Raw genomic sequence first — 72089 nt, forward strand, 5'->3', positions numbered from 1 at the left:
AAAACAAGTGTGTGTTTTATGTTTTTATGTCAGTGAGTCTAGTTTGTCCTTGTATTTTTATCCCACTATAGGCACAATTGGCACCTGTAGTAATAGTTCTGACCGCAAGTTTGTCACCTGTAACCACTGGTCACTTTACCTATGGATGTGGAGAAGTAGACTACCAGAAAAAAAAATTGTCTTCTTTTCTTTTACTGGTTGACTAAAAAACGACGTTTTGTTACGTACATTGTTTTACCTGCACTGTAATTCTCACTTTTTATTGGATATTCTGATACAAGTTAGAGAAACGTGAGTAAGGTGGGGATTTGTGCACCCCGTCCTGAAGAAGGTGTCTTTACACCAAAACATGTCGACGCACACCGAGAGGAGGTAATGCACATTGTCTGCGTGGTACTCCTCACACACTTTAATTTTAACAGCACCAGCCCGGGGGCTTATTAAATATTTTTTAGTCACCCCACGAGCCAGGTCCTTTTTAACCTTCACTTAGTTCTAAACCCCACCATACACTCACATAAATTAAAACCCCTCATCCGCACCACACATAGTCTACCAAGTGCTCCTGTGTATCTGTAGGTCGCAGCACGCCGTATCCCATAGAGGGCTACGATGACCCCGATGATGAAGCATGACACCAAGGCACCTGTTGGTGTGTGAGGGGACCTAAAAACAAGGAAGGTGTTCCCCAACTGTGGAGGATACACCCAATACACGAAGAGTGGATTCTATTTGTTTATGTACATATGTTTAGGGAGAACGAATCCATTTCGATTTTCTCTCTCTCCCCCTTTTTGTTGTTGATAAGAAACTTTATGTCCACCTTTACCTAAATAGTTCAGCAAGGCAATGGTGTCAGTAACACAGTCGTTTCTGCTCTTAGACGCCACCAAGAGGTCGTCTATATATTGCGCCAGGACTGATTTTCCGGGCAATATTAGGGTTTCAAGGCACTTTTTCAGAATCTGATTAAAAATTGAGGGGCTTTCTGTGTACCCTTGAGGGATGCGATTCCAGACGTAGACATGACTGTCGAACTCAAGTGAGAAAAGAAATTTGCTGTCTGGATGCAATGGAATTGAAAAGAATGCATGACATAAGTCAATGACAGTGAACCATCCAGCATTCCATGGAATTTGGTATAGAATCACTGCAGGGTTTGGCACAACGGGACAGCAAGGAACCACAATTTTGTTAACCTTGCGCAGGTCCTGTACTACCCTGTACTTACCATTAGGTTTCTTGATGTCAATTATCGGTGAGTTACAAGGACTGCTCAATACTTCTTGCAAAATTCCTACTTCTAGTAATCTTTTTATTTCAATAGCAACTCCTGCCTTTACTTCTGCACTCATTTTGTACTGTTTAGTATTTGGGTAGACTGCATCCTCTTTTATGGCTATTTTAATTGGGTCAACATTTGCCATTAATCCTACATCTTTTCCCGTAAAATCCCATACTTCCGGTTTCACTGTCTCTTGGAGCTCTTCAGGTAAGTCTTTTATTGTCAGTCTTTTAATTTTTGAGTCGGGTCTTACTAACATTAATTTGTAAATTCCATCTTCATCTGGGGTCTGAATTTCGACGCCATTTGGTGTGCAAAAGATAGTACAGTTCATTTTGCACAGCAAATCTCGTTCTTGCAGGTTTACAGGACTGCAATGACACACAACAAATCTATGAATTTCTTTAAAATTCCCAATTTTAATCTCCAGAGGTTCTGTAACTGGGGTACTAATTAGCTGATTAGAAACGCCCACTACTTGGATCGCTTCTCCCGAGAGGGGTAGGTTGGGAACGTCTGCTGTTCTCACAGTAGAATGGGTAGCACCAGTGTCCAACAGAAAGGTGACGTCATTTCCTTCTACCTTTCCTTCAATGTATGGCCCTGACTGGTCCACCGGCAAGGAGGCGCCAAGCACGCACTCCTCGTCCTCCCCCCTCAGGCACCGTCAGTAGGTGTCATCACAGAGAAATGTGTCATTTAACAGAAATTGTGAAGTTGCTGCATTTCTATCCTCCCTTCCTTCCCAAACTTCGGTGTCTTCACCCTGTTGTGCTTTGCTCCTACAATTTGGTCTAGGTGCACGAGGCAACTGATTCTGTTTTACCTGCTGCTGAGTCTTCCGTGGAGTTTCATTTTGCGTCTGTGGATTAAAATCATTAATTTGCACATTACCATTCTGCACTGCCTTACACTTGTCTCTCCAGTGTCCAATCTTACCGCACCCGTGGCAGGGGAACTTTTTCTTTGCTTCCTCTCGGCTCATTTTCGCTCTGGGCTTTCCCCCACCCCCGGGGCCTTGATTCTGAGTACTAGTCATTTTACTCAACTGCTGTTCCTGGTGCTCTGCTAATTTTACCTGTGCCCACATGACCTTCTCTTTTAACTCTTTTCGTTTATCTGCCAGCTCATCCTCGCAATATTTAGCATACTTCAGGACCACATCAATGGGTTTAGATTGCCAGCAAATTTTATTGTCTTTGATTCATTGTGCAATCTCAGGTCTTAACCCTAGCACAAATAGATAAATTACGTGGGTCATATCTTTCATCTCAATGTTATCCAGACCACTGTATGTTTTGAACACCTGTAACAGTCGTTCATAATAGGAATGCACAGTTTCATCTCTATTCTGAGTAGTTCTTTCTATTCGGGTCCAATCAGTTTCCTTTGCCTGCACCTTTCCTTTTAGATGCAATATTACCTGATTGTATTTTTTCATTACATCTGCTGAAGGAGCCCCTGTCTTTGGGTCCCTCGGGAACTCATCACTAGGCCAATCAACAGCAATTTTACATTCTGTCCACAAATCTACAGGAACTACGATGTCAAAGAACCCATCTAGATCTTTCAGGAGGCATTTCTGAACTTTCACAAATCTCTCGACCTGTCTGTACCACTCTACAGGTTTTTTCCCATAATTTTGGGAAGTCATTTGTAAAGGACACAATATCCTGTCGGGACCATGGAACATGTACATATCCTCCACCTGGCACTTCTTGCATAGGATATCATTTTTCTGCCTTGTCTGCTTCTTTTAAGACATATTCAGAAGCCATCTGTTTGGATCTAATTTCCTCTTTTTTCTTTGGCCACCTGGCTTTCCATTTTTCTAATTCTCCCCATTTTTGTAACAGGTTTAACAATTCTCTGATCTGTACCTTTTTCCCTGACACGTTCATGTTTTCCAAATCTTTGTCAGAGAATTCTGCTCTGTAGGGTTTTTGCAACACTTTAGATTTTCCAATATCTATTCCCATACTAGCCGCAGTGTCCATCAATTTTTCATGGAACACTCGGGTATTACGGGTGATACTTTTGCAAATAAATAGCAATTCTTCTTCAGTCAGGGTGTTCAGTCTGTCCAAACCCACATTTCCAGCCATCAGTTCTTCCAATTCTATTCTTAGTTTGTAAATATCTAATGGTTTCGGCTGAGGATTTAGTTTTTCTAATTCTCGACTCCATCTTTCAATTTCTTCAGGAGTCACTACCGTGGCACTTCTAGTACCCATAGATGACTCAATCTGTACTTCCCTCGAAGCAAAAGGAGTGTTCTTCCTCTGTGAACCCCCTTCTGGTTCCCTTATCGGTAAATCCATCAAGGAAATCACAGATTCACATTCACTTGCCTGATCGTCTACAATTAAGGGCTCTTTTCTCGGCTGTACTACAGATGGGGTAATAACTGGAGTTTTCGGGCTATTCTGCTTATCCCCGTACAAAGGAACAACTGGTCCAATAGTTACTGGGATTGTCAAAGCTACAGGACTTGTATTCAGTTGGGAGATCTTATGAATTAATTCTGTTCTTTGTTTAATTATAGCTTCTCGTTCTCTATCTTTCAGTACTTTTTCCATGGTTGTTTCGTGCACTATTTGCGGAACTAATGGAAGACTAAAATTCGGGGCAGTTGGGTGTGTCATACTTGGTCCATCACCATAATTAGGTTTCAGGAATGGATTTCCTGTACTTAAGGGTCTTGATTCCTCCTGATAAGGAGGTTTTTGACAGGTGTCTCTCGCACTTACGGGTCTTGATCCCGTATTATAAGGAGGTGGATTCTTCATTAACAATTCCTCCAGATAATCATCATCTGAATCCCCACTGGTCATTAAATGCTTTGTTTTCTCTGTCCTTTTCCCTCCCATGGGCTCTCCTACTGTTATTACAGGGTACAGTCCTTCTACCATTCATGTTCTGTCTCCATTCTTTCATTCTTTTTTCTCGGGTCTCTCTATTTACTTTCGGGTAAAACTTTGTTAACCCTTTGTCATTTCTGGGTCTGTCTCGCTCAAAAGCTTCTATTTCCCATTCTTCTAAGGCCTCATATTGCGTTAGTCTAGGTCTGGGATGTAAATCATTCATTCGGGTCCTCAGATTTAACAAAATCCTGCCATTAAATGTACCTTCTAATGGAAATGCCAAAATTCCGTCATCTTTAGTATATTCCATCCAAGCATGGTACCCTCTGTCAAACATCATAAATGATGCGGGAGTATAAGGTGGTGGGATGATAACTCCTTCTCTAGTTTTAATAGGTTTGTCTTTCTTGAAATAATTCTTTACTTTTTTTACTAAGGTCATCTTTCTCTTGCCTCCGTACATAATGCAATTTCTAGCTGTTCTCCACTGATCTCTCACAAACCCTTGATATCTAGGATCCGATCGGGACTCTGGATGTCTCAAATACCACATATACCTTTTGCAAATTACTTTTGTTTACAAAAATCACTTCCAATACAAATGCGTCTTTTATTTTCTTGCAACCAGTCAAATGCACGATTTCAAACGGTCTCAACCAATGGGTACGTGGCGTTTCTCGTAACCGAGTTCTCACGCTTCTGTGCTCACCCCTCCTTTACAATTCTGTCTCAGTTATACGCTCGCTGTTTCGACCAATACCAGCGCGGCACTGAGTGACGACAGCGCAGCTCCGCAACTGACTCCCTCCTTCACAAGGTAAGGAAAACTCAATTTCTATCCTTTAAAGTGCAAGTGCTCTGTTTAATTTACACCGTAAAACATTCGCCACTGTACTCGAGTGTCTAGAAAGAAAGGATTTGTTTCACTGCAAGTAAATCTCTTCCATTTACTTTTCAAATACTGCGAGTAGATCCCTTCTGCCTACCCTTCACACAAGCATTAGAGAACCTGCTACTCCTTCGACTCATCCACTCAGGCAGTGGCGGTTCTTCCATGGGGGCGTTTGGGCGTCACCCCCCTGCTTTCTCGCCGTGCGAGAAGGCAGAAACAAATGGTAGTGTAGTTATTGCCGTTAATATAACTACCATTGTTTCTGCCTTCTCGCACGGCGAGAAAGCAGAACTTCCTGGTTTAGAGTTTTACTCGAGGGCAGGGGGAGTGGCTTGGGGGAGTGGCTTGGCCACTGTTGTTAATACTGACTGTTTGGGCAGCCTGAGGCCGCCCAGACAGACAATATTAACTACAGTGGGAAAGCCACTCCCCCAAGCCACTCCCCCCTGCCCTCGAGTAACGCACCCAGTCCCTGACTCTCTGTATGCTGCAGAGAAAATGACGTAGCCTGGGGCAGCCAGCCGCACCAATCAACCTGCGGCGGTGGAGAAGGAGGCTGCCTGCCGCGCAGCCTTCCTGATGACGTGCTGCCTGCTGCAGGACTTGAACCATGGCGGCAGAAGTCGGGACGGAGTCTCTACGGACGGTAAGTTTACTATTTTTATTTTATTTTAAATATATTTGTTGTTGTTGTTGTAGTGCTTAGAAGGACCTGAGAATGGAAATTAGAAATAAGGCACCCTGTGATCTCGCGATAGGCGTTCAAACGTCGACAGTGTTAAACATCGTGGGTAGCTTCAGGTTTTTTATTCTTTTTAAACTGAAGACACGTACAAAACAAATGAATTCGTTAAGATTGTTTCCCTGTGTTTGGTTGTCAACCTCCATTACTTGTCTGAGGAATGAGAAGAATAAATAGGAATTGTGTTAGGGACTTGCTGCGCGGATACAGCAGAGCGTTTGCATTGTCTGTTTTAATGCTCGTGTGGTGGAGGTTTATTTACCTGCACCTTTGTTGATTAGCCAGACAGGCATGGCGGCTCTAATGAGTTCGACGAGCTACAAACTCATTTCAGTCCACGTGGCACGGCAGGGCTTATCTGGGCTTTTGTCAGGCTAGGAAATAATGGTGAAAAAGGGGAGGAGATTAGTCCGCTGACAGCACCAATTCTCTAGTCCCTTCTTGTGATGGTTAATGTAAAACTGTACTGGATAACATTTACCTTTGTGATAAAACAAGAGCAGGGGCTTATCATGGGATTGCGAGCGTGAGTTGGATACGTCAAACTACGCCAATCCCAGCAGAACCCACAGTTGGAAGCCTTCATTGTTATTCAGTTTGTTAACATGGCAATGATCAAAGATAAATGCGGGCTGAAACACTCATTTATTTTTAAAAAAAATTAAAAAGTGTTCCAATAAAACAATACTTGTATCTGGAAGTGCGGTAATTGGAATCTTAAGCGTTAAAAATAGAGAGTCGCGATTCTGGATAGCTTTAATAGTACTAGGTTTTTTTTAATTTGAAAATGGCACTACATTTTGACCAGGGAAGTATTTTGGCTCGATCTCTGGTGCAATCATGCTAGTGCTAGTTATAGGGAAGTGGACAGACTTCCGGCGAAAGAGTTTGACATTGTATTTATCATTTATTAGAATTGTAACATTTAGGAATAAGAAATCGCATTGATCATCAGGGTTTATACATGATTAAATATATGCTATCCATGACAGAGAAAACACAGAAACCTCAGAGAAAGCGGCAATTAGCAGCTACACAGAGGCGGAAAACGGAGGCTGGGGCCTCTTTGTTATGTGTTTCCTTAGGCGGCGGAGCATCTTCAGAACTGGACTTCCGGTCCTGACAGAGTCAGACTGTACTGTACCACTAGACATATTGTCAGGTATTGAGTGCCCGCAATTCTTTAATTTTAGTATGACAGTAATTTTTCGCCCACTACTTTCAAATGTCACCAGCCGCCACTGCTCTCAGGGATATATACTAAGCCAAAAGTTTCACCAGTGAACCCCTATGCTATCAATCAAGCTCAGATGAACCTGCTTCTCCTTCCGTGTGACCCTCACTAGGTTATATCACAATAGACGTTTTGCCAGCGAACTCTTTGCTATCACTTATTCATACATTTATACAGAAAACCCTAATTAGTGCTTCCAGTTCTGCCTAAACTGCACCAATTTTCCTCAGGTAAGTGACCTCACTGCGGCGTGGATTCTCCTCACCACCCGCTATTCTGCTCCCGGGGATTCCAGACAAACACCAGCCGCCACTGCTCTCAGGGATATATACTAAGCCAAAAGTTTCACCAGTGAACCCCTATGCTATCAATCAAGCTCAGATGAACCTGCTTCTCCTTCCGTGTGACCCTCACTAGGTTATATCACAATAGACGTTTTGCCAGCGAACTCTTTGCTATCACTTATTCATACATTTATACAGAAAACCCTAATTAGTGCTTCCAGTTCTGCCTAAACTGCACCAATTTTCCTCAGGTAAGTGACCTCACTGCGGCGTGGATTCTCCTCACCACCCGCTATTCTGCTCCCGGGGATTCCAGACAAACATGTAACAATCACTAACGAGTGTATTAGTACATATATCAATATAACAGCAAGAAAACAATTTAAAACATTTCATAATTTTTTTTCAAAGCAAAAAAAACATCATATTTTTACATTTGATCGATCGATACTTTTAGCAGCAAAAATGTTCACAGTTTAGCAGCAAATTACCTATCTACCTATCTTAACTAGTCCTACCTACCTTTAACTAGTCCCTACCATTTCCTCTGCTACCAGAAAATTACTGATAGAGCGCGCAGGTCATCCGACTAATAATTTTACCATATGCACACTTGGGCCCATAAATTTACTACAGCTTAATCGGGTAACCTACACTCTACTACCAGTAACCCAGTTCATTCCTATTATTTCCAATGTACCTGACTTACCAATCCACGTTACGGGTACCTATGATCACAATGGATCAGGGAGCTAGCTGTAAAAGAAAGGCAGACACCAAAATACAAATACCATTTACTATATTTGCACTCATATAATAACCAGAGACACGGGAAGTTTTCAAAACCTTTATCTAATTTTCTTCAATGTCAGATAGAATGCAATTCACAGTGATTAAACTATCAATAACCAGAATCATAAAAACAGTGTAACTATGGAAAAAATGATTATGCCAACCATTTAGAAATCTAACGGGAAGGTGAGAACAGGGAGCATGCTAATAAGGATTTTCAGAGCTTAGACTCAGTATGATGTCTAAAGGACAGGAAAGATAAGGAACATGCTAGAACGTCACAGTTTGATTTCCCCTCGAAGTAGGGTAAGGCAAAAGAACTTTAATCAGTCTATAGAAAATTTCAAAGGTAACATGTAGCTATAGGGCAGGAAAAAATGGACCATGCTAGTAATTCATTATAACCACTTTAAATTGACTAAAGGATGGGTAAAGAAAAGGAACATCTATATTTCATGAACAGTATGTAGGAATGTACTTATAGGATGGGGAAAAATGGAACATGCTAGTATAACAACAATAATGTAGGACATTATCATTTGTCAGTAAAAGGGAAGGTAAGAAAAAGGGACAATGTGCAAGTACGATTTTATTAAAAGCAAAGAGATAAAATGCGAAATGGGTTCCCTCAGATTTATATTTACCTAGAACGGTGTGGAGACCAACACTGGCCACGGGTCAGTTAAGGACAGGAGGAACCCCAAGGAATACAGTCGCCAGTAGGCCAGCAGGTGCAGAATGGAACCCCAGGACAGAAAACCAGATTAGGATCAGGACAGGACCACCAAGGTAAGACCAGCACCCGCAGTTCAGTAGCAACCCCTGCGCTACACCCTCTCTGCATCTATCAGTCAAAACCCCGATTGGGTTCTCGAATTCCCCAGCAAAGTGCTCCGCCAGCAATTAAGGTTCTCAAAACCCCGAATGGGTCTCTGGAAATTTTGGACAGAGTGCTCCGCAGCACCTCTGTTTCTCGATCAGCTATTGAGTGCGTTGGGTCAGTGACAGGTCAGCTATTCAGACAAGTCGGACAATTCTCTAGCTAAACCTAGGCTAGTTATACTGTTTACGGGTCAGTGTACCACCCCCCCAAATGTTGCAAGTGTAAGAATCCCCAATTTCGATTGGTCAAAAGAAAGGACAGGTCATCACACCAACTAGGATTTGACTTTCTCAAGCCTACAATTTACGTTTTTGGGACCTCCCATTGAATTTGGGTTTCCCATGACATGTGCTTTTCACCTAACAATGGTTAATACAACATTCATATACAATTGTTTCAAATGTAGTACAGTTTAGCTTCGTCTTGCTGGGTTACAGGTCAGTTCCCAGGAGCATCTTGGCTGTGGCTGCCAGCTGGCTGGGTTCCACTGCTATAAGGTTTTCTTCCCTCTGCCAGGGTGACATGCACAGTAGGGACTTCAAAGATGGAGTAGTAAGCACCTCCCAGGCCCAAAAGATTCGATACATGAAAAGTAAAGGAAAACAATTTAGAACACAGAAATAAATGCGTACACTGTATACTAGGAATCCCTATATAACTCCCATTACTTTGTAATAACTATAGCATTAGGATTTAGTGCAGACAAACAGTATAGCAAAAGCTGCAGTGCAAGTTTCGGCATGTGAGAACATAAAGCAGCCACTTTATCGCTAATGTGCAAGTGCAAAGGATTCCCACCAGAACTGCAAGTATGTCACGTCACATGGGTATGACCGACGCATGCGCAGAAGAAATTCCCGCTTAGCAGCAGCCATTTTAGTGGCAAGCATTTTAGGATGAGTAAACACATATGCAAGCGTCAGTGGGACACCCCATGTAATGTAGAATGTGCAATATTAGTAACACAAACAGGTTGATTATATTTATTAACATTACTTGAGGTTCTTGATACAAGCAAGTCGCGTAACGTGCGAATCCTTGCTCCATCAGAGCGCTGAAACTTTCAGACACTCACCCCCAATCAGGAATATGGGTTGAATCCATCATCGTTCATTAGCTCACTTCACCACCGCATTTCATACCCAACCATGTGCAAATTAGTCTCGGCCCTGTTCCTTATGGGAACAGTCCAACCTGAACTGCAAAGCCAGGTCTTCCCTGGACCAGAAACAAGCATCTTGGGACCAGTTTCGGCGTAGCACCCCTCATCAGCCAGGCTAACTTGAATTCAGTGGCAAAGTGAGCAAGGGACCCACGTCTGATCATACGCTGCCAATTTAGGGCAAACAAAGCAAACACAAGGAGATTTTGTGGAAATACAAGGCAGATCCCTACTCACGCTAAACTGTGGGGCTAAAGTTGATGCAACACCAGGAGATGAAATGTGTTGCAGTCCATGAGTAGGGCAATGTTGTCAGCTATTTGAAATTAACCCCTAAAGTGGGATACATTTATTTGATGTAGTAACATTATGAATGTTCCTTTGCTCCCTCTGGGTATCACAACTCCTACCTGGAAGCCAAGGTACAGGACAATGAGGGTTGAGCGGTCTATACAAATATCCAAGGAGGCTAACCTGAATACTTGCTTTGTATGAGTTTTGTCAGCATAGGTTACACAACAAAAATAACACTAGTGGGGGATTTGTAAAATTGACTATTGGAGGGAGTAAAAACTATCCCCATTTTTAACTTGAGTAGACATGTGGCTAGTGCCTCCACTTATTCCATACTTTCCAAGGGACTTTCATTTGATCCCCACTCTGGGTTAAACAGATTTGAATGATTTAATGACATGATGAGCTTCTTTCGAAAGATCCGATTAAAAAGCTTTTTCACCAACACAGAAAATAATCCATCAGAATATAATAAATCAGGACTGGCCCCAAAATCAGTATTTACTCCGACATTGGATCAGGTAGCTCCAGAAGTACGAATTTTCGAACAATTAGTCATCAACAAATTGAAAAATATCACGAAAAAAGTGCCTCATACCCCCTATAATATCTCGAAGAATGAACATCAAGCCTTGATAGAACTTAAAGATTCTAACAAAATAACTGTTAAAAGTTGTGATAAAGGGGGGGGGGGGATTGCCATCCTAGATACTGACAAGTATGTCGATAAAATAGAAGAAATGTTGAGCGATACTTCATTCTATGTTAAAATCTCTAGAGATCCAACTTCCAAAATTAAAAATAAGACATCTAAACTTACTGCAAAGGCATTAAATAATGGAGACATCTGCCCTAAAGAACATGAATTTATGAATGTAGACAATCCAAAAATGGCCAGTTTATACGGCATCCCGAAAGTGCACAAAAACGAATGGGACCCCCGTTTCGTCCGATTGTTACAATGATTGGTAGTGTCACCGAGCCAATATCCAAGTATTTGGATGCAATTTTGCGTCCACACATTGCAAAAATACCCGGGTACATTCAAGATACAAGGCATATTATTAACCAACTTGAAGGTACACCATTCAATGCGCACAGACAATGGATGGTAACATTGGATGTTGAGAGTTTGTATTCTAACATTCCCTGTGCAGGGGCTGTTGATGCCACCAAGTGGTTCATTGAGTCATTTGAGATCGATTGCAACACAGACTTTATCTTAGATAGTCTTAAAATCATTTTAGAAGACAATATTTTTGAATTTAGAGGTAGCCTTTACAGGCAAGTTAAAGGAGTCTGTATGGGCTCCTCTTGCGCCCCTACGATTGCTAATATTTACGTAGCACATTTCGAAGATCGCTATATCTTTAATGAGGTAGCTCCTTTTTTGAGTCGATCTTTTATTGGTCGAGATATATCGACGATATCATATTTATCTGGGTTGATAATGAAGATATTTTACAAGAATTTATATCCTGGCTAAATGCCTGTGATTCTAACTTAAAATTCTCTGAGAAAATAAGTAATACAGAGATTGAATTCCTGGACCTGATGATCAAACATGATCAGGGCCTATTGATTACGGACCTCTTTGTCAAACCGACTGCCCGTAATACCCTCCTTCATTACAGTAGTTTTCACCCTACCACACAGAAAAACAGCATACCGTTCAGTCAATTTCTAAGATTACGCAGAAATTGTACAAGTGTAGCGGATTATGATGAGAGAGCTACTGTAATGAAGGAGAAGTTTAAAGAACGTGGCTATCCTCACAGATTAATACGTGAATCATGCAAAAGAGCAAGGTATTATGATCGTCAAAATCTTTTACATAATACCAAAACTAAACAAGATGCCAGTTTGGTATTTGTAACAAGACATTCTCTTCTAAACAATCAAATACGCCAAATTGTTTATTCTAATTGGCATGTATTAAATGTCAACAAAACAGATCAGGAAAAATGCCTAAACCACTTTTTGCATTCCGTAAAAATAAAAATTTAAAGGATATAGTTGTAAGACCACGCATGCCAGCAGTCAGGGAAGACATACAAAGAAATGTCATTACCGGGGACCCGGTAATTGGAAATTATAAGTGCGGAATTTGTAAAATCTGTCCACAAGCAATTGAAACTAAGGAGATCCAACACAATGGAATCACCATACAATTAAATTATATGACGAACTGTAAAACAAAAAACATTTTTTATTTGTTATTATGTCCATGCAATTTAGGATATGTTGGAGAGTCCTCCCGTTCGATCTACACAAGAGTTACGGAGCATAAATCTGCGATACGAACTAGAAAAATGAATGCCCCACTAGTAGCTTATTATGTAAAATATGGACATGAACCTAAAGAAATTCAATGGGTTATCTTAGAGAAGATTACCCCAAAAGAAGGACTATGTGCTGATAAAATCCGTCGAAAACGTGAAGTTTTCTGGATTTTTACATTGGACACAGTCAAATCAGGACTGAATTTAGATATTCCTTGGGAACAAGCGATTATATAGTTTACTCGTGTAAGAATTATGTCCTGCACTTACATGATGTTACAATATAAAATAACTTTATCGCTCAAAGTGGTATTTCACCACATTTGTTTAGTCCATTTTCGATTTGGGTACCCTAGACACACTGATGCGGTTTGTATGTTATCAAATACAAAATAATGCTACGTAAGGCGCGGTGGTATTCTACACTTGTTTAGTCCATTTTCGATTTTGGTGCCCGAGTAAAACAACATAGTGACGCGGCTTACATGTCATCTAGCTGCGCCTCCGTTAGTCCATTATCTATTTTTGTGCCCGGAGAATAGAAAACACAGGGACTCTGTGTATCATTATACCGGTTTCGTTCAACACCTGAATCCAATAAACTTAAAAACGCGGGCTCGGTTGCCCTATATATATAGACCTAATACCAGTCCCACTCCTTAGTCATTTCGGTACGGAGAGGAGTGTCGTAAGGGTCACATTGGATCAGAGGTACGTAAATGTGGGTGGTATGCTACTACTTTGTAAATAGCAAATAATCTGGCAGTATCATGAATCTATAAACGCGTATAGCGGTTCTTTTTGTCGTTACATCTTTCTTAGATATATATAAAAAAGAAACCAGATGACCTTATCCTTTACTCATCAGTCACCTAAGGTAACGTCATTCATACAACATGCCAAATGTAAGTGTTTGACTAGAAATAAAAATGTAATAACCTAGATACCTTACTTACTGCTTGGTTCTTTTTAGATTGAACCTTTAGAACTCAACTTATAGAAACAATACAGACGACGTATGTGATCATCCAAGACGTTCCTATATAGCTTGTCACATTAGTGTTCGGCTGAACACTACAAATTTTAAGGTAAATTAAAACTGTGGCTTTTACCATCACTGACCAAAAAAGCTATAAACAGTCGAAAGTAATATATCGTTTTCGTATTTGTTTTTCTTCTAATGATTAAATAGGCTCAGCTTTCGACTCCCTTCGTATTGCGCTTGAAAAGAATTCTCAGTAAATCTTCATTGAAATTCAAGATTTTTCATCAGGATACAGAAAATAGATAAAGGTATAACAGAAAAAGTCTATTTATATATAGGAATATAATGCGGGGATAGCAAGATTTTACCCGTAATGAGCTGTATGTAGATAACTTAAATACACATGAGGGCCTTCAGGTTTAGGATGAAAACTCTGCTATTATGGCCTTCATTTAACATCTAATATAATATCCATATAGTTACCTCAAGGCAAATTTGGTGGTAGATTCCCCTCCAGTGCCTACATTACAAAACCTATATATAATGATAAGCCAAAATGTTTTTGATAAATCTAGATTCTATACTTATGTGTACTGATGATTAAGCAATACAATAAGATGCTAAGCCTAAGCTGTGATATGTTTCACAGTGAGACTTAGACTAACACTCCTTAGCTGACTAAAATATTATGTTTAGTTAAAGTCTCTCCACCTTTTACAGAATCTTGTTCCAGATTATAGACCTACAGAATAAAATTCGAACGCCTTGAATGGAGAATTTAATGTTGAAAAAGAACTGAATATAAGCAATTATCAATCTATAGACTTTTAAAGTAAGTAATTTTGAAATTCTGTGACTCTTAAATTAGAAGGAAGGGTAAATGTTAGTAATCACTAAAAAGATAGGAATACATAAATGTGCCAAATCCTAGGTGCCATTAGGTTCTCTCTTTCTCGTCTCTTTAATTATCTTATTCCTTTTCCCTTTATTCTATATATGTTTTGCTTATGGAAGGGGTACATACCCAGAGTAATCTAAGTAAGCAACCCTTAAGAACTTACCTTAGGAAGAGACTTTCTATAATGTGAAGCTGATAAACAAAAAGATTTTGGAGACTTATGTAGTGTAACAATTTATGAATTTGTTAAATGAAAAAGTGCTAATTGGTGCTGCCTATTATATATTCGTGATAAAGTATAGAAATGGAAATACTGACCCAATCAGATGTTAGATTAAAAATGTAATATATAACATGAATTTTTACAATGCGACTGATATATACTTTTATGTTTTTTGTAGATTCTTGTCACATTTTGTTATGTCTTGTATTGTGCGAATGACGGTCACCTGACGAAGGCTACTGGCCGAAACGCGCGTAGTGCCCTCTTCCACCGCTTTGCGTACTTCAGTATTACATCGACTGAAATATTCCCCTGTGTTTGGTTTTTTCACTTTTTCTTCCTTTTTATGCCCTTATTATGTTTTTATATGTATTTTGTGTAATATGTCAATGACTGTAAAAAGTATAAAAAACTGTGTGAAAAAATGATTTAATAGATTTATATAATTTATGAAGGGAAAAAAAAGAAAATATACAAAATAAAATGAATATAAAGTCTTTTGAACTTTTAAGATCGCTTTGATATGTTTATTAATCATTGAAAGTCGCTTTGATATTTCCCAATGTTGATTATCTAAAGGGCAGTTGAAAAACAGTTGTTTGCTTTAGAGAGGTAATTCTCTCTTTTTTCCTTATCTGTTGAATCCATCATTGTTCATTAGCTCACTTCACCACCGCATTTCATACCCAACCATGTGCAAATTAGTCTCGGCCCTGTTCCTTATGGGAACAGTCCAGCCTGAACTGCAAAGCCAGGTCTTCCCTGGACCAGAAACAAGCATCTTGGGACCAGTTTCGGCGTAGCACCCCTCATCAGCCAGGCTAACTTGAATTCAGTGGCAAAGTGAGCAAGGGACCCACGTCTGATCATACGCTGCCAATTTAGGGCAAACAAAGCAAACACAAGGAGATTTTGTGGAAATACAAGGCAGATCCCTACTCACGTTAAACTGTGGGGCTAAAGTTGATGCAACACCAGGAGATGAAATGTGTTGCAGTCCATGAGTAGGGCAATGTTGTCAGCTATTTGAAATTAACCCCTAAAGTGGGATACATTTATTTGATGTAGTAACATTATGAATGTTCCTTTGCTCCCTCTGGGTATCACAACTCCTACCTGGAAGCCAAGGTACAGGACAATGGGGGTTGAGCGGTCTATACAAATATCCAAGGAGGCTAACCTGAATACTTGCTTTGTATGAGTTTTGTCAGCATAGGTTATGCCACAAAAATAACACTAGTGGGGGATTTGTAAAATTGACTATCAAACAGTCTCTGTTTGAACCTTTCTAAAAAGGCCCAATACATCCCACCCTCCTTGCTAGCAAAATCTGATTATGAAGATGATCATGATGGCCCAATTTTGAGTTTAGCTTGTGTACCACCTTGTGTTTTATAAGATAGGCAATCCTCTGTGAGGCCTTTGGTGATCCTTGGTACATTTTCCAAAACAATACCTTTTGGGGTACAGGCAGGAGGGAGATTTAATGTATCATTATTACACTGCAGATTTTGCGATACTCAACAGAGTAGTTTTGACTATTTGGGCCGCCAGGGATTGAGGACAAGTGGTTATTTTTCCCTGCCAAGTAAGTCGTTCTTCTATGGGTTACATTTGAAGTTAAATCCTGGACGGGCACACAAATGTTTCTGTGCAATGCGGCTCTCTAAGTTCCTCTGTGTTAGGCAGTACTCTCTGTTTGCTCAATTATGAAACAGTTTCAACTATAATCCTCAGTTCATTGTCTACCTTCTGACAAAGATCAGTCATGACCAATTCTGCCTTACATAAAAGTCAGAACATAAAACCATGGCCTGTCTCTGGACAATCTTCAGGGCCTCTGCATTAGCATTGCCATGTATATCTTAAGCCATGAATCTATTGTCCATATCAATAATTCAATTTCTTGTAGGTGATATCCACATGCTACAATCTCATAGGCCTGACTCTCTTTCTGCATCGTTGGGGGGCCCTTTTATTTTTCTCCTCTTAGCAGGTGGGGTCATTAAACTTACAAGCCTGCCCTGTGTCCCATTAGCAGTATCAGGCGTGGTATTTGTACCCTGATGGTGATTTCCTTGCCCATGTGTGGCCACAACAAGGTTTTTACCACTACTAACTAGCCCTTAATTCAGAAGGGTCCATAGAAATTTGGTGCTCAGAGTTTCCAGTAAGGATCCTGGGATCTACAGGGGGTGGGATTGATTAGTGGCTTACGGCCTAAACTCTCCTCTCCACAGACTTTATTTCTGAGGTCATCACACCTAGTTTGTGATTGTGGCAGACGGTTTCGCAGTACCGTGCCAACTGTAGTTGTTTTGGCCCATGTGGCTTTCCTCTTCCCATTGCATAGTAACAAGGATAAATAAAGAAAGGGCGAATAAGCTAATACCTTAATTACAGCAGCAGCTAATTGTAGTAATGTGCTTAGTAATGTGCTTTATAATGTGCTTTATTGTATGGGCTGTTCTAAGGCCCCAATCACATTGTATTTTTTTGAGCAACACCATGGTGATAGAACCTGGTTTTGCTGACCTGCTCTGGTCTGAGCCATTTGCACCTGGCACAGCCTACCTGATGAATGGGACATTTTCCTTCTAAGAACAAACTTACTTCTTCTTCATCTTGGACTCTCCTGGTGAATGATTATCCTAATTTTAAGCTGGCGACGAGCAAAGGAAACCAACCCCGGTGCACCTACTTTGAATTCAACTTTATCACTACTTTATGGAGAAGAGTGTACCGTCCCAACATCTTAAAAAACTTTCATCAATCGTCTCAATAATTATACCTTCGTGCTGGTGTTGCACAAGTGCTATGTGAGTTGACAAACCCCTTTGTTTTGACTCTTCACCTTGGGGTTACCATCTTTCTTTTGAGAGCTTTCTGCGCCTGCTCTACCACTTTCACTAATACAATCCATCTCTTCTTTTGGCTGGGATAAATCGCCACATACCTCACCCTTAAACTTCTCGGGTTGGGAGATTTCGGTGCGTGCTCCACCATGTTCCCAAGGGGTTTGTGAAGTGGTGACTGTATCATTACTTGCCTTGTTGTGTTTTGGTAGCAACGACTGCACGCCTCACCCTTAAATCCCTGAGTTGGGAGGTTTCGGTGTGGGCTCACTCGTGATTTAGACAAGTTTGCCTTTCTCAAGAATATATTTTTAACCCATACTTGGATGTGACATTTTTAGGAAGCTTTGTGAAGCTCTGTGTGTGTTCCTCATGTAATTGGTGTTTGTACATTAAAGGCAACAACAAGTGAATTCACAACAGTCGCAAGCTTTCGTTGTCCTTTGAATTTGCCTAGCGGCACTGACATCACACACCTCAGGGGTGAGTTATTATTCGACTCACCTGGCATCAGAACACTCGGCTGATCGAAACGCTCCTTCTTGCACACGCTACCCCTGTGCACATTGCTCTACTTCTCACAAGATCCTGACGTTGTCACGCTACGCCACGCACGGCACTTTGCGTGTGTGACGCTGCGGCAATTTTGGCACAACCAATATCTTTTATGTGTACCATCAATATTTCTCTTGAGTGCACAAAGTATCCTGAGGAGATCTTTCACTCATTTGTTTTGGGGCTTTCATTTTCAGCAAAGCGATGGTAAACTGATGATGGTCCATAAACTGATTTCCTTTGACTTTAGCTGTACTTGCCCGTCAAGAAGTTGCCTCTAATTGGTAACTTACTGCTTTTTATCAGTAACTTACTAAGAATAACTTTCCTGCTACCAGTTAAACTGTTTATTATTGAGGGTATTGTTAGAAATGTATGGTGTTATTCCTTATACGATGTGTCATTTTACTTTGATCTTATCGAGTAGGCATTGTTTAGGCATTTAACACTCTTGACTTTTTTGTTTTGACTGCTTTGCCTCACAGTTTCTTTAGCAACAATTCTTCATTCAAATTTGTTTTCCTCACTCTTTTGGCACTTGTGTATACAGTCATGCAAAATGTCACTACCCCACTGTTCTTCCTGTCATATTCTTGTGATCAACCTATTAGGTGGCAAAAATGGCTAAAAGTGTGTGGGACCAATCTTAGTGCAGAGAGATAAACTGCTCTTCTTTTGTATTGTCTTGGCTCGGAAGGGCAGGAGGTATTCGATCACTTACTGGAAGTAGATGATTCAAGTTTGAATGAGTATGAAATATGCATACAGAAACTAGACAAACATTACTTACCCAAAGTAAGAACGGTTTTGGAACTCTATCATTTGGTCGCAGGATGCAAAATGACCATAACCAATCACGAAACCAAGGGTGAAATTGTCCATGTAGTGAAAGCTACCTCCAAAGAAAAGCATGTGAGGAAGGAGTACAATAGTAAACCTGAAATGAGAGGTGCTTTCAATTTCCAGCCCAAGTGTTACAGGCGTGGCAACATGGGACACCTGGCTAATGACAAAAAAAAGTGTCCAGCGCTCAAAGCCACTTGTTTGAACTGTAAAAGGGTTGTGCACTTTACTGCAGTGTGCAAGGCCAAGAAAAAAAAGAGGGAAAGTTAATGCCATTTTACATGATGAAAATAGTGATAGCGATGACTGTTTCAACTTTGACTGTGGACAAATTGTATCTCAAGTGATGGACAATGGTAAGAAACGCCACATTGATGAGGTGTTTATTGATGGTAAAAGTACTAAAGTAATGTTTCATTCGGGAGCCAAAATTACCATTGTCTCCAAGCAGTTTTACATGTACAATTTGAAAAGTAGGGTTAAGATTGTGAAAGCTGATATTAAACCCAGTGCCTACGGTGGAGAACTTATTATACTTATTGAACATTTGTATGGTTTAATTGAATACAAAGGTAGATTTCTTTCTGGTAAGATTTATGTTTCCATAAAGGCAACAGCATCCTATGCTGGTTCCTCCAAAGAGACTTAGGTGTGATTTTGGACCCAAATAATGATCCACTCATCATTTTAAAAGTAAACTTGTGCATGAATTAAGTTACCTCACAAGACTGTGGTGATGAGTATACGTTAAACTTAGAGCTCTTCCTAGTATATATAGGAATGAGTTGGGATGTTTGCATGACTATGTGCACAAGATGCGTCTGGTGGCTGGAGCTGTGCCTGTAGCTGGGAAGGTTCGGGTGTATCTCTTGCGGTGAGGGATGAGATTAAATCACAATTAGAAAAGCTTAAGGCTGAAGGAATAATTGAGGAGGTAGAAGGAACAATGGCTTGCCCCAGTAGTTGCCGCCTTAAAAGATGATGGAAGTCTCCGCCTATGCATTGACTTGAGGGAGCTCAAAAAAACAAGTTGTGGTGGACAAATATCCACTTACCAAAATCTCAGATATGCTCATGCTCTTGCAAGGGGCTAAGTTTTTTTCCACCATGGATTTTAAGTCCGCATATCATCAAATAGAATTGGATGAGAGGTCCAAAGACTACACTGCCTTCATGACACCATTTGGAACTTTTAGGTTCATAAGATTGCCCTTTGGTTTGGTGTCCGCTGCATCAGTATTCCAGAGGGCTTTGGAAAGGGTGTTGTGTGGACATCTAGGAGTAATGATCTATCAGGACGATGTTCTGATTTATGGCAGAGACTAACAAGAGTATGACTTGCGACTTAAACAAGTTTTGGAGATGTTTAATCAACACAATCTCACAGTGAGGTTAGACAAGTGCAGGTTTAGGGAATCTTTAATAGACTACCTTGGTCACACCATATCTGGTCAAGGAGTGGAACCCAAAGGTGAATAGGTTGAGGCTATACCAACATTGTCCTCTCCCGCAAACAAAAAGGAACTCATGAAGTTCCTTGGCATAGCGGAGTACTACAGCAAATTTGTGAAAGATTTTGCTGAGAGGTGTGTTAACATGCGAGGACTCCTGTGTAAAGGTGTGGACTTTAACTGGTCTGACGAGCGTGAGGCCAAGTTTAGGGAGGGCAAAGAATTGCTTAAAAAGACTCCCAAGTTAAGAAGTTTTGATCCATTTAAAAAATCGGTCCTTGCCACCGATGCAAGCATGAAGGGCTTGGGAGCCGTACTGCAGCACAAGAATGGTAACTCGGAGAATGTGATTCTGTTTCTTTCACAAAGTCTTCATGGGGCAGAATTGCAGTATTTGGTCATAGAAAGGGAGGACCTTGCAGTACATTGGGCCATAAAGAAACTTAAAAACCTCCTGTAGGGTACAAAGTTGGTTGTACGTACGGATCAAAAACCCCTATGTGAGGTCTTCAAGAAAAAGGGCATTGATGCAATTTCGGGTAGGATATCCAAGTGGGTGGTTGCGCTTCAGGGATATGACTTTGATGTAGTATACCTTCCTGGGGCCTGGAACAGAATAGCTGACACTCTTTCAAGGCTAGTGCCATATAATGAGTATGAATTGAAGTACGATGAACATGGACTGAATGAGTGGGTGTGTAGCATTGAGAATGACGGCGTAAAAGAAAGTTAGTGGTGTGAAGAATGCGCTGTGGACAAAGAGTTCTTGGAGGTATCTTCCTTGCTCAAGGAAGGGTGGAACAAAAAAACAAGGGTGACTGTGAAAAGTATTGGAATGTGAGGCATGAACTATCAGAGTATGAGGTATTGCTCTCCGCCATGGTTTGTTAGAACTGGCTCATCAAGGGCATCAGGGTATGTCAAAAATGAAAGAGAGGCTTAGACTCAACTACTGGTGGCCTGGTATGGATTTGCAAGTTGAATGCCTTGTTAGAGATTGGGTACCTTGTACACTAAGTGAAAAGTACTTTAAGCCCAGGGTGCAGCCCATGGTCATCAGAGAGCACCCCAAGGCACCTTGGGAAGAGTTGGCACTAGACATTTTGGTCCCTATTCAAGGAAATGGCTGCGATAGTTATGTGTTTGTTCTCATTGATTTGTATTCCAGGTGGCCAGAAATGAAGCTCACTAAAGGAATGGACACAAAACATGTTATCTCATTTCTCAGGGAGGTTTTTGCATGAAAAGGTTTAACTGGGGTATTACTAACTGACAATGGTGTTCAGTTCGTCTCCAATGACATGGAAGAATTTTTACAAAATTGTTCCATCAAACACAAACGCTGTAAAATAGTTGACTAATGCTATAAGAACTGAAGATTTACATGTATAGAATCTCAACAGAGTGGTGGTTATTGAAATTATGTTTTTATGCGTGATCAGTCCTTGGTCGCATTTCCCGCACATCCTTGAACATCAGCATCGTGCAATGGACACAAGGATCTTGCACCCTTAGGAGCAAACAACCCACAAAATTCAAAGACTATGTGATGGAACAATTGTGGTGATGAAGTCTTTTCTATTTTAACATGTATTAACCTTTAATATTATTTCTCTTTTTTTATTCTTTATTTCTTTTTGGTTTTCAGCATTTGTCCTTTTAGTATAAAGAGGGAAGGTGAGTAGTAATGTGCTCAGTAATGTGCTTTATTGAATGGGCTTTGCTTTGGCCCCAATCACATTGTAGTCTTTTGAGCAACACCATGGTGATAGAACCTGGTGTTGCTGACCTGCTCTGGTCTGAGTCAGTAGCACCTGGCACAGCCTGCTTGATGGATAGGTTCTTTTCCTTCTAAGAATAAACTTACTTCTTCTTCATCTTGGACACTACTGGTGAATGATTATCTTAATTTTACGCTAATCCAAATGGCCAAAAAGAAAGTCCCCGCCCAGCCTCTGCAGGGAGAAATGTTGTGGCGTGTTATGCGAGGTGGCTCAAAAGTGAGGGTGATACCCCAGTGCACATTGACATATGCCTGGATATAACAAAGAACTTTCCAGGGGCACCCAACAACTAGCCACAGGGTCAAGGAGGGTGGCCTTCCAGTGCCACTTCCTGGAGCAGACGGGTACAGGATGGGCCCGCCCTTGGCCCAGTCTTTGCTCAAACACATCCTCATAGTGGGTTGTGTAAAAACGCTACATAGCGCTGTCACGTGGCTTGCTCTTCCATACCTTGCTCCGTCGGCCTCCTGGTCATGAAGGAATTCTGGGACATGGTGTCCCTGGTCCACAATTCGGTGTCCCGTGCAGCAGGTTGTGTAAATGTGCATATTAGCGCTGTCCAGGAGCCTGCTCTCCCACTCCTCACTCCAAAGGCCTCCTGGCCACAATGGAATTCTGGGACACAGAGTCCCTGGTCCACAAATCAGCAATCCATGCAGCAGTTTGTGTAAATGTGTCATATAGCACTGTAACAGGGTTTGCTATCCCACCCCTCGCTCATTCGGCCTCCTTGCCATGAAGGAGTTCTGGTACAGAGAGATCCTAGTCCACAAGCCAAGCTCAAAGGATGTGTTAAGTGGCATAAGGTTTGTTATCCTTGGAGCAGTCTGGGTGCAAGAATAGTCATTAAATGGTAAAACAAGATTTGAAGGGCTCAATTCACAAAGGGCCTCCACACTCGTAGCAGAGGCCCTGCAGTCATGGCGGTGGGCCCTCACTCATGGTGGGACCTCCGAACTGCAGTTAGTCATTAGTCCCAACAGAAGTGAGGGCCCTTGCATCAACTGTGGGTCCTCCGCCACAACTGCGGAGACCCTTTATGAATCAGCCCCAAACAGTTTAAATATGTGCAGTGTGATGTAATCTGTGGAATGTCTGCAATGAGTAAAAGCAGGGAGGAGGTCCCGCCATGAGTGAGGACCCCATCACCATGACTTTGGGGTCTCCACCGTGAGTGTAAAGGCCCTTTATGAATCGAGCCACAAGGGTCCACTACTATGGTAGATGCCTATTATTTACACATATAAATGTATTTTTGGAGATTCTTGCAAACCCGCTCCCCCAAAAAATATTTTTCATCAGTATTTTTAGCACTAACTAGGGTATTTGCAGTCATCTTCCAGTGCAAATAGCATTTGAGCCAGCAAGCTAATATTTATGCCCCATTTACACAAGTGACCAAACATGGGGTTTAATGTGCATTAATGGGGTTTACAGTCATTTTATGTGTTTATACCCCCTGCACACCATTTTGAATGGGCAGCTGGCACCTGCTGAAAGCTGGTTTTAAGAGCTTGAGCATAACAGCAGTAAACATATTTCACAGTGAGCTCCTAAAAGGAGCAAGTGCTAAAATTGGCATAAGTGTTGTCTGCACCCAGCTCAGCATTTACCTATAGGTCAAAAGTGTTGTTTGCATACTGTCTCTAAAAAAACATTGGTACTTGTTAGAAATTAGGTTGTTGATTGGCTAGAATATGAGCCCATCAGCCAGCAACCACAATCCTAGTCAGGGTAAGAAACAGGCAACCCTTAAATTAATCTGTGCTCACCTTCTAGTAGCTTGGCACAGAGCAGTCAGCCTTAACTTAAGAAGCAATGCAAAGAATGTGTACAACACTTTAAAAAGTAAAACAGTGAAAACACCACAGAACAAGATATCCACGCCAGGTTAGAACAAAAGAACTTTAATGTTATACCTAAAATAAGACCAAAACAACAAAAATCAAATTAGTAGAACTTGAGATATGAATTTTTTAGAATAAACTGTGAAATAGTACGTAGAAGCAATAAGCGTTCACTTGGGATATCGAGTCAAAAGCTCAGGCCAACAGCAATAGATCACGGGCCAGACACAGGGACCCTGTCAGTCCGCCTGAACAAAATCTAGCCTTCGTCGCCGTTGAACAAAATGCCGGGTGCAGCTGAAGCGATGCATTAGAGTTGATCCTTGCAATGGTGATGATGCGCTGGACTTGGTTTGCACAACAGCATTGATGTGTCAGGTCCAATGAGTGCAGAGTCTGCGATGCAGAGGTCTCACCTACGCTGTTGAGACTGTTGCTGATGGAGATGTTGAGACCTCCAGAAGAGTGTGGCACAGGTAGCTGGTTCCAAAGGTGATCCATCGGGGCAATTAAAGCAACAGAGGGTGATGCGCCAGTTCTGATCCACGCAATGGTGCCAGTTCCAGAGCAGATGCAGGGGCTTCCCTGGAGCAACCACCTTAGGCCTTAATTCCAAGGGTCAAGGATAACCATGGGCGGTGAAGGGAGCGGAGTTTTTTTCCTCGCTAGCGTACGTTAACGTCAGGTTGGCGACCGCGAGCTAGGAAAATCAACCTCTCTGTGAGATTTTTCCTCATTGCGATCGTCAATCTCAAGTTGTCGAGTGCGAGCGTGTCAAATCAACATCCCAGGGAGATTTCTCAATGCAGGAGGGTTAGGTTTCTCATTGCCAGTGGTCGTCGTGGATGCTTGCGACAGCTCATGTTGAGAAACTGCCCGTTTGCGTTGAAAATGCTGCTGCTCAAGTAAAAATCTACTCAAGCAGCAGATAAGGAAAGCAGGAACCGCTTGCACTGTGCATGGTGCAGTTTGCAATGATTGCAAAGTGCGGCCAAGCATCCGGTACTGTGCAATAACGGCGAACAGCATTTTTCTATCGTAGTCCGCCGCTTTCTGTGCTCCGCGTAGTGCAGCTGAGTTTTTTGTGCACTTTGCGGAGGTCCACGTAGTGCAACTCCGTGAACTCCACCCAGGGTTAGTCAAGGACTGGGGTAGCACCACTTGGCAGGGCAGACTCACATATGGCAGAGTCCAGGTGCAGATGCAGGTAAGTGGTAAGTCTTTTATGTCACAAGACTTTAATCAGGAGGCAAGACAGCAAGCCCTTGGAGTCACTCTGGGTTTAAGTGATGCAGGTTCAGTCCTTCCCACCCAGGTAGAGAAACAGCAGGCAGTAAGGCAGCACAGAAACGCCGAAGTCCAGCAAACAGCAGTCCACCAGAATGGCAGTCCCACAGCAGCACAGCAGTCCTTCTTCCTGGCAGACTCCACCGGTCCAGTTGTGTGCTGAAGTAGTGGTGTATGAGGTCCATTATTTATATCCAGTTGTGTCCTTGAAGTGGGGGAGACTTCAAAGACAGGTCTTTAAAGTGCACAAAGGTCCTCCCGTCCTGCTGTGGCTCCACACTTAATACAAGATGGTATGCAGCACTTTGTGTCGGAACAGGACACAGTCTACTCAGGTGTAAGTAGGGCTGGCTCCAGATTCTCCCTCCCATCCTGTCTGGATGACCCATCAAGTCATGCCTAAGCTCCCATTGTGTACGGCTGTCTGAGGGGAATACAAAAAGCCCAGCTGCCACCCTCCCCAGACGTGTATTAAGACAGGCAACCGAAACCAAATGGCAAAAGAAAGAAAATTACAACTTTCTAAAAGTACTAACAATGATAGGGGTTAAGCCCAAAGGACCGGTGCCAGGAAGGGCTATTCAAAATTCAAAATACAACATGAACATCTGGCTACGTTCTAGCCTACACTCCTAGAAATGTATGGAGTAATGGGCAGACTATTCTTTTATCTGTCCGAATGGAATTTTTATCAAGTAGTCTTTAAACTGATCAAAAAACATTTTTTAAAAGACTGATAAAGAAACAGATATTTCTCAAATTGACACAGAAACCATCACATATAAATAACACAATTCACAGTCAAAAACCAAATTGAACATACGTCAAAATAAGAATTATTTGCAACAAGTTACAACAAATGACAAAATCACTAAATGATTACAAACATGAAACAAATACAGAAAACATTTAAAGCTTGTATCATCTCTGAAAAACACAAAAGTCTTTGTGAAAAGTGTCAAATTTTATGGACTAAACTTGTTATTTCAGCAAGAATATCACAAAAGTGTTAGAAATAATGAGTTAATCTTAAATACATCCAAAACTAAATGCATTTAAAATGAACTAAATGCCTCGCGAAATGACTCTTACTCTATAAAGTGTAGGAGTGTAGGCTAGTATGGAGCCAGGTGTTCGTGTTGTATTTTGAACTTTCTAAAAGTGGCATTTTCAGAATTACTAATTAAAATCCAACTTCACAATAAGTTGTAATTTTACATTGCGATTCCAAAAGACATCAAACTTGAAAAATCTATCCCTTGACAATTGGGAAATACACTTAAAACCATGTAATAAGATAGTCCCAGTGTTACCCTATGGGACAGATAGGCATTGCAGTAGTGAAACATTTATTTGGCTGTTTTTCACTACCAGGACAGGTAAAACGTAAAGTGCATGTCCTACCTTTTAAGTACATTGCACCCTCACCTCTGGGTTATCCAGGGCCCACCTTAGGGACGACACAGGTATGAAAAGGGAAGGTTTAGGCCTGGTAAGAGGTTTATCTTGCCAGTCGAAATGGCAGTGTAAACTGTACACACAGGCTCTGCAATGGCAAGTCTGAGTCACGGTTATGGGGCTACTTAGGTGGCAAAATGAGTGAGGCAGGCCCACTAGTAGCATTTAATTTACAGGCTGTGGTACATGTAGTGCACTTTACAAGGACAACAAATTAGAAAAGGTAGGCAAAATGTTGGAGGGAAGTCCACCCTAAGGTTGTCCGGTCTAACAGTACTGTTGCTGAACACTCACTAACCTGCAAATCTGACACTGTTGTCTATTTAACCATTGCCCAACCCAATTCTAATTTTATGACTATGTATAAACCCCACTTGGACATTTTCATTGGCTTTAATTTAATCTACAAAGATGAATGTCTGCCGATACTGATTCTATGACTTGGGACTTGTCATTTGTAACTACCATTGACATTTCTTTTGTACCTAAATCTTGTGAATCATACCCTTAGGGCACCAAAATGCCTTCAGGTGTTAGTCTTTAGTTACCTATTTCTGGTTCTCACTGCTACTTGTACATGTATATTTAGCTCTTACATGCAGCTGCCTGTATTTGTGAGTGTATAACCATTTTGCGTTCTCAAAATGTAGTCTTACACTCACAAACATATTTATGTACAAACATTGTCTCATCCCATTCCCTCTCTAGATAGCGTCCCTGTTGGAAAGTGGCTCTCAATGAAGGATCACCCGAAACTGTTTGCCTTCCTCCTCTTTTTCTGACCTTCTTTTTGTTGGCTTTGGGACTCTAGGTCAGAGCTCTGACCAGTGCTAAAGTGTATGTGCTCTCTCCTCTAGACATAGTGTAATTGTTTTACATCTATTTGACATATTTGATTTACTTTTAGGTCCCTTGTAAAGTGTATACCATATACCCAAGGCATGAACATTATATGATACTAGTGGGTCTGCAGCACTAGTTTTGCCACTCACAGGCATAAACTTTCAAACCTGTCTCAGGACTGCCACTGCGGTGCCTTTGTGTGCAGTTTCCTGCTATTCCACTTGTCATTTAAAACTACTTACCACGCCTTAAATTCCCCTTTTTATTACATAGTAGTCATCCCTAAGGTAGGCCCTAAGTAACCCTAAGGGCAAGGTGATATGTACTTAAAAGGTAGGACATGTATATTTATGTTTTGCATGTCCTGGTATTGAAAAAAAGCTTATTTCGCTTTTCACTACTGTGAGGCCTACCCGTCTCGTAGGCCAGCATTGGGAATCCATTAATGCCCTTTTAAGCTGTAATTCCTAATCAGAGAGGAGCAGCTTCTTCATGTTTCATATTTTTGGAATGGTAATGATGAATCCTCCATATTAGTGAAATTGGATTTATCATTACTGTTTTAGAACTGCCACTTTTAGAAAGTGGTACAAAAGGGGGTGGTGATAGACGGAGCATCTGAGCCAAACAAACACTCACACCCAGTCAACAGATCTGAGTTTGATCCATCACCCACTCTGCCACCCCAGTTCAGACATGCAAATCTGTCTGATCATGTGCCTCATGGGAACAGTCCAGCCCGAACTGCCAAGCCATGCCTTCCCTGGACCGGAAACAAGCTTCCGAGGACCGGTTTCTGGCATTTCTGGCTGGACTGTTCCCATGAGGCACAGAGTCAGACTGATTTGCATATGGCCATCTCTGAACTGGGGTGGCAGAGTGGGCTAAAGAACGGTGATGGATTAAACCCAGATCTGTTGACTGGGTGTGAGTGTTTGATTGGTTCAGATGCTCCGTCCATCACCACCCCCTTTTGTACCACTTTGTTCGCCATTAGCTGGCAGGGTATGCTCAGACATGAGTCCTTTGCTCACTTTGCCACTGGATTCTAGCAAGCCGGGCTGAAGACGACTGAAATGCCAGAAACCGGTCCTCGAAAGCTTGTTTCCAATCCAGGGAAGGCATGGCTTGGCAGTTCGCGCTGGACAGTTCCCATGAGGCACAGGGTCAGACTGATTTGTATATGGCCATGTCTGAGCTGGGGAGGCAGAGTGGGCTAAAGAACGGTGATGGATTAAACCCAGATCTGTTGACTGGGTTTGAGTGTTTGATTGGTTCAGATGCTCCGTCCATCACCACCCCCTTTTGTACCACTTTTAGAAAGTGGACATTTCTCTGCACTTACTGCTCTGTGTACCCGACAGCCTGTCCTCAATACACATCTGTGCTGGGTGTCAGCTACATTTTTTCATTCCCTCTAGACAGCCACCACACAGGACACTGAACTGCATCTGCATTCATCTGCATTCTTGTGTGTTTTCTTGGGCATGGAGGAATAGGAGGGGCTGACACACTTTAATAGGTAGTGTCCTGTCCACATACAAAGGGATGATTACCCCCCACAGATAGTCTGGCAGATAGGAATGGGTTGAAAGGGCTCCTTGTGCACTTCAAAGAGTTCCTTTGAAGTCACCCTGTACGTCAAAGGCATTTTTGGGTATAATTACTGAGTCTCTGACCCCCTAAAAACAGATACTTTTTGGACCTGTAAGCAGACGTGGCTGATTTACCTCTTCACATTGTCTGAAGTACTGCTGTGCTGCCTGGAGAGACTGCCACTATGCTAACTGCTCTGCTGTGTTGGCCTGATTCTTGCTGATTGCTGTGCAGCAGGAGGGACTGCGACCTTGTTACATGCCTTGTTGTGCTGGCCTGCTGCCTGCTACCTTTTGTGTGCTGAATTCAAAGTGCTCTCCAAGAGCGTGCTGGCTTGCCCCCTGTTTCCAAAGTCTCAGGGGCAAAAAAGTCTGCAACCCCTGTCGTGGGACTCAGCCATTCAGGAGTCTGGCAGCTACACTTCGACCAAAATCAGACAGTGCCTGCTCACCTATTTGTACTGTTCCAGAACAAGCATTTTGTCAAGAGCAGAGATATAGTGTTTTGAAAATAAGCAGAGATCAAATATTTTCAAGTTTGCCGGGGATCAGAGCTGCCCTGCTGGGCTGCAAAAGTGCGGTCCCTTCAATTCCCTTGACAACTGGATCCCTTCGAGTCAGCGCAGTCCACCTACGTGAGCAGACCTAACGATGCGTGTCGATATCGACCGCTCCAGAATGAAAGACCTGATTGCAGGGGATTGATGCCTCTCTGTTACTCCCTTTTGATGGAGGACCTCTGAGTCGTCCTCCAGTACAGACCAGTGCAGCCCATCACCGCACCACTTTCCGGCACGGGAGTCTGAGTGATGCGAGCCCCTGCTGCTGCAGAAAAGGTTCTTGGAACTGCTGTGCATGCTCGAAGACAACTGTACTTTGCTGCACACCCCAGAGTGTACTCCCTCTCCTTAAAGAGTCTCTTGCTCAAGGCAAGGTTCCCAGCGCCTTTAAGAACGTGGCGGTCATTCCCCCTCATCTTTCCTTCCATAAGATTGACATCTGGGCAAAAGGTGGGTAGAGAGCTTGTCAAAGTGTTGACGAGATCCACCGTATTTAGGGATTTCCATCTCCTAGTCACACCTCCCTCCGGGGCATGAACTTAATGTAGCCATTAATAGTGGCTGCAAACTGGATCAAATGGTGGTCTGACATATGCATGGTGCAATTGTGGGCGACGAGAGTGTGAGATTATGGGACCAGAGTTGGTCAAGAGTATGTCCCTTTTTGTGAGTGGGGGAGTATACATGCTGGGCCATGTTCAAATTCAGAAGGAGTTCGGAGACTTCGGCCGCATGGGGGCCACCCGAGGCATCGTTAAACCAGTAGTTCAGGTCTCAAATTAGGAGAACCGTAGCATGGTTTACCACTAGGGCAGCCATCTGCTCCCCCAGGGCAATTGGAAAAGTGGGCATAGCTTGTTCAGAGAAAATATGCCCAAAGAATTTGAGTATTGCTTTGTGAAACTCACACTTTTCTGCATTCAAAGTGAGACCAGTATGAGCCAGCAAACAACACAAATAGCAGTATATCTTCGCTATAAGTAAAAGCATAAGTGACAGGCTGTATTATGCAGTGAATGGTATCCTCAAAAAGGACTGCAGCTGACGAAACCCCAAAAAATGGTCTTTTATACCTGAACAAACCAATATGGGTCAAAAAGGTGTCAATGTATCTCCTCTAGTTTGAGGTAGTGATACACTTTGTTCAGATTAATCAGGCATCACTTTATGGCCCTCAACCTTATGTCTCTGATTACTTTTCATGTTCAATGCTGATTCACTCTAGACTTCTACAGCTTTCATATCAGTAGCTTGTTGATCTGCATGTTCTTCTGCTCTCACAGCCATGAGCACTCTCTCCAGACTGAGTGTCTCACGCAGCATATGTCGTCTGCACGAGTCGATTAGGCACCATGTGGCATCTTCATTATTGAATCCATTGAACTTGTAATGCTTAATGAGGGACTCAAATTTTTCAGCAAACTCAACCATCATATCTCCAACTTGTTGCCTGGCTTGGTTGAAGATTGACCTTTCATAGTTGATGTTCGGTATTGGATTGAACTTGATTCCTAATGCTGCCTTAATCTGACAGTAAGATAAGTCATCAGGTTATGGTATTTTCTGTATCGCTTCTTTCACTCCATCACCTGGTAGGTTCTTTAGGTATTTGATGATCTTTAGGTCATTTGTTTCTTCTACTGCGTTGATGAAATCATCACGTTTTTTGATCCAGATAATATCTGGCGCCAATATTTTGCTTTTCAGCTGTATTGAATGGAAGCAGCAGTTTCAAGAAACTGGCAGCATCAAAGTCAGTTGTGGACATCACTGACGTAGGGAGTAGGGCCCTCTCTGGTGAAGTCTGCTGCTCACTAGGACCTGCTCCATTCATACCATCTCTAAGCCCTCGCTTTGTGCTTGCATCAGGGTCATCACGGTCGATCTGAAGTCATATCGTATGGCCGCTTTGTTATCTTCGACGGTTAGTGACTGCTTTATCTCATGTGCATGGTTGTCCCTGTTCTCAACGTTCAGCATTGTACCTGGTTTACACTGCCTATAGCATTTCTTGACACTTAGATGCTTCTGCTTTGGGCGCGCTAGATATTGTGGCATTCTGTGCTTCACTGTACCTGTTTGTAACTGCCTTTAGCGCTATGGTACTGAATGTATGCTGGCTCTGTGTTGTGTTGCGGCACAGTAGCTCTTCTTTCGGCCTTGCCAGGAGGTTCCGGGCTGATTGTTTCTTAACTTTCTGTATGGCTTTTGCCTTCTTTGAAAGCCTTGCACTGGCTGGAGTGGTGCTTTGACTCCGCATACAGCAACCATATACTGCTTCACTTCGACTGAGGCACATGCGGTACACAAGAGCAGTGTGCTGGACCTCAGCAAACTCTCAGGGAGAGCACTCTCGTTACATCGTTGCAGATTGCCTAACTCGCTGCCAGTTGTTGCATCCTCCTCAGCCCAGTAGCCTGCAAATGACCACACCCACACTGAGTTGTGTAGCGCATTATGCCATTTTACAGAGTCCATCAGGGACTAGAAGGGTCCTGCTATACATATTTACAAGATAAGAGATAGACCATATTATGAAGCATGGGCATGGTGGTAGATCAATATGAACAGATGAATTGAAGTTGTGTTAGCCTATAGAGAAGGTAATGTTTTTACATGAGTGTTGGTACTGGAGAAAGAGGCAAGACTACATTTAGCCACATAATCATGCCTCTACAATATTTGGTATACCGAAGAAGGTCCAAACGTGTGATATTTATTTTTGTTATTACTGCCCACATAAGTAACACAGAAATGGAATTCTTGGACATCATTGTCAAACATGATCAAGGTCAACTTTTCATGGATCTTTTCATTAAACCAACGGCACGTAATACCATCCTTCACTATGAAAGTTTTCACCAGGCATCACAAAAAACAGCATTCCCTTCAGTCAATTTCTCCGACTTAGGAGAAATTGTACTAAACTGAAAGATTTTGATGTTCGAGCAAAAGTCATGCAACATAAGTTTGCAGAGCGCGGCTATCCACATAGGCTAGTACGAGAGTCTCTCAAAAGAGCCAGATATTATGATCGTCAACATCTTCTAGAGGGGACTAAAACCAATCAGGAAACTAATCTAGTTTTTGTATCCAGACATTCCCTTTTGAATAATCAAGTGCGACAAATTATATACTCAAACTGGCATATTTTAAACATAGATAAAAATGAGGAAGAAAAACTACCAAAACCAGTATTTGCGTATAGAAAAAACAAGAACATTAAAGATCTAGTAGTAAGATCACGTATGCCCGTTCGCACGGAATGTACTCAAAGAAGTATAATGGATCGTAGTCCCGTAACTGGAAACTATAGATGTAGTACCTGTAAAGTGTGCCCACAGGCTATTGAGACGAAAGACCTAATACACAATGGAGTCAAGATACAATCAAAAGGTATGACAAACTGTAAAACCAAGAATATTGTATAACTGCTACTATGCCCCTGCGAACAGGGATATATAGGTGAATCGTCTCGATCTCTATGTACAAGACTAACTGAACACAAGTCGGCAATCCGTACAATAAAAATGAACGCTCCACTGGTAGCCCATTGCATAGAAAAGAACCATAAACCAGAGGATATTCGCTGGTTTATCATTGAGAGAATAGAACCAAAAGAAGGATTGTGTGGTGACAAGATACGCAAAAAACGTGAAGTTTTTTGGATTTTTACTCTTGATACAACCAATAGGGGACTTAACTTATCAACCCCATGGGAACAGGCAATCATATAGACTTTGACTGCTCAGCAGGTATTATATGATCCACATATCATAAACAACAGTATGGCTTAGACTATATCTATAACTATATATTGTTTCCTATATACTTTTTCCCTCCATATCAGAATTGCAGGTCCTGCTCAGTATCTTTACGATCTTCAGAACAGACCATATATCGTACTAGGGACATAATTATAACTATTTGCTCAATTCAATTTGGTACTTATTTTATTTACCTTTTTGAATAAAGGACTTTTCTGCCCTTTTGCTAAAGAGTCAAGTCTTCAAAAAATATGCATATACTTCACATTATTGTTTTAGTATGGCGGCCATCTGCATATGTATATATTCCATGTTCGATTGGGTTGCAGAAAGTAGTCCGCTTTCCATTACTCGTCTTGACGCACCATGTATGACTTCAGCATACACGCGCCATGTTACACTCAGGTGCTAACAATTTACCGTTCTGAGCGCGGGAACATCGGGTTATATAAACGCGAGGGTTGGTTCTATCTGTTTTCGATCCTGGAGAGAGTCGTTGCAGTACAGCCGACGAAACAGAACCCCTACAGAGGACGTAATTTCTTATCACGAAGGTAAGCCGCCTAGTCCCGGTAACCTTGGTAGTCAGGTTTAATTTAACATCTTTCGACCCTGGAAACAAACAATAAAGTGCATAAAATCTTTTTGTGTATTTTTAGCACAACAGGCGTTTTTCCAGCGCTGCTGCTAATTTTGCCGCTAATATATTGAATAACAGTAATTGCCATTAGATGAATCATCTATATAAACAAAGAGGTAAGCTGCAATAATATTTCGAAAGAAATCTATAAAACAGATATAGCCTCGCAATCTTTGAATTCTCCAGTATATAAAACGTTACACCATCCTCTACCTTTTAGCATCAATATTCAAGAACAGATTTTAGAAAAGTTTCGGGACCGATGTAATCCTAGATAACGATTAAAAGGTACTGATGTAATTTCTGGACAAAATGTATTTTGTGAATCTATCACCTGCTCAGAATAGGCATCTTATCACAATATTTAATATGTCCATAGGCAACCGCTGTCCTCCAACTCGTAACGTATGAAAACTTTGAGGAACGTAAATAATCAACTAGTTACGAACATGGTGAAGATCGTATAACAGGTATTGAGGATTATAGAACTGAAATAAGTATTGGTGAATTCCCTAATCATATTTAGGTTGTGACCCTATAATAACAGCCAGATTATTTATAACATCTAAAATGCCTATTTTTTGAAAAACATAATAAAAATATGTAGTATCTTAGTTAGAATTTGATCAATAAATCGCCTGAATATCACTAGCAGCTAAACCTGTCTTTATATATCTCTGATAGGTCCGCTATAATTACAGAATTGAACCAACTAGAAGTCTCATTGTGGTTTTATTTAAAAAGATTCACAGCCCAGCTGTACAGGAATCCCTTCCGCTGTTTACCAATATAAGTGTGCTGTAAGTACATACTAATTTCCCAGTTCAAGACCGATAATATCTGTAATAATTGTTATAATATAGGAAACTACCATAGTACATCAAAGCCATAACATTTTCTGATAGTCCACTCTTGGCAGGTGACATAGAGAGAAGGGTTGGATATGTCTATAGTCAGTTTTCTCTGCTGTCCCCAATTTTTGTTTATCACATCGTTTTCATCTATTCTACTCTGTCATCAAACCTGATCCTCCCCCTTGAATGCAAAATTAAACTTAAGTCTGTAATTTCCCCTTAGTGAAGAAGCTTGGATAGAATATGAGTCCGTGACACTAACCGATGTACTTTATATGGTTACATTAATACTAATATGCAACCACTGACTACATAGAAGATTCGGGACCGAATCTACATAACAGTTCAACCTCTATACAGATGGATGCATATAGTATGATTCTAATCATATACCAAGATGTGTGTAGCCACTGAATGTAATGATATGCCCAGTGTCCATATTAGGATATCAGATAAGAATGAGATACAACAGCTGCGTTACAGAAATTTTAGATGCGCAATATGTATATATATATGAATTCTTATGTAATGATTGACCTATGCTCTCCCTAGATAAGTTGTAGATATTGTATATATTAATGAACACATATTTCAATGTGACTACTGTAAATGTTTGTAATATAGGTATTTATTTTTGTTTTTGTATTTTCTTTAGTGTATATGTTGTCTTATGTATGTGCCGAAGACGGTCACCTGATGAAGGCAGAATGCCGGAACGCGCGTAGTCCTAATCCACCGCTTTGCCGACTTTATAAAGAACTTTGACCGGTTTTCTGTTATGTTTTGAGTAATGTATTGTATGTGTGTGTACATATATAATTATGTTTCTATATATATGATTTTTGAATTTTGAAAATTTAGTTTAAAAACAAATTATCATGTCGTCTTATTATCTATAAAATGTATATATTCCATAAAAACTTTGAAAAGAGCAAACAAATACTAACTGTTTTGAGAAAATAATAAAAACATGTTTTTCATATAAAAGAAAGAAATCTTGATGTCGTTTTCATATATAAGTTGTGTAGTCACAAACAATGTCTTTTAAAGCATAAATTATGGAGAGCCCTGGCAATAATTAATTGAATGTTTTGCTATTGTTTCTATTTCTCTAACGTGCTATTATTTCCCTACGTATAGCAAACTATGTATGTGTAGGGGTCCCCTGTTTTCCAAAATATAGTTGTTACATCCTCCTCAGCCCAGTAGCCTGCAAATGACCACACCCACACTGAGTTGTGTAGCGCATTATGCCATTTTACAGAGTCCATCAGGGACTAGAAGGGTCCTGCTATACATATTTACAAGATAAGAGACAGACCATATTATGAAGCATGGGCATGATGGTAGATCAATATGAATTGAAGTTTTGTTAGCCTATAGAGAAGGTAATGTTTTTACATGAGTGTTGGTACTGGAGAAAGAGGCAAGACTACATTTAGCCACATAATCATGCCTCTACGATATTTGGTATACCGAAGAAGGTCCAAACGTGTGAGATTTATTTTTGTGCATCACTTAGCTTAGCACAAGTACTCTACTTGTGGCATATGAATATGATCCAGAAACTCTTGTTTTTATAGTGGGTGTGGTGAGTTTAGGTGTGAGGAAAGAATGAGGAAAGGGGTAGGGTCTACTGAAGTGATTAATGAATGTCTGCATCCGTTAAACATATGAAGGATATTTCCATGAACTATTCTAATATATGTAAACATATTTAGCTAATTGAACAATTCATGTTGGTTAAAAAAATTTAATATTGTTTCATTTGGCATGTAAATTGTTTTGCAGATCACATATTAGGTACATTGATAAGCAACAGAGGCTAAGCAGGAGATGGTTGTATATGTTTTTAATAAATACCCCTCTCTCAAACCTGGAAGAAGATTTTGGGGTTACCCTGTGAGAGTGTATATACCATAACGTACTAATAAATACTCACAAAATTAAAGTGTTCCTCCGTTTTATGCCTTGAGTATGTTGGTGGGCAGTCAGGGCTTACTTTTGGAGGGTGGTGTGGGGCAGAACTAGTTCAAACAGCACATGTTTAACCTCCAATAAATATAATGTCCTCGGAGATTCACTCGTTAAAAAAAAAGGGGCATTTATGATTATGACGCATATAAGCTCAGTAACTTTAAAAAGTTCAATCACAACAATGGTTAAGAAGTAATTAAAAGCAGCTAATGTACCCTAGCATCGTTAGGGGAGTGTTTCCATGCATCCCTATATCATTAAGTATTTATTTTCCAAAATTCTCTATAGAGTCTGATATAATAACTTGGATCAGTGAATTTGAATTGGTTTTGTCCGTGCATAATACTTGTGGAAAAACCGGCTGCTCTACTGAACAAATTAATGCTAATGAGTAAACAGGCTGTGATAGAGTTATATACACATATGTACACTACACCACAAAAAGGGAGGGAGTGGAGGCAACTTTAAACCCTACTGTACATCCTCCCAGAACCACACAAATAGTGCTTATTTCTGATGTAAAAAAATGAATGATGCACAAGGCAAAGCCATAGCATTTGACGTCTGTACTGTAGGTAAATAGTGGCACTTGATTAAACTCAAACCTTTGTATTAAAATGATATTCATGCTCTCTTTAATAACTACAGAAGTTTTTATAAGAATGAAATTGCAGCTTATTGTTCAATCTGTACAAGTTACTCTAAAACTGTTTTTCACTTTATGGCCCAGATTTACTAGATTCTCAGGCAGCACAGTGCAGCAGCCCCAAATGCTGTGCTGTGCTGCACCACGTGAGAAGGTGAGTGCCATATTCACAGAAATATGGCCCTCGCCTCCCCTCTCCCTAGGGCTGGAGCTAAAATATGCTGCCATGCGCCATGGACATACCTTTACACCATAGTGCAAGAGTATCTCCGTGAGTCTAGTGTTATAATCTACTGCTGCATTTCCCTTCTCTATGGTTCCCCCATCTACTGCTCAGCCAGTGTATGTGTTGATGTGCCTGAAGATGTCTAGAATGTTGGAAGTATGATGTGGTCGTGGAATGTTGGGTGCTTGGGGAGCTGTGGAGTGTCAGTTGGTGACAGGCTGAGCAGGACAGAGGCTGCTCCTGGTGGGGCGTCATATGGACTTACCATCTTCCTGTGATTTACTGATGTGATTATCTTGACAATAAATCTACCATATTTATCTACATTACATCTGGCTACAAAGGACTATCTTATTTAATAATACCTAGCATAGGCTTTCTCCTGGAAGGATGCCTTTCCATTACTGAATGCTATGCTTATACTAACTTTAAACCTTTTCCCACCTTGCATGTGTGCTGTACAGTGCAGCACACATGCAAAGTCGTTAAATCAAGGAGAAATTAAAGCATTTTGCCATGATAGAGCCTGGTTGAAGTGTGCGCTATTTTCTGATGCTAAACCTTGTCTACTTTTTTTTTTAAGTTTGATTTTATTGAAGAGATAAAGAGAAAGGGAAGGGGGAGAAAAGAAAAAACAGGAAAAGGATACAACAATATAATATAATGTAATGGGGAATATTAGCTAAAGTAAATACAAATAGAAAATCAGTAATATAATAAAACTTTCATGAAAGGCATATATAAGAAGCATGAGGAATGCATGAACATAACATATGTATATGAAATAGAAAAACAAAATAGTACAATGAACTGTAAATAAGTAATATAGTAATATAAAGGCAAAAGGAAGTCAAGAAGGTTTACGTACCTCGACAGTGTTAAGGTCTGGAGGGGCATGTGTTGGGGCAGAAGAAGAAAGATAAGTAACCAAGGGTAGCCAAATCAGGTCACGTTTAATTGCCAGGGAAATGGGGGAAACATCGCTGGTATCTAGTCTATGATGAAAGCAGACTGCATTCCACCAGGAATGATATGAGACATTCGCAGCTTGCTTCCAATTAGAGGTAATGGTATGAAAAGCCACAGCAATCAAAAGGTCAAGGAGAAGATAATGATGAGGAGATTGGGGAAGTTCCGGTGATAGGGAACCTAGAAAAATTAGTGAAGGGGAGAAGGGGACTTAAAATTGAAAAATCTTCTGGATTTTTTCCCAAATGAGTTGCCAAAATTTGGAGATAGGATGGCAATCAAACAGCATGTGTTTGAGATCTGCAGAAGGACAGGAGCATGACCAACAAAAAGGGGGTGAGTCTGAAGGAAAACGGGATAAGGCAAGAGGAGTGAATAGAGTCCTATGATAAATAAAATACAAAGTTTGAGTAGTATTAGCAGCTCCAGAGGTCTTATGAAGTTTAGTCCAAAGTTTATCCCAAAGAAGTACCGACCAATCCTGAGAAAGATCAGATTCCCAGGCAATTTCAATCCTAGATTTTGCTCTATCAGAAGAAGAACGAAAAGAATCATAAATAGCTGAGGCGGAAGGAGTGGATTCTAAAAGTAGGTGAGTGGATCTGCGGTCTAGAGGAATATTAGTTGAAGATGGTAAAGAGCGGAGATAAGTAATCAGGACCGGATAAAGAGCATCGTACTGTGATCGAGTGGAGGAGGGTAGTGAGAAAGAGGATTGAAGATCCGTAAAGGAGAGAGGAGAGCCCTGGGAAATTAATCGAGAGACCCAGTACAATCGTCGAGATTGCCAGGACTTCCAAAGGATGGTGCGATTACGAATTTTAAGAAGAGAGTTATTCCAGATCGACTGTTCATGAATAGAAGCAAGAGAGGGATAAGAGGAGGTCAAATAGGGGAAGAGGAGATTGCGAGAGAAAGAGGTAACAGGAGTGAGAAGACGGGCTGGGGAAGAAGAGAAGGACAAGAATTGGCGAAAGTTGAAAGGAGAAATAAAGGAGGATTCCATAGTTAGCCAGATGGGGGGGTAATAGGGAAGGTCTTGAGAAAACCAACATACAGTTTGCTTCATAGAAAAGGCCCGATGATATTCCTTAAAATCCGGAAAGCGCACACCAGAATGGGATTTGTCCTTACGTAAGGAGGCAAGAGATATCCGTGGGCGCTTACCATTCCACAGAAATTTCAATAATAAAGAATCAATCTTTTTGAAGAAAGAGATCGGAATGCGCAAAGGAAGCATAGAAATGGTATAAAGAAGAAGGGGGGATAACATCATTTTAATGGAATTAAGTCTACCCCACCAGGACAGAAAAAGTGGATGCCAACGAGAGATAGCGGTATCCATTTTCTTGTAGATGTAATCAAAGTTTAGTTTGAGAGTGTCAGATAATAGAGGAGCAAACCAAACACCCAGATATTTGATTTTGGAAGGCTGCCAGGAGAAACCAGTTTGAGAAAAAAGATATTTCTGGCACGTAGAGTTTAGGGGGAGGATTTCGCACTTATCGGCATTGAGGTGATACCCAGAAACCGCGGAAAAAGAAGAGACTTGTTGAAGAAAGGAAGGAATAGAGGTAGCAGGGTCAGAACAATAAAAAAGGATATCATCCGCATAGACTGAAAGTTTGACCTGATGAGAACCAAAATGAAATCCCTTTATACTGTTATCCAGACGAATCTTAGTGAGGAAGGGCTCTAAGGCTAAAACAAAAAGCAATGGGGATAAAGGGAAACCTTGTCGAACACCTCTGTGTAAAAAGAAATAATCCGATGTCATCCCGTTAACAAACATGGAAGCCTGAGGGTGAGAGTAGAGTAAAGAGATGATAGAGATGAATTTGGGAGGAATGCCAATCCAACGCAAAGCCTGAAACATGAAATCCCATTCAATCCTGTCAAAGGCTTTCTCCGCGTCCAAGGAAATGGCGGCAAAGGGAAGATCCAGAGAAGAAGCTTTACTGAGAATGTTAAGGAAAACACGAGAATTATCGGATGAAAGATGACCCTTGACAAAACCTGATTGTTCAGGACCAACTAGATCGGGTAGAAGGGGATCCATACGTAATGCTAGAATCTTAGCAAGTATCTTGTAGTCGGTGTTAACTAGTGATATCGGTCTGTAGTTTTTACATAGAGAGTGATCTTTGTCCTCTTTGGGGATGAGGCAAATTAAAGCTTGTTGGAATGAACCATGGGAGGAGCCTGCTGAGAGAAAGGATTGAAATAAGAGTAAAAGTTTTGGAAGGAGGAAAGAGGCGAAATGGCTATAAAATTCGATGGTGAAACCGTCAGGACCCGGAGCCTTACCATGGTGTAATTTAGAGACGGCATGGCAGAAATTTCAAAAAGCGAAATGTCTTGTTCCAAAGAGGTGAAATAAACATGAGAAGTCGGAGGAGAGGGAAGAGAGTGAAAGTAAGAGAGAAGATCCGAAGAATCTGGGACCCGTTCTGGAGTGTAGAGGGTGTCATAAAATTGGACAAATTCAGTGAGGATGTCTTTATCTTTAATTCTAGATTCTCCAGAGTCAGTCTTAATGGAAACAATCTTCGTACGCTCCTTTCTGATTTTTAAGTAATTAGCTAGAAGTTTCCCCATTTTATTTTTACCACCATAATATCGGGAATTACATTTTAACAGAAGGTTAGAGGCAGCCTCGGTAGTGAATTTATTAAATGAGATTTTCGCGTCAATAAGTTTTTCTAGGGAGAGTTCAGATTTAGAAGAATAGTAGGCTTGTTCTAAATGTTTAATATCCGTTAAAATTTTATTAGATTTGAGCTCACTGAGTCTCTTCCTTCGAGCCACAAAATTAATAATAAAACCTCTAGAAGCTGCTTTAAAGGAGTCCCAAACCACAACAAAAGAGGAGTCAGGGGTATGATTAAGGAGAAAAAATTCAGAGGCAAAAGCAGTAAATTCAGAACAAAAAGTAGGTTCCAAAAGTAAAGCGTTGTTGAAACGCCATCTGCCAGAGTGAGGGGAAAACGGAAGTAGGGCAAGGTCTACAAAAACCGGAGCATGATCGGAAAGTAGAATGGAGCCAATTTCAGTGCGAATGGCATGCTGGGATAGGGAGTTGCTAAGGAAAATATGGTCAGTGCGGGATTGTGAGTGATGAGGAGTCGAGAAAAAACTGTATTCTCTAAGGTCTGGATTACACAGCCTCCAAATATCTACCAGAGCGTTATTTTGAAAAGCATTAACAAATTGGGTGTGCATTTTGGAGGGAACAAATTTGACTTTTGAGTGTCGGTCAAGGAAGGGATCCACAACTTGGTTACAATCCCCTCCGAGAAGGATGTAATCACCGGAGAGGGAGGACAACTTGGCAGAGATAGAGGGCCAAAAGGATCGGTCAATACCAGTAGGAGCATATACATTAAAAAGGGTGAGGGGAATGTTGTCAATAAGAAGTGTAACAATAACCCAACGACCATCAACATCACATTCGTGAGAAATTGAGGAACATTTAACTTTTTATGCAATAAAATCACAACACCAGTTTTCCTATTAATTGTGGGAGAGCAGAGAGCATGACCCACCCAACAACGCTTAAGCTTCAAAGCTTCTGACTCTGAGAGATGAGTTTCCTGTAGGAGAGAAACATCCGTCTTGAGCCATGCCAAATGCGATAAAACCCTTTGCCTTTTCATAGCATTGTTTAATCCTTTAACATTCCATGATGTAACACGGAAGGAAATGGCATAGAGAAACAGCTAACAGCAACATGCTTGTTTAATACATTAAAATAAGCTGAGAGAACTGAGAGGAAACATGAACCTTTTAATGCGAAAGAAAGGATATGAGAGGAAGAGAGGAGAGAAAAGATAGAGGAGTCAAGGATGAGAACAATGCTGAGTCCAGAAAAGAGGAAAGAAGAGCAGAGAAGAAGAAAATAAAGGAGAAGACGAAGAAAAGAAAAGTTGAGAAAAGTCCATGAAAAGAGGAGTAGGAAAGAGGACAGCAACAATAGCGATCAAGGAGACAGTACATGTCCAAAACAAATGACTGAAAGACATACTTACGAAAAACGGAGAAAAAAAACAGAAATGGGGGATGGTGGTGGCAGGAGACGACGACGACAACATCCAGAGCGAACACCAAACCTCAATTACTATGACATCAAAGGGCAGCACGAGGAAATAGTAAGGTAAAACAGGGTGACGAGGAGAAGGGGAATACCTGTTGAAGGAAGAGAAACATTAAGATAAATGCACGGGTTTAAAATAAACAAGAAGAGAGATGGGTTGAACAATAGGTGTACAAAGGAGGAAAGGCGAACATAATGACAACAGTAGGTACTTCATAACATCAACAGTGCGAACGGTGAGAAGATCAGAACCATATTATAATGATATCAAAAAGAAAGTTAACAAGACCAGTCAACCAGGCTTGGACATATTCATGACATCAGGACCATGATGACGAAGAAAAGCTTGTAGGGCCGCAGGATCCTCGTAGGTGGTTGTTTTGTCTTTATAAGTAACCTTAAAGAGACAAGGATGCAATAGACCATATCTAGCCTTGAGGGCTCTGAGTTGTGGCCTCATGTCCAAGAACTTCTTCCTGCGTTCCACGGTAGCCTTGGAGACATCCTGCGATATGTAGAGACGATGACCCTCCCATGTGATCTGTTTCTTGAGTTTGGCGGCTGAAAGGACCTGTAGGAGGTCAGTATATTGGAGGAAAAGCATGATAACACCTCTAGGCTTGGTAGCAATCTTAGGACCAAGACGGTGAGCTCGTTGAATGTTGATGGAAGATAGAGCCGGTGCGTCTAGGATCTTGGCAAGGAAGGACTGGAAGAAGGTGGTAGGGTTAGACCCTTCTGAAAGTTCCAGAAGGCCGTATAAGCGTAGGTTGTTCCTGCGATTCCTGTTCTCCAAGTCCTCTGTCTGTCGTTTAAGTAGTAGTATTTCCTCCTCCATGGACGGAATACGGGAACAAGAGGACTGCAAGGAATCTGTGGATTGGTCCAAGGTGAGAATGCGCACATCCAGAGATGACCACTTCTCCTGCATTGGCTGCATATTTTTGGTGGTGGCTTCCATAAAAGGTTTGAGTGCACGTAGCTCCTCCAATACGAGATCCATAGAGGAGGGGGAAGAAGCACTCCCAGGAAAATGTGGATCTTTTTTGAGGCGCTTAGAAGAAACTAAAGAGGATGACGCTTTACCCACGGTGGAAGACTTTGGAATGGCTCCATGTGCTGAGTCAGATTTTGATGACTGACCCTCTTCCATGTCTTGAATAGGTGAGTCGGAGTCTGAACCGACCGGTACTTTAGATGTGGAGTTGAGCTTCAAGTTGCAAAGTTTCCCCATGAAAACCTGGAGAAGCAATTGAGAGGAAGCAAGGAGTCAAAAGAAAATAAGCAGGTGTCTAGGCACAGTGGAAAAAGAGCAAAATGCAGGCACTTTAGTAGTACAAAAAGATAAGGTTTAGCAAAATGTCATGAATGCCTGAGAGAAAAGCAAGATCCGCAATGTCAAGTGGTGAACATAAGAGGGCATCGTCACAGCCGGGAAGACAAAGCTGAGTGAGTCATAGCGTAAATGAAAAGTTCACGTGAGTGCCTTTGCGTGGTATGAAAGGAGCGCAGTGTAGGCAGCAAACAATGATGAGGGGTTGCAAAAGACGCAGAAAGAGCAAGCTGCGTTAATCAAAGAGACCTTGTGGAGAGGTGAAAGAATCCATAAAATGGCGGGCGGGTCCACAAAAGCCAGGTCGCACCAAGCGCACAGGAAAGGAAGTATCCAGGAGCCACAGCAGGCTGGAAACGAGGGCTCACCTCTGATTCAGGGCCGTATTCAGGATGTTTGTTTTAAAATGCGGCATTCAGGAACTTCTCAGCCTGCCGCCGTGAGGAAACGCGGCCGGCGCATAAAATGGCGGCCGCAATTACCGGGATCGGCACCTCCGTGAAATTCGGCGAAATTCAATGCGGAACCGGGAAACAAAGAGGGCGAGCAGCGCACCTCATGTTCCGGTCCGCATATCCACCTCACAGCATGAGAAAGGCCCCTTAAGTGCTGCGAGGAAAAGCGAAGCAGCGAGGCTTGTGGCGGAGCTCCGGAGCTACGCCGCCATCTTGGCCGGCGCTCAAGCCACGCCCTCTTGTCTACTTTTTTAAGTAAATAGGGTTTAGCATCAGCCGTGCCCGTGAAGGGAGTTGTGGTGGGGCACAAAGGCTGGGCAGGGGAGGAGCAGTGTGGGGGGTGCTAAAATCCGGAAGATGGATAATTGGAGATAAGTAAACAATTTAATTAATAAAACAAATTTTGTAGTGCGCCCTGCATTGCAAAATGCGATGCAGGGGGCGATACGAAATTTGTTTTATTAGCATCAGAAACCTTGGGTGGTTGCATCGGGAACATGTATGCAGCAGTAAATTGTTCTGGTGGAGAACCACCAGTATACTGGATGCACAGCGAAGAATAAAAGTAAAAAAACTTCACATTCACAAGTATGTTTACTTTTATTCTTTGCTGTGCATCCAGTATACTGGTGGTTCTCCACAAGAAGAATTTGCTTGTATATTAGGTTGGCTACCTTGTCACTGGGTTGCATGCATTCTTTGGAGTAATGCTTTCATCTTTGATCATTTTGTCCTAAATAAATGGTGTGCGCAGACTTTGTATTACCTAACATGTATGCACCACCTATGGGACGCCCCTTGGTGCTAAGTAATATAAGCACTGCTTTGCACTACTTTTGAGCGATTTTCCAGCGCTAAACACATTTAGCATTGGAAAGGAAATTAATAAAAAAAGTTTTTGCATCATTTTGTGTTACTTTCGTGATACAAACATGGCACTAAAAGTTAGTATATATACACCCCCCAGTGTGTCTCTCCCAGACTTTGATCAAGCTAGGAAAACTTGGCTGATATGCTTGTCTTGTGAGAAAAAGGAATAAGGGATGTTAATGATGCCATAGTAGCTCAGCTGACCAACTTAAAGTAACCATAAGGTGTACTTCCAGAATGTTTCCCTATCACTTTTGCTGGCTGTCAAACTCTGTTTACTTTAACCCTACTAACCAATAATAGAGTGCCTGTACTCCCCTTTTAAAATAGTTGAATTGTCATAACACTATTTATCATATTTAACTCACCTGTAAGTTCCCAGTATATGGTGCAAAATGTACCCAGGACCGATATCAACGTAATTATTGAATGTCTCTATCTGTTGACAAAAATACGAAGAAAATATTAATGAAATAGGAAGAAAATATTCATGAAATATTGTAATATATTCAAACATATGTAATGGATTATTGAACAATTCATGGCGCTAAAAAACGAATGGAATATTGTTTAATTTGTTAAGTAAATGGTGTTGTTAATCACATGTTTGTTACATTGATAAGCAATAGAGGTCAGCAGGAGACATTTGTGTTTCGTTCGATTAAGCATCCCTCTCCCAAACCTGGAAGAAATAGTTTGGAGTTACCCTTTGTGAGTGTGCATGTCAACCATGTACTAATACATGCTCACTGTAAAGTGTTCCTCCCTTTTAGTCCTTGACTCCATTGCTGGAGATGTTGCACAGTCAGGGTTTAATTTTAGAGGATGGTGTGGGGCAGAACTAGTTCAATTAGCACATATGTAACTTGCTATAAATATAATGTCCAAGTAGTTTTACTTGTTTTAAAAGAAGATACAGGACATTCATTATTATGACATAGATATATATTACTTCAAAGCCACTAGCAGACTGCAACATATATTGTGACATCCATTACAGTTGCAGTAAAAACAGTGCTTTAGGCCTGACTGGAGCAGTTTAAAAACTGCATTTCAACCTGTCAAAATAAACCCTTTTTGACAGTTTAAAACCTTCCTTTTAAATATTAATGTCACACCTAGGTAGCCCTATAGCCCATATGGTGAGATGCATGCAATTTAAAAGTAGGACATGCAGAAAGGTACAGTTTAACATGTCCTTTCAGTAACTAGCACCCAAAAGCTATTTTCTCTGTAGCAAGGCTGGATGTTTCATGAGAAACACTGGGTCACACTATTAAATATAATAATGTTCTCTTTGGATAGTAAAACACTCTAGAACCATAATTCTTGGACTCTTTATAACGTTTATTAAAACCCGATTTTAATAATGAAACCATGAGTTTATTAGATATTAAGGAAAAGGAATTTTTAGAAAAATACCTTTTCTCTACTGGACGCCTCCCTTTGGAGACCCTCAGTGCTCAAGCCCTAAATTGGATATGATAACTGCTCCCAGAGCAGAGACAACGGCCTGTTCCTCTGCCAGCATGATCATTTTGGCTGTATCCAGGAACTTAATTTACTTCAAAGAGACCTCCCCTGTCACAGGCAGGTGTCAGATGACAACTGGACAGGCCCCTTCTATTCAAGTCAAGTAGGCCCAAATCCCAGTGGGGCGGGTGAGCTGCAATGGTAGGCATGAAACAGCATTACAATCTTACTTTAGGTGTCACAATCAGTGCTGCAGGCCCACTAGTTGTATATAATGTATAGGCCCTTGGTATCTGTAGTACCACTTACTAGGGACTTACAAATAAATTAAATAGTTCAACTGGGTGTAAGCCAATTTTACCATGTTTAAAGGAGAGATCATAAGCATTTTAGCACTACTTAGCAGTAGTAAAGTGCACAGAGTCCTAGAAGTCAAGAAAATGGGTTCAGAAAACAGGAGAGGTGAAGGCAAAAGGTTTGGGGGTGCCCCTGCAGAGAGGGGCAGTCATACAGTATGGAATATGCTAAAAGTCTATATATGTGAAGTTCCTATCCAGTATATAGCTGTACATAATAAGGCAAGACAAGCTCATTTAGAGGGATTTAGGCAATGTGAATGAGAGGGAAGTTTTACATTCAAAAGCCATACAGTTATGCTGCATGAATGAAAAGGAGCTTTCTGAATGGTTAATTCATTGTCGAACCCATGTAGGTTGATATTTGTGAGAGAAAGCTGCTGTTTCTCACATATTACAGAAAGACCAAGAAATTGAATATGTGGAGACAATTGGAGCTTAGTTGCATGTAAAACTAGAGAAAAACATTTGTTCTTTTTCCCTATCCTGTAACAAAGGAGAGGACAGGACTTTCATCTTGGAGCCACAGTACATACTTATATTGAGAAAACAAAGGTAACTTCATACATTTAGAGAACCATGGGTAATGTAATTTATTTGTATAACCAATGTTTCACAGGGAAATGTATCTCTTTTAGGGTTTCACAAGACAGGAAACAAAATACATATATAAATCTTTTTTATACAAAAATTAATGTACACAGGGTGAGAAACTAATGTTTTTCTAGAAAAAAGACAGTGTTATTTACTAAAGTTTCTTGAATTATATACTGTAAATGACAAGAACTAGTGCTCATGCTTTTTAGTGAAATGGTGTATAAGAAATCAAAAAAAGTGCATCACCTAAAAGGACATACAACTCCTGTTTAATTTAGCTTAGAAGGAGACCCTTTAAGTCTGATTGTCGACGGCATTTCGATCTCTGTTATTCTGAGGTCATCATAAGGACTCAGCAAGAGCTCTTTGAATCTAAAGCAGTGAGTAGAAAGAATAAATATGAGCAAATAGAAAAGACCCAATGTATCTATTACATATTATATGTGCCATTAGGTCACTTGCCTGTATATAGGAGGCCAGGGTGGTATCAGTTTACCAACAGGGCGTGATGGATGAGCCCATCAATAAGAGGCCCAGAGGATCAGTGGAGTCGGACCTGGATTAGCTCTGTGAGTCAATAACCTCAAGACAAGCCAGCCTGAGTTAGAAGCATCTGTTTAACTGGCTGGCACTGTGGCTATAGTTAAAACGTGATACTGTATTAGAATTAAGAATCCAAGCTGTATGGTTTAAAAATTAATTAATATATACACCCAATCCTTAAAGGGGATAGGTCGTTCTAGCAAGATACCAATACATGGTGGAAGCAAAGACTTTAACTTACTGAAGCAATAGTTGCAGAGTACTGAGCAATATGAGGGTGGGCAATTTAGGGAATCCTGCTTATGTCAGGATTTCTCTAGGGAACAGCTTAAAAGCTGCAATTTTAAACCAATCCTGGGGTTGGCAAGTCAAAAGGGCATGTCTATACACAAAAAGATTAGTGGGCTAAGGGGGAGAAACACCTAGGGGCATATTTACAAGAAAGTGGCAGAGTGCTGTGGTAGCCACCTTGGCTTTACGCTGTGCTCCGCCACTTCCAAACAGCTTGGCTGCACAGTATTTACGAGGATACGGTGCAGCCCTGAGATTTCCCCTGCACTGGCTCTAATTTTAGCTGCCTAACACCAACGCAGACACCCTTGCACAATAGTGTAAGGGTGCCCGTGTTGTAGGAGAAGATTGTTTATGAGCAGGAAGTTGCCCCTTCCTGCACAAGCTGAAATGGCATTCTATGTGTGCTGCCTAATGCAGCACAAATAGAAGTTGCATAACTTCATTTCTTTTATTAATCGTTCATGTTGAGGAAGGTGGCCCTTCCTGCACATAAAAAATCAATGCCCTTTTGCTGTTTCTATGTGTGCTGCACAACGCAGCACACAGAAACAGCTAAAACAAGGAGAAATGAAACATTTCTCCTCATTGTGCCTGGTTAAGACCTGGTTTTCCCTGATCTTAATTTTGGTGCTGCCCCATATTTTCACTGCCCTTGTAAAGATAGGACAGCGTCAAAATCAATGGTTGGTGCGGTGGAATTCCCACACAACACCCATTGCACACCCCTTTCATGCTGAGTATAGCGTGAAAGGAGGCCTTATTTACAAGGCAATGTTAAGCCACATTAAGTGGCTTAACTCCTCCTTGTGAATAAGGTGAAGCTCCTATTCCCACCACAACATCAGAAAAAGTGATGTTGTAGTGGCACTAGGGGCTTGTTAATATGCCAAGTTATTAATTCATCCTTACCCAGCAAGACTATCAATTTAAGGCTGCTGCAACCAAAGGTAAAAACGAGCCAATTAAGTAGGGAATTGGGTGAGGCGCTCAACCACACAAAGTCAGGGTTCTGAAGTGGCACAGTGCTCATTAGCAGGCTCACCTTAATGCTGGTGTAGTGTCATGGGCAGAATTATCTGCCTCAGAAGACGGCGTAAATCCAGGATTCCTCAAGGAGGGGAGTTTGGCATCTGAAATTGAAACAAGATGAAAGGATGCATTTATGCTAAACTGTCACACAAGCAACAACTATATCGTACGGATGGGATAAAAGAGAGGATCCTGGAAGGGGGGAGCTGAACTCCGTGACAAAAACTACATTAGTATGGTAAGAGGAACAGAAGAGCGGTGCCAATACTCACACACAAATAGAATTGAACTGAGCCATCTCAATGATAATTAAAAGATGGGATAAAACAGAAGGCATTAGACCGATTTACAAACATATCATCCTAAGAATAATAATAAAAAACTAACACATTGTGCTCCTAATGGACATATTTACATTTCAGTTACATATACAAAAAACTGTTAGAAATTGGGCATTCTGGTTGACAAATGTTTGCACCTTTGTCCAAGTAGGGACCATTCTTCCTAGTAAGTGTAAGGGGGATAAACTCCTAAAATAACCCTTGCTCACCCCCTTGGTAGCTTGGCACGAGCAGTCAGGGGCAGTGGGTAAAGCATTTGCACATAACTAACAGTAATACAGTGAAAACAGTACAGAAAGACAGCACACCAGTTTAGAAAAATATCCAATATTTTTACATATCCAAAGCAAGACCAAAAAGATAAGAATTCAACATACAGTACTTACAAATATATACTTTGCAAAATATCCTAAAAATCGCAGAAATATCTCAAAAACACAGTTCTTACGAGTCGGTAGCTCCTTCTGGGGCTACTGTGATGCTGAAAACAACAGAGTCTAACAGTTCCAGCCGACCGCGTCAGTATGGGACAGCGAAAACTTGGACAGACTCGTGGACAGTACTTTTCTTGTTGCATCATGTTGGTTCCTGCCGTTCTTGGCAACCATTGAGGTTGCTTTGCAAAATGGAAGCAGTGCATTGTGCCGTGTCCTCACAATGTGGTGCAGGCAGCGGCTCGTGGTGATCGTCCAGACAGCGTCGGTGAGACCAAGGCTTATGGTACAGGGCAAGGCGGTGCTCAGTGCGGTGCTGGCAGGTTGCAGTGCAAGCGACAGACTCGGTTAGCTGGAGCTGGCGTGAGTCGGCCTAAACGCTGTGTGGGATGAGTCGGTGCGTTATGAAACTTACGAGTGGTGCCCCCTGCCATGATGTAGTCACGGGTGTTGAAGTCAACAGCAGAGACGGTGTTGGTGAAACCAGAATGGCGAAGTGAAACGAAGTGGTGCGGAGTGCGGTTCCCACAGGGTATGGTGCAAGCAGCAGCTCGGTGGCGGCAGGGCAGTCGTCGTCGTCATCGGTGAGACCAGGGTTGCAGTGTGAGATGTGAACGGTGCCCTCTGCGGTGCTGTCAGGACACAGAGCCAGTGACAGAGTTGGTTGCATTTCCCTTCTCTGTGGCAACTGAAACAGCGGTTCCTGAAGCAGTACTCAGAGGTTGGTGAAGTCTTTGCTGTCCCGGAGACTTTAGAACAGAACGATAGCTCTACTACAAGCCCTTGGAGATACTTAGCACAAGTAAAGAAAGTTAAGTTCTGTTCTTTCACTGCCCAAGGCAGAAGCAGCAACTGCAAGCCAACCCAACAAAGCAACAATACAGCAAAGGGGCAGTATTCCTCCTGGCAGCTCTTTCAGCTCTTCTTCTTTACAGGTTCCTTGATTCCAGTGAGTTCTAAAGTGTTGGGGTCTGGGCCCCAATATTTATACTCAAAATTCCTTTGTTCTCTGGTGGCAGAGAAGCTCTTTGCCCAGCCAAAACCAGTTCTGTCCTCTCTGGTGCAGATGCCCAGCAGGAGGTGGAGACAGCATTGTGTAAGGCAGACAGGGCCTATTCAGGAGCAAGAGAAATCTCCTCCCACCACTCTAAATGCAGATCGGGCCTTTTCAGGTACTAGTGAGAACTCCTCCCCTACCCTGAATGCAGCCCAGGTCTATTTAACCCAGCCATTACTCATTCAGGAAAGGCAGGACACACATCAACCCCCTCCCCCCAGTGGCTGTCTGAGAGAATGCACCTCCCAAGCCCGTGTCACTCAAAAGCCAGACAGTCAATACACAAACCAGCAGAGGCACACAGGATGGCTGGGCAAGAAAATACCCACTTTCTAAAAGTGGTATTTTCAAACACACAATATAAAAATCATCTTTTCTAAAAGATGCACTTTTATATTCTGAGTTCAGGCATACTAAACTCCATTTTCCCATCTTGTTCCCATGGGTAGTTATACCTATAAAATGTTATAAGTAGACACCCCATTCTATCCTATGGGACAGATAGCCTTTCAATAGTGAAAAACGAAATTGGCGGTATTTCACTATCAGGACATGCCACACACATCAGCACATGTCCTACCGTTAACATAAACAGCATCCCGCCCACAAGGGTACCTTGGGCCTACCTTAGGGGTGACGTATGTGTAAGAAAAGGGAAGATTAGGACCTGGCAAGTGGGTGCACTTGCCAGGTCGACAGGGCAGTTACAAACTATGTACAGACCCTGCAGTGGCAGCTCTGAGATACATGTTCAGGGCTACTCATGTGGGTGGCACAATCAGTGCTGCAGGCCCACTAGTAGCATTTGATTTACAGACCCTGGCACAATCAGTGCACTTTACAAGGGGCTTACCAGTAAATCAAATATGCCAATCATGGAAACACCAATCCATAATACAATTTACACAGCGAACATATGCACTTTACCACTGAATAGCAGTGGTAAAGTGCCCAGAACCATAAAACCAGCAAAAAACATGGTCAACAACAGAAGGACAAAAAGTGAAAAGTCTGGGGGTAAACCAGCTGAAAAAACCAAGTCTAACAAAAGCTGCTTGCTGTGTCTTATCTGATGATAGCCAGACTTTAAGTCAATTTTAAAGAACCATTTGGCCTCGCTTGTTTTGGTTATGCTTTCATCCACCGTGGGGAGTATGTTGGGCACCCACATGTCCACCCATATGCGGACAGGACCTGGTTGCTTTGTTTTATGAACTATAACAATGGAGGACACCCAAGGAGTAGGACATCTACCTTCCAAATGATCCCTGTGGCTTCTAAGTTTTCCAGTCCGTGTTCTAATTGTGCCCGCATGTTGCACTAAGTCTTCTGGTGGCGTAGGGCAAATGTTTGAATGAGGACCCTATAGTGGGGTTGGCTTTCATTTTGGTAATAAAGAAACATTCAGTTATTGACTCCTGTGGCTGTGAGTCTACTTTTGAAAGTACCTGCAAGATCGGTCATAGCAAAACTGCCAATGGTGTAGATCTTCATCCCTATTGTTTTTAACTTAGGAAGGGGATTCATTTCTCTATAGTCATCCTTGAGTATTACGCAGGCGATGGCACCGGTGTCAATTAGACAATCTACTAGACACCCGTGGATGTACAAATGGCACTGCGGTTGTGCTTTCTTGGGGGGTGGCTTAGGACTTTCAGGTGCTGAGATAAAGTGAACTTGTTCTAGAACTGGTGAGACAGCATCATCCGAGTCAGCTGGCTGTGACCTTTCTCGGGTGTCAGATTCTTAATGCCTCACAGAGGTCATGTTCCTTTTATTTGTCTTATCAACAGGTGGCTTCGGTGCCAAGATGGGTCTGCATACTTTTGCAAAGTGGTTCGCTTTGCCGCAGGCTGAGCATGTCTTTCTCGCAGGACACTTGGGCACTCCAGGCCTCTCATTGCCATAACAGCCACACACTTTGCTTTGCCCCATCTTTGGTTGACGTGGGAATATAACATGAACGTTTTACAGGTCTCACTGGGTTCAGTTTTGATTGGTGTAGATGCCAAATACATCACACTGTGGGCAGCTCTCATATCTGCTAGTTCTTGTGAGCGGCCTAAAGTGAACATGGTGGTTACCGGCATCTTAGCAGTATTCAGGATTTCTTTAAATAGAGCCTACCCCCAACACCCTTGGATGATCTGGGCGCATAGGGGCAAATTAGCAAGGGCCATATCACCGCTTTAGTGGGACTTTTTCCCGCGAAAGCACCAATATTTTTATCGCCCTGTTAGCAAGCTGTCGCTAACAGCTGTTAGCGACAGCTTATAGGCGATAGCTACAGGTTTGAGGATCGCTTTGCATGTCAGCGATATGTCAGTGACATGCAAAGTGGGCGTACCCAACCTGTTAGCGACTGAACGCAGTTGCTAACACAGCTATCGCCTATTAGCAAGGCAGGTGAAGCGATAAAAAATGTGTCTAAGCGCAAATATCGCCAGAACCTAGTGCCTGCTCAGAACATGACTTAACCTGTATATCCAATGGGAGGTGGATATTCAGGTTAAGTCCCCATTAGTGTTAATGCCTAAATATCGCTGGATTTTCAGCGATATTCACGCATTGAGCCGCTATCGCCGGATATTTTATCGCTTCGGAGACAAACGTTGCTAATAGCATGTTATCTCTGTGATAATATCCGGTGATAGGCGGTGATAAAAAAAATGCGCTAAGTGCATTTAGGGATAATTATCGCTATTTGTTGCTAATATGCCCCTAGTTCCTCCTCTATGTTGGTGAACTCACATATGTTTGCTAAGCCTCATGTATAAGGCATCAGTCATGTCTTGTGGGCCTTGTCTGACTGAACAAATCATTTATAGTCTGACTTAGCCTGCGTGCTGAAGTGGAGGTTGAGACCGGTCAGTGCAGTATCAAAGTCATCATAAGGGCCGATATTGGGACATTTCATGAACATCTTATGCACCTCTTTAAAAGAGGTGTGGATCACTGACGAAATATCGAAGGTCAAAAAATCGACCTACAGAAATATTGAAGCAAAAATATCGATATCAAGAATATCGACATCATATCTTCAACATGGTAAGTACAAAAATATAGAAAAAAAATATTGAAAAAAGAATATTGTTATTAAAAATATCGTTTTTTTTAGTTAAAAAAATATGTAAAATAAACTAAATAATACTTATAAATAAAATAAACATAATTAAACATATTTCATAATGTTTACAATTAATAAGTAATATATAACATTTAATTAAACATTAATTAGACATATACATATAATAAATATTATAGAAACGTACTTAATAATCCTTTTTAATAATTATTTCAATATCTTATAAATTATTAAAAAATGTCTAAATTACAAATACATCTATACACATAAAACAATAACATAAACAAAAACTAAAACATTATGTATGACAAACTAAAAAAAATACTTTTCAAAATTTTTAAATTAATTATATACTACATTAAAGAAAATAATACAAAAAATATTATATAGCAGAGGGAATAAAACTAATTGTCCAACTATAAAAAAAACAACAGTAAAGATAATGTTGTATAGCGTAGGGCTTAAAATTACTATTCCCACTCCTGGGAGTGCAACAGTAGGGAAAGCGTAGGATAGCTTAGGGGTATAAATTACTATTCCCACTCAAGAGAGTGCAACAGTAGGGAAAGTGTTGAATAGTGTAGAGGTTACAATTACTATTCCCACTTCAGAGAGTGCAACATAAGGTAAAGCGTTGGATAGCATAGAGGTTAAAATTACTATTACCACTCCAGAGAGTGCAACTATAGGGAAAGGGTTGCATAGCGTAGGGGTATAAATTACTATTCCCACTTCAGAGAGTGCAACAGTAGGGAAAGCGTTGGATAGCGGGAGGGTAACAATTACTATTCCCACTCCAGGGAGTGCAACAGTAGGGAAAGCATTGGATAGCGTAGGGGTATAAATTACTATTCCCACTCCAGGGAGTGCAACAGTAGGGAAAGTGTTCAATAGAATAGGGGTTGAAATTACTATTCCTACTCCAGCGAGTGCAACAGTAGAGAAAGTGTTGGATAGCGTAGGGGTATTTCCACTCCAGAGAGTGCAACAGTAGGGAAAGCGTCGGATAGCGGGAGGGTAAAAATTACTATTTCCACTCCAGAGAGTGCAACAGTAGGGAAAGTGTTTATAAATAATAAATTAGAAATAAAATACCCTTTTTTAATTAATTAATTAATTAATTATTAAATAACTCTAAACTATTTACAAATAGCAATAAATAATTAATAAAAATATAATTACCAAGGAATAATTAATTACCAAACACATACTAATAAAGACCAATAAATAATAATACATAAATAAAGTATTGTAATACAAACAATAATTATTATTAAACAATCACTAATTTATAATTACGGATTAATATCTTAATTAAATGTATCAATACATAATATCTGATAATATTTAATTAGCAATTAATGATGAAACAACAATAAATTAATTTTCATAACCCAAACATTATAAATTATAATAATTATCAATTATTATTTAATGTCCAATACATTTATTATCAATACCCAAAAAAGAATTTAATCATTATTTAATAACATTTCAATTACTTCAAAAACTATTACCCTATAAACACACAACACATTCCAATAACAAATAATACACTTAACATAATTATCAATTAATCAATTAATATAAATTAATTACCAATTAATAACAATACATTACCAATTATTAATTAATTAACAAGTATATATTTACCAATACCAATTATTTAAAATAAATTGTTACTTAATTACAATTAAATTACTTCCCACCCTATTCCCCTATAAACCCACAACCCGCTACAGAACTTAAACACAAAAATTTATTAAAATTAATTTATAATTCCTAAAAATTAATAATTAATTTAGTATAATTAAATTACTTCCCACCCTATTTCTCTATAAACCCACAACCCGCTACGGTACTAAAAAACAAAAATAACTTGAAAAAACATTATTAACATATACAAATTGTATACATATATTTTAAAACAAGTAGAACACGTAACAAAACACATATAACACATACATATTAAATACATAATTGAATACATAACAATAATATAAATATCGATATTAGTAACATCGATATATTTGATATCGATATTACTAACTTCGATATTACTTACATCGATATAAATAAAATCGCTATTACTTCTCTTAGGATCGATAGTCTGTCCATCGATATTCTTGACATCGATATTCTGTCCCTTTGATATTGTGACATCGATATTAGTGTAGGTCAAATTTTTGTTTCAATATTTAGACTGCTCACCCTCTTTACCTACCAGGTGGAGTAGGATGGACCTTTTTGTTGCCTCAGCATTTCCTTTGTGAAGCACAAATGAATTTTTAAATCCTATTACGCACACCTTCCAATTCACAGCCATTGAGGAAGGTGCTCTAAACATGTCAAAAGGTTGGATGGCATTGGCAATGTTGTGATGTCTAACATAGCAGTACAGTCCTGGTTCCTGTGAACCCTTGGTGGTTTATCAGCTGCAAAGCATAGTGATGCCTAGGTAAAAGTACCTCTGCTTTACCATGGAATGTGCTTAGGTAAAAAGACGTGTGTTAGTGGGGCACTGAGGAGACAACAGGCTTAATCTCTCATCCATGACAGGGAGGAAAAAAACACGTACTTTTCCAAGACATGACAAATTCACTTCTCGACAAAAACAAAATGAACTGTTGCCCCATAATACATTAGGGAGATGTGTTGCGAGCACAATTGGGCTGTAGGACGGTGCATTGCAGAGAAGTGCCTCATGAGCAGTAACAGCGGAGCGTAGCAGACCACCATTCTCACACGCAGCCTGTCATTCAGTTGCCCCTCGTACTTTGCTTCGTGAATGGACTCAGGCAGCTGGTGCATGCAGGCCCTATATTGTACATAGGGTCCAGTGGGTTGTGGGCTCGTCATCACTTTGTTGTTAGACTTTGGGGTAATCTCATGTTGTATCTAGCAGCAACAGGAATAAGACGCACATGCAACCATCATGTTTCGAGTCATGTACTGACTCACACACACACGCTTCCTGTATTTATATTTCTGATGATGACACAAATGGGTGGAACCAAAAACATGGTAAACACAGGGCAACACAAAAAATCATGAACTACATAACAAATGTCCTGCGTTTAGCACCCTCTCCAGCCTGGAAATGTGTAACAGACTATTCCACACACAGAGTTTGCACATCTTTATTCTTCAGCCGACAACCGTTAGCTGACACACTGCATCACAAACTTTATTAACCACACCCAGCCACACCCAACAGATTACGTAGTACTTGTAAGGAGTTCAATGATTACAACTAGAGGCCTTGTTCGCACAAACACAGAATATGATATCTCCCCCTTTGTTAAATAAAAGGTATGAACAGATATCTACATATATACACATTATAACTACTCAATAAGTAATCGAAGTGCTTGCACCAGTCTTCTAGATCTTTTTGCATAAGATAGAGGAGAGGCACCTTCCTCTGGCATATCTGGAGCAGAGCTGAAGGCTTGACTTCGAGACTCAGGTCTTTTGCCTCACTCATGAGGTTTGGAACCAAAGAATATGAAGGCAAATGCTTAACGTGTGATGAATCTATGGTTATAACTTTTCCAGGTTGTTGAGCTAGTATCATATGCCCTTTGCTTGCTGCAATTCTTAGCAGATCTGTATCAATCAGAGCTTCAGCATTGCGCGTCTGCTTTTACTTGACAAGAACACAGTCTCCTTTCTCAAAGACCGTGTTTTGAGCGCCTCAGGCTTATTAGTTTTGGCCTTCATTTTGCATTTGTGAGACGTGTCAGTGACACAGACCTTATCAGGGTCTATTGACAGGGTGGTGGCCCATTGGGGAATCTTTGTTCCAAAAGATCTCCTGAACACAAAGGTGGCAAGACTTTCTCCTGTTGTAAAATGAGGCCGTGGAACTGTAGGCATGGAGGGCTGGGTGTAAAACTGACCTGAAGTCGATGCCTTTGAGCGCAGCACGCTGATCCACCATTTTCAAAGTACTCATAAATCACTCAACAACACCATTTGCCTGTTGCCAGAGAGGTATACTTTTCTGATGTTTGAGGTTCTAATGATTTAGAAATACTTTTAACTATTTGCTATTGAAGGGTGGTTCATTGTCAGATTTGAGAATTGAAAACTTCCATGTTGTAAAAATATCATCCAGCCTCTCTATGACTTTGTCATGTGTGGTTGATAATAGGTCTTCCACTAGAGGAGTATTCGTTGTCAACTACCATGGGATTATGTCCCTTATTGAGGGATCTGAAAACGTCAACTGTCCTCTCCCAGGCCTACTTAGGAGGTCAGACATATTTAGTGGGTGCTGAGTCATTTTGAGAGACAGACAATTGCATAGATGACAAGCTTTTGGTTCCCTTTCAACTCATTCATCAAGGTGTGGGACCCACACTCTTTCCCTGTAGCTGTCAGAATCTATTTAATACAAAGAGCTGTAGGCACACTTGATTTGACTATGAACTTGATGTATGCCTCAGTTGCTTTGGACATTGTACTATGGCACTGTAGTAGCACTTGTGAAAAATAATCTTTGGGGTTTTGATCCTTCCCCGGTTTGTGCACAATAGTATAATCATACTCCTGCAGGTGCAACTCCCACCTCTCGATGCGAGAAGGCATCGTGGCTTTCAGGTTTCCAAAATGGTGAACAATGCCTGATGTAGTAAGGGTGAAATGCTTTCTGTACAGAAACACATGAAAGTGTTCACACGCCCATATTACAGCTAAGCTTTGTTTCTCAGGTTGAAAATTAGCATGTTTGGTCTGAGATAAACTTCGGCTAGCATAGGTCACAATGTGTTTCTGGGCATCAAGCTGTCTATTGTGTTGAGCAAGGATCGTGCTCAACCCCACCGATCTTGCATTTACTACAATCTCTGTATGCAATTTCGGATTAAAGTAAGCCGTTTCAGTTGCATTTTCAATTGTGTGTTTTATTACCTTGAAATTTCTGTCACATTCAGATGGGCATTCAAATGGAACAACTTGTTTTGTTAGTTCTCCTAGCAGTGCACTCACAGTGGAAAAATCACAGATGCACCTCGACCAATAGCAGGCCATTCCTAAAACAGATAGCAGCATGATCACATCTTCTGAACGGTAAGAAGACAACAATGTTTGTACCTTTTTGGGGGCAAGAGTCATTCACTTTTCAAAGAAAATTTGATCAAACAATGTAAGTCTGTTTTTATGAAACTCACACTTCTCTGCAATTAGTGTGAGACCTCCATCCGCAAGCAGGCGACATACTTGTGTGAGTGCTTTACCATGTCCCCTTTGTGTAGCCCCCAAACACCAATATATCATCACTGTAGTTAAAGCATGTGTGACAGGCTGAATTATTCAACAAATGATATCTTGAAACATTTCCACAGTTAATGACTCACCAAAACTGGATCTTTTATATCTGAACAAACCAGCATGAGTCGAAAGAGTAGTAATGTACCCATAGTTTTCTTCCTGTTCAAGTTCACTGTAGCCTTTGTTCAAGGCTGGGCATCAGAAAACTTTGACGCCATTCAGCTGCATGATCATTTCCGCACTGTGTAGGCCTGGATGTCTTTCTCTTTCGATTGCTTTGTTGGTCTGTTGCACATCAACACAAATGTGAACTAAACCTCCGCTGTCCTTTTTTGGCATCACCACAATGGGTCAAACCCACAGCATTGGACCAGTAGAGTGCTCGGTGATGGCATGCTTTAACAGTATTTCTAGTTCTTTCCCAACGGCTTACTGTAAGTGAAAAGCAAGTTGATGGTGTCACTGTGCTACAGGGTGAATGTTTTCATTGATGTGAAGCTGCATCTTTATTTTCTTAAGTTTCTCAAGTCCATGAAACAACATTGGGAAATGACTCGATTCGATTCGATTCGATAATGCTTTATTCAATTTTGTTTTAAAATCATAAAAGCGTACATATAAAAACAATTTGGGAAATGACTCACAATTTCAGAATGGGCCCTCAAGTTGTAGTTAATAAAGATCAGTTCCATGTCAGCAGCAGTTTTGAAACTTAATAAGCATGCACTGAATTGCGTACATTGGGGGACATGAATTGGCCCTTACACTGTCTTTTTCTTGTGTCGCATGGTTGCTTCAAAGGATCCTCGACTCTGCAAGGGAATGGAAGTTGCCCAGGTTTATACCTTTGATTTCAATGGTGTCAGATGTGCAGAGAGTTCTTCATACTTTTTTGCTGACATGATGTTCATCAATGCACCACTTTCTATGAGCAAAGTTGTAGGGCAGCCATTCACCTTGAGTGTAATTTTAGGAACCTTGGGGCATATTAGTAAGAATCTCGTTAAATTTATCGCCGTTTTTGCGGCAGGAAACTAACATGGGCTTCTATTGGAATTCTATAACGCATATTAGCAAGCCCATTATCGCCGTTTTAGTGGCAGTTTCCTGCCGCTAAAATGGCGATGAATTTAACGAGGTTCTTGCTAATATGCCCCTTTGTTGCTTATGTAGCAATTCTCTTTAGATTTCCATTTTTCTTGGCAAGGAGCTAATCATACATTTCAGTGACTGACACCATCATCGCACATCTTTCTCACTGTCACTCCATGATGACATTGCCCCCTTCAGTGCGTCGGACAACCAGAAGCCATCCGATGCACCAGTGCTCATGTGCGTCGGACGGCTACCGGCCATCCGTGCACATGGCACTGGAACACCCTCTGGTGGGGGAACCAGAGGGATTTCCTCCCCCTCCCAACAGCCTTGGGAACTGGCTTCCCCAGCTCCTGAGGCTGTATATTTGGTTTTCTGAAATGACAATCAGAGTGCACGTAGTGCTGACATCATTTCAAAGAAACTGAAACTGGAATGAGCTGATATGCTCATTTCAGTTTCACTTTCTATTTGCTCAGGGGGCCATCTAAGCCCCCTGAGCATGTAGAAAGTCAGGAGAGGTTTCATTGGAAAGGGGAGAATCACCCCTTTCCAATGATACCCCTCCCTAGTGGATCCCTGCTTGGAGATTGCCCCAGGAGGGCAATCGCCTAGTAGGCATCCACCCTCTGGACACCAGGAAGGGGGGAGCAGCCCCTTGGGCAAGGGACTTTGCTCTCCCCAAATAGTGTTGCCATATTCAGTCTTTCTACCCCCACTGGGAGGCAAAAAGTGCACTAGCCACCAGGTTTTTTTTTGTGGATATTTTGGTGTGGGGGCTGCCCAAGATGGGCATGTAAATGCATTAAATCCATAGCCTTTCTGCCTCCCCTGGGAGGCAGGTGGGGGCAAATGCTCTGCCCCCCGGGGGGCTGAAAACCCACTAGGCACCAGGCATTGTTTGTTTTTTATAGGTAGAGGTGGGGGCTGCCCAAAATGGGCATGCCAGTGACTCCCCAAATAAAACTGACACAGCCATTCTGCCTCCCCTGGGAGGCAGATGGGGCAATAGCCCCCAATCTACCCTCGGGGGGGGGCAGAAAGCACACTAGGCACCAGGGATTTTTTTTTAAATGTATATAGGGATGGGTTCTCCCCAAAATGAGCATGTCAATGCCCCCCCAAAAAATTCAGTCTTTTTGCCCCCCAGGAGGAAGATGGGGCAATAGCTCCTGATATGCCCCTCGACGGGGGCAAAAAGCCCACTTGGCACCAGGGATTTTTCTTTTATACTTAGGGCTGGGGGCTTCCCAAAATGAATATGCCAATGCCCCCACCCCCATACGAATTAGCCACAGTCTTTCTGCATCCTCCGGGAGGCAGATGGGGACAATAGTCCCTAATCTGTCTCCCAGTGGGGGGCGGAAAGCCCACTAGGCAACAAGATTTTACAATGTTTTATTTTTTTAGACATAGGGGTGGTTTCTGCCCAGAATTGGCATGCTAATGCTCCCACCGTCAAAAAAGACTTTCTCCCCCAGAAGTCAGATCAGGGCAATAGCCCCTTCTCTGCCCCCCTGCGGGGGGAGGCAAAAAGCCCCTTAGGCAGCAGAGATATGTTTATGGTCATGCCCGTGAGAAGCCCCATGGGCAAGTGTCACTCCCTTTTTTTAGGCATACATTTTGGCTGTTTCAGTGATATTTTTATTCTCACCTGCACCCAAATGGGGATAGTTTGTGTGTGCAAACTGGAGTCTGGCTGACGGTCTGCATGTGCTGACCTTTGGCTGGTATGTTGCTGGTGGTATGTGTGAACCTGCACTTGGCTAACGGTGTGGGTGGACTCGCACTTGATGACGGTGTGTGGATTCCCGCTTGCCTGGTGGTGTGTGTGGAGTGGTGCTTGGCTGGCGTTGTACGTGGACTGGTGCTTGGCTGGCTGTGTACATGAGTGGTGCTTCCCTGCAGGGCTGTACTGGCTGTAGCGGGCACCGAGCATTTCCCCGATGGGCTGGAGGGGAGGGGGCTGGTTTTCTGGCTGTGTCGGTTGGATTTCTCACTTGGGGCTGGTTTTGCAGCAGTGCTGCAATATCGTGCACCAGTAACATAAGAGGGAGCTTTTTACTAGTGCTCCCACTGGGCCGGTCAAGCAGCAATCTGCTAGGGTTGGTTGCTGTCCCCAGTCTGGCCCTGCTTGGCTGGGAGTGTGCAAGGATGGTGCTTGGCTGACTGAGTGCATGGGTGGTGCCTGGTAGACAGTGTGCATGGATATTGCTTGGCTGACTCTGTGCATTGATAGCGTTTGGCTGGCGGGTATGTGGATGGCGCTTGGTGGCCGGTGTGTGTGGATGGTGCGTTGTCTGGTGGTGTGTATGGATGGCGCTTAGGTAGCAGTGTGCATGGATGGCACTTGGCTAGTGATGTGGCTTGCATGGATCCCCCAGTGTTTTCAACCCTCAAATTTAGCTGAAAAAACAAATTTTTCTAAAACTTCTGTGTGGGAAAGTTGTGGGATCAAAAGGCTGTCACAAATTTCCTACCACCCAGCTTTTTTCGAGGTCTCCTGATAAAAATGGTAACTCACTCGTGTGGGTGGGCCAAGTGCCCGTGGCAGGCAAGGGCCCATAATGGATTCGGGAGACATCAAAATTACCTAGCATAAAACGACCTGGTTTTGCAACCTGGTTTTTGGCCCAGGGCTTGGTGTCCATCTAGGGGAAATCTACCATACTCCAAAAATGGACAAAAAGTTACAGGGGCATAACTGCAAACTACCCCAAATAGCCAAAAAAAGACTTAGCAGGGGGTAGGCATAGCAGCGAAAAGGTTAATGAACTTTGAAAAATGAATTTGATAACATCTAACTTGCCTTAGTTGATTTTGACTTTTGGCCTTGTGGGAGTGGCTAGAGTGCTTCTAGAACTTTCTGGCGTCCATCTTCTTAACTCTCCATGATGCAATTGATTTCTCTTTTGCTTTTGAAACCATTAGTAAATGGTTTTCTTTCCCACAGCCTTTGCATAGCTTCCCAATGAAGGGACATTTATCTTCATGTGGAAATGAGAATCCACAGCTGAAAAACAATTTCTTTTTCTTCGCTTTGTGGGCCTCTGCTTTGTGTTTTGGTTTACTTTTCATAGTCAATGCTTATTCATTCGGAGTCATCCCAGCTTCCATATCAGCGGCCTGTCGATCAACACGTTACTCAGCTCTTGCAGCCATGAGCACTTTCTCAAATGAAGCATTTCTTGCAGCAGGCATTGTCAGTATGAATCAGCGCGGCAACCGTAGATAACTCTAAGACGCATGGCTTCTTTGTCATTAAATTCACTGAAATTGCAGTGCTTTATGAGCACATCAAGTCTCTCAACAAACTCCCCCATCTTCTCCCCAGGTTGCTGCCTTGCTTGGTTAATGGTGTGGCGTTCCTAGTCAACATTCGCCTTTGGATTGAACTTGGTTTTGAGAGTTTTGTTGATTTGACAGTATGATACATCATCCTCTTGTGATATTTCTTTATTACTTCTTTTACTCCATCATCTGCATCATTCTTTAAGTATTTGATGACCTTTTTGTCATCTGTTTCTTCTATAGCATCTATGAGGTCATAGAACCCTTCACAATCCAGGCAGTCCACCTGGTGCCAATATTCCGCTTTTTGGCGGTATCAAATGGAGGCTTGGTTTCAGAAATGCAGCAGTGCCATATTTGGCACTCTTTTTACCAGCAATTGGAGAATTTTCAAGCTTGAAGACCCTATGAGTTCTGCTGAGCGCCACCAGTTACCTCCGTGGTCGCTTCTTCTGTGACTAATAACATCATAAACATAACCTCCATTCTGATGCTTGCGTTATTATGGATGCCAAGTGCTACACTGAGCACACCGGCCCCCAGCAAAGTCTTGATTGGAGGTTGAGTGGTGCATTTGCCATTCATCTCAGTGAATACAGTTGTACTTTCTGTGCATGGTCGTCTTTGCCTCTAGTGCTTTCCTGCACCTGGCTGTGGCTGCCTTTAGCGCTTCTGCTTTGTATCAACGCTCTGTCTTATGCTGTGGCACAGTATCTCTTCTTTCAGAGTTACTAGAAGATTTTTGGGAAGGCTTACTGACTGTGCTCCTCCATGGGGCCTTCACCTACTTCGAGGGCCTCTCAAAAGCTGGAGTTCCACTTTGACTCCGTAAGCACCCAAAATTTGGGTGGGTCAATTTATGACTAGTGCAAACCCATAGCACTTATAACAACAGCCTCCTATTTTTGGCATTCCTCCATCTTCCAGCAAATGGATTTTTGCCACTGTGATAGAATGGATCTGTGATAAATTTCAGTTTGAATGGAATCATCACCTTTCAATATCTTAATGTTCAGTCAATGATGAGAGGTTGATATTGTTTCAAAGCTTTATTTCTCCTTAAGAGATTGGTATTGATTTTGTCATTTTTTTCAGATTAGTCAAAGTACAGAAATATCGAGAAATATTATTTTAGAGTCAGCATAAAATAGACTGCGTGTTGCATAAAGGAAATGGTCCCTATCTTAGTCTAACAGCCCTAACCTAAATAAGAATCCATAAAGAGTTCTCTCGGAAAAGAGAAAGATTCTTGAGCTTCTTGGTAGCGAAAGAATAAATTCCCCATAAATAGCAGATCCTGAAACGGAGCCAACTTCCCCAACAAGTTACAGTAGCAGCTGTTAATATTTCAGTAAGATAAATAACCACAGCAGTAACTATGATCAACATGATGAGGAAGTCTCCCAGCAAAAAGATCAGAGCAAAAGGAAATTGCTGTTAGCAGTAGCGCACAGCAATTCAGCCAAGAAGAAGGGAAAACAATGCATAAAGCTTTGAAGGTAAATATGGCATGGTAAGGATCGTGGTTGAATCAAATGCCTCTCTAACTAGGAATACTTATATACGAAAACATACATTTCCAACATTTAGTACTATCAGGTCATCTTCGTCCAATGGAAACAGTTAATGAGCAAGCAAAGAAATACATTTCTTTTATGGCAGCACATTTTAAAGTGATGAACAATTTTGCAGTCAGATGATTAGGTCACAGTTCTAAAAGGTATTTTATTTAAATGGTAAATAGAAGTCAAAAGAAATGTTCAGGCCTAGTGTTAGAAGCACATAAAGTATGAAAGTCGACTACTTATTTAAGCTGCATGTTTATCTTACACGTTAAGAAAAGCATCTTCTCGGACGGTTTAAAGCTGTGTGATTTAAAGAAGCATTTTCTATGTATTCTCTATGATCATAACAAAGTTAAACACATTTACTAATGTCAGGCCCATATTCTTCAATGTTAACTGAGGTCGATTTTCATGAAAAATATAGACGTTAACAGTCCCTCCCTTCTGACGTTTTTTAAATCATCGCTCAATAAGGTTACACCTACAAATTTGTTTCAGAGTGCACTTTCGTCATCAGTTGAGCCCTGTTGTTTTCTTTTAGTCCCCATACATTTTAGAAATTTCATGTAGTCATAATTCATATTATCATGCATTTACATATCCCTTTTATATAATTTCTTCTGGAGATTTTTCTGGCTTTTGCGTAAGAAATATTTACAACTCAATAATAGAGCATAAAGAAATATTAGACAAAGTCCCACTATTACTATTGCCATTAATATAGCTTTCAATATACATTTTCCTGCTGTTGAAAACCAGTTCCCAATGGTACATAATCCTTTCTCAAATCTTTTATTCAGACTTGGGGGCCAATGGGTAAAAGTGCACAAACACAGCAATCCATAACATTAGGGTATTCTTGAACTTATCTAAAATGAACAGTAGTAGAATATTCATCCTTTTTATAGCTTACAAAGGCATAAATAAGAGAATTTCCTCTACGGTCTGGTGTGTGTTTATTAGTAAGATTCTTTGCTTTAAGTTCTGAATCAGGTGTTAACAAAAACCTTACCAGTAATATAGTGGTCGTTATTACTGTTATTACAAAAATCAATCCTATGAGACATTTAAACTTATTTCTAATGCAACACATTCTCTATGAGTCAGACAAAAGATTAGTTCAGTAATTTTTGTGGATGACTTATTGATACAGTTAGTGTTCTTTTTTTCTTTCTTTCTTTCTTCTTTCTTTCTTTCTTTCTTTCTTTCTTTCTTTCTTTCTTTCTTTCTTTCTTTCGTTCAGATTTCTAAATCGACAATCGTTATACCTACTCCATGTTCTTCTAATATGTTATCCCTAACTCTTCAGTAGTTTTTTCTCGAGCCTAGGCTAATCTTCTGTACAACAATTAAATAAAATAATAAACCAAACAGTTATAGTTCATAGTCTTTTCTCACTGTCTTTCTGACTTCTTTTACTTCAAACCTTTTTCAATTTATTTCTGGTATCTTTCGGCTCTGAGGGTGGCTCTAAAAGTTCAGGATTCATGTTTCACAAGTCTTCAAATGTATCATTCAGAGCAGTGTTCATGTAATAGGATCATTCAGGTGCAGAGTACCTGCAACAAGGTACTCGTGCTCATTTGGATCGCTGTATTACTTGTTTACTTGGATCAATACCACTTTTGTTGTTTTCTCGTCTTCTTCAGATATGATTTTTCGATTCTGCGCTATTGAGATACTCCTCCTTGGGTTCTAGTGTTAATAACATTTTAGCCACTCTCCTTATCGAGTTGTTCTCCTTACACCGGTACAGGTACCTTCACATGGGTCATTCTCATCTCTTTGTACCACTCCTTGAACACTTTCAACCGGTGTCTCAATTTCTGCTTGTCTTTTGCTAGAGTTCTCAATGCCACTTTGTGTCACTTCAGGAACTTGCACTTGTCTCTTTGTTTACTGAGCTTCACCCCTTTCTTCTTCTTGTGGCTGAACTGGCACTGGTGCTACTAGTCTGGGTGGTCTCTCTTCTTGTGGTCCAATCAGCAAAGCTCTTCTCCCAGGACCAAAGACTAAGGGCACTTCTTTTAGATTGTTCACTCTTTTGATGAGTGAGGCATGAATCCAATTGGGAACTCCAGCACACTTAAGAACAATGTTCGTAGTCGAGATCACTTGGAAGAGGCCTTTCCATATGGGCTCAAGACAAGTCTGTCGGATGTGTTACTTTATTATGACCCAATCCCTTGGACTGAAGTCACAACACGTTTCTTGGTGGAAGTCGTATGTAGCCGCTGATACCTGATGAGAGACAGAATGAACTACGTCAGCCAACTCTTTGCAGTAATCTTTTTTTTTCTTTTCCAAAGATTTATATAGCGCAAACTTGACCTGAAAGTATCAGGTATCAGAGCGCTTTTCATTAGCACCAGTTGCATTACACAAGGACACATTCATTTGTGTTAGGCACGGGGAGATTAAGTGATTTGCCCAGAATCACAGGATGTTGAGCGTTGATGCCGAGACACAAACCCGGTTCCCCAGATTTGAAGTTGACCACCTTAGCCGTTAGGCCCCATCTCTAATGCAAGATGATGATGTCTGCAATATTCACAAGGGCATTTTCAGGCACAGCAGGTAGTCTCATTGAACTGCCCATTAGGATTTCATGTGGTGATAGTCCTATTTTCCTGTCTTAGGTACTTCAGATGCTCATTAACACCAGAGCATCTGGCCTCTTTAGGGAGGTTGAAGCGCACACTTTAACCAATTTGGACTTGGTGTTACCATTAATTCGTTCCATGATACCTGAAGCTTCTGGTCTGCAATTGTAATGTAATCTTTGCTCAAACTTAGGTCTGTACAAATCATCTACATCACTTCTTTGTTGAGGTGTGTTCCTCTATCTGACTCAAGAGAAATCAGCATGTTGTACCTAGGGGTAATTGCCAACAATAATAACTTGGCTACAGTCAGACTGTTGTTTCTTCTCATCGGGTAGGCTTCCACCCATCTCTACAAAATACAGACAATTACCAGGATATATTCCAACCAGTTATGTACAGGCATTAAAATCAAATCCATCTGTATGCTGTTAAAAGGACCACCTGATCTCCCTCTGTGTGTCAAAGTGACATGTGTTCTTTTCTCTGCATTCAGTTACTGAGTTATCAGACACCTGTGACAGATCTCTTCTGCAAACATTTTAAACCTGGGGTTCTACCAACTTTATCTGAATAGTCTCACCATGGCATCTCTACCCAAATGTGTACCTGTGATAATATAATGTCATTGGTAAGTATGGGCGATTTTTGCGAATTCGCGGTACGCAAATTTGCTCAAAAGCGTACTCGCGATTCGCAAAATACACAAACTTTCGTGAGATTGTGGATTTTATATTTTTGCGAGTTCGTGGGATTTTTTTTCACCACGGCTACCGCGAAGTTACCCATGCGGGACTCAAAGACATACTCGCGGTCGAAAAGTCTTGCGCGATCACGCAGCCAGAACCAAAATGGCGCAGCGCACGCAAACCGGGAGGAAAACAACTCGGCAAACTTAGAATTACGGTAAGTCAATGCCACGCGTGCGAGATTGTATTTTTGAAGCGCGAACAAGCAAAAAAATCCGCCAACTCACGAATTGTGGATTTTTGGGCAATTTTGCGCGATCCGCGGATCGCGAAATTGCCAAAAATTCGCAAATTCCGCGAGCGGAACGAATTTTCCACCAATACTTAGTCATTGGAAACAACAAGCATCGGGCAACACCGGCCTCCCATCAGTTGACATCCAAATGTCATTGGCATCTTTCTTACATCCTCCTGTTACCCATCAATTCTATTCTGCCTCTGACACATTTTCCTGTACTTGTTTCAGTTCAACACTTTTGTCAGTGGCTTTCATCAACAAGGCAAAATATCTTTCTTCCTCTGATCCACATGTGAAAGCTCCATTAAAAGAACAAGCTAACAGTGCACAATACTTTGGTACTAAGTCAGTTTATTGGTTGCCCACGGCAATGTATCGCTTTCATTTTGGTGGCCTGGACATTGAACTACAGCATTTTTTTTCCTGGTAATTGTAATGCTTCTAATAAGTTCTTGACATGGATTCCATTCCTCATTGGTGTTCCTGCAGAAAATAAAAGCACTCTGAGACCTTAGCTGGCCAAACTCACTGACTATACCAAACCCATAATGGGTGTCAGGGAATATGGTAACTCATTTTCACACTTAAACTGCAGACTCTGGTAAGGGCAATTAACTCAATAAGGTGTGCGGAAAACACTGTTTGAAGCCATGATGCTCCTATAACATAATTTATAGTGCACATCGCATATGCTGCTCTCAACATGCCATTGTTTCCTCTTGGGCATGAACCATCCACAAACAACACATAGTCGGGCTCAATAAGTGGTTCATCCTTAATATTGGGATGGGGTTTAGGGACACATGCATCATTGCTTTTTGCGGTCGCAAAGGGGCAGATTTGCAGAATCTGCCTCTTTGCGACAGCTTTGTTTGCATTTGGGATGCATCATCCCAAATGCAAAAATTGCTATTTAAGTAAACGCAAAATTTGTGATTATTTAAATTGTGATTGCATTTAAAAAATGATTCCCTAAATGCAATGCAACAAAAAAATTGCGATTTCGCTATTAAGTAACACAAATTACCATCAACGTAAAGTTGCTGGTAAATTGCGAAAACTTTGAAAAATTCAAAAAAGTGTATTTTTCAAAGTTCTATGTTGCATACAAACATGCCCTTGGGGAATGTGTGTGTACAAAATTTTGTTTAATTGCAATTTCAAGGGGTGCTTCATGGTGTCATTTTGGCACACTTGCACCCTTATAATTGCATGAACAATTTGCGAGTACCTATTTGGTACTCGCGAATTGTGCATGCAATTCCCATTGATTCCTATGGGCTTAGGGCCCATAGGAATGAATGGGAAGCCATTCCTTAATTGTGACTCGCTATTTGCGAGCCACAATTAAGTAATGTGTAGGAATCATAGATTTTTTTGCGATTCCTACATGCATAGCATTTTGCGATTCCCAAATAGCGAATCGGTAAAATTCGCTATTTGTGATTCGCAAAATGCAGGCTTGATGCATATGCCCCTATGTGCATATTTCCATGTCATCTAGGAAATTATAGTCGTATTCATCACACTTACCATCAGTTTCATTTACAAGCAATATTGTTGAAGGATTTAAAATTGTACAATGTTTAATTTGATATTGTTTGCAGACAAAATACTCTGCTCATAAAGGGTCAATCTGTTAATAGCCATGTATTGCGTCATAGTTCTTGTCATCAATAGCTCTACAGAGTGTGGGATCATAATAGTTGAAGAGTATCCCGTCACTATGTTCTCACTCTTTTCCAGATTAGTACTTACAGCGGCCACCACTTTTAGGTAACCAGGAAAATCTGCCACTACAGGATCATGTGTAGTGGAAAAATAGGATATAGGCTTTCGCGCTACTCCATGCATTTGTGTCAATACAGAGAGAGTGCATCCGTCTCTCCCACTGCAAAATAAAGTGAATTCTTTTGTATAATCAGGCATTCCTAGTGCCGGGGCATGACACAATATTTCTTTAGGTTCCTGGAATGCTTTTGTACATTAATTGTCCCCTGGAGTTGTATCTGACACATCTCCATGTGTCAACCTCAGTAAAGGTTTTTCCATTAAGGAAACGTTTGGTATACACTGCCTACAGTAGTCAACCATTCCCAAAAACCTTCTGACTTCCTTATGGATTTGGGTTGAATTCATCTGTAAGATGGATTCCACGGATGTATGACGTTACAACGCATACTTTTACAACGCCTACCTTTACATTGTAAGTTTTACAACGCATACCATTACAACGCATAATGCTTTTGGGCGCTAGATAGTGAATAGTTTAATTTACTATTCCAACTCCAGTCCCCGTGGATAATAGGGAAGGTGTTGGATAGTAAATTAAACCTA

Source organism: Lissotriton helveticus, chromosome 4_1 (genome assembly GCF_964261635.1).
Source record: "Lissotriton helveticus chromosome 4_1, aLisHel1.1, whole genome shotgun sequence".
NCBI classification, from domain to species: domain Eukaryota; kingdom Metazoa; phylum Chordata; class Amphibia; order Caudata; family Salamandridae; genus Lissotriton; species Lissotriton helveticus.